At 33.8% G+C, this 72,089-nt stretch overlaps 4 protein-coding genes across 15 annotated transcripts; 1 reads left to right on the top strand and 3 right to left on the bottom strand.

Moving 5' to 3' along the window:
• Window positions 1–1,325: 1,325 nt before the first annotated feature.
• LOC132060828 (protein GOLVEN 5-like) lies at window positions 1,326–3,473 on the bottom strand. The gene is made up of 3 exons (XM_059453737.1): window positions 3,342–3,473; window positions 3,168–3,220; window positions 1,326–2,427 (listed from the first exon to the last, which is right to left on the bottom strand). The coding sequence occupies exons 1-3, from the start codon at window positions 3,424–3,426 to the stop codon at window positions 2,173–2,175; spliced, it is 393 nt and encodes a 130-aa protein (XP_059309720.1). The 5' UTR covers window positions 3,427–3,473; the 3' UTR covers window positions 1,326–2,172.
• A 13,741-nt stretch (window positions 3,474–17,214) lies between these two features.
• Window positions 17,215–35,744, bottom strand: LOC132059858 (DNA (cytosine-5)-methyltransferase DRM2-like). Of its 12 annotated transcripts, none has more exons than XM_059452684.1 (11): window positions 35,604–35,744; window positions 24,003–24,065; window positions 21,585–21,622; window positions 21,264–21,410; window positions 21,026–21,125; window positions 20,899–20,942; window positions 20,228–20,380; window positions 19,804–19,927; window positions 19,417–19,508; window positions 18,557–19,279; window positions 17,215–18,362 (listed from the first exon to the last, which is right to left on the bottom strand). In XM_059452684.1, exons 3-11 carry the CDS (start codon window positions 21,585–21,587, stop codon window positions 17,925–17,927), a joined length of 1,824 nt encoding a protein of 607 aa, XP_059308667.1. In that variant the 5' UTR covers window positions 21,588–21,622; window positions 24,003–24,065; window positions 35,604–35,744; the 3' UTR covers window positions 17,215–17,924. The 12 variants fall into 12 exon arrangements, with proteins under 12 accessions (XP_059308667.1, XP_059308672.1, XP_059308669.1 ...); XM_059452689.1 differs by lacking the exons at window positions 24,003–24,065; window positions 35,604–35,744 and adding exons at window positions 28,553–28,618; window positions 32,440–32,591 and having other exon boundaries at window positions 21,585–21,647; XM_059452686.1 differs by lacking the exons at window positions 24,003–24,065; window positions 35,604–35,744 and adding exons at window positions 28,553–28,618; window positions 32,440–32,591 and having other exon boundaries at window positions 21,585–21,619.
• A 4,149-nt stretch (window positions 35,745–39,893) lies between these two features.
• On the top strand, window positions 39,894–43,703 carry LOC132060827 (uncharacterized). The gene is made up of 5 exons (XM_059453736.1): window positions 39,894–40,335; window positions 41,268–41,325; window positions 41,409–41,492; window positions 42,062–42,203; window positions 43,227–43,703. The coding sequence occupies exons 1-5, from the start codon at window positions 39,975–39,977 to the stop codon at window positions 43,503–43,505; spliced, it is 924 nt and encodes a 307-aa protein (XP_059309719.1). The 5' UTR covers window positions 39,894–39,974; the 3' UTR covers window positions 43,506–43,703.
• Window positions 43,704–54,941: 11,238 nt separating this feature from the next.
• On the bottom strand, window positions 54,942–58,949 carry LOC132059857 (phosphatidylinositol 4-kinase gamma 7-like). The gene is made up of 2 exons (XM_059452682.1): window positions 58,909–58,949; window positions 54,942–57,487 (listed from the first exon to the last, which is right to left on the bottom strand). The coding sequence occupies exon 2, from the start codon at window positions 57,183–57,185 to the stop codon at window positions 55,263–55,265; it is 1,923 nt and encodes a 640-aa protein (XP_059308665.1). The 5' UTR covers window positions 57,186–57,487; window positions 58,909–58,949; the 3' UTR covers window positions 54,942–55,262.
• Between the last annotated feature and the right edge of the window lie 13,140 nt (window positions 58,950–72,089).

Raw genomic sequence — 72,089 nt, 5'->3', positions numbered from 1 at the left:
TTTTATGTTGTTGAGTAAAATTATCATCCGCAATGTTGAATCTCAACTGAATATCAGTTGTTTAGCTCATAAAAGATGATTTGTTGTTATTTTCAAATATTAACAAATCTAAAGTTAACAAAAGCATTAAATTGAGTTGAATTACGTTCAATTGAAACGTTATATATTATGCATTTGCCTTTTCCAACGTTGTAGCAGCAAAATTAATGGGGACTTCTCCCGTGAAACGTTGGAACAATGGAACGGTTGATAGTTTTGTTGTTGGAACGATGGATAGGGTTAATTGGAGGTTTGGGGTTCGTTACAGATTTTCAGGCTTTTATATGTTCTGGGTAGGGGTAATAACGTTTTTTTTCTATTAGCTTTTAGCTCAGAAGGGAAAATATTAAAGACCACGCATTACAAGGGCAAAAATTAAAGACCAGCGCATTTGAAGGGCATTCGCGCCAATTGCCCCCTATCACCGTCCTGCCCGATTGGCATCCCTATTCTTATCAATTTTTTAACAACTTGGTCCACAAGCTAAAATATCACAGTTATTGACTTTCATGAGGACTGTCAAGTTCATACAAAATTAATGCGCTACGAAAAGACATTTCTAAAAAATATAACATCAAGTGATCGAACTTTAGTTCAACAAAAAGAAAATTGAACATGAGTTGTATAAGTAAATGCAGTTGGTAAATGGTTGGCAAGAGTAATTTTGTTATAAGTATAACACCAACTTGTAGATCTCTGAACATTTGATATAAATGGTTGGTAAACATGGTTGGTAAATACATCTACCAACTTATGAATCTTTTTGTATAAAATATAAACTTATGGGTCAAGTTTTCATTAAAAATAATTTGAAATCATGAAATCTCAAATCATGCCTTTTTGGAGAATTTGGGATTTTAAATCATGATATGAAGTTGAAATTGAAATTTTATACAAATTGTATAAACAAACGCTGATTTGAAATTAATCATGATATGAAATCATGATTTACATGGCCAAACGCCTGCTAAAACTAGTTCCGAAAGCTTTTCCATAAAGTTATACACGCACATGCTAATACAAAACCTTCTTGAATAACTTATTCCTGGCTAAACTGGGAAATGAATGCCCATTAGGTTCCTTGCTAGTTACAGCATTCAACTACCCATTGGCCCAATTATTATTTATTAAATCAGTTTTACTCATAAGTATATCCCATTGTAAGATATCTAAGTACATATAATTATTAATCATTAAAAAATTTCATGAATCAACACGCATTATATTTTGAGGGAATAAGATTTTTTTTGTTCTCTTACAATTTGAATAGAAAAACATAATTTTTTTAGATCTCTCATGTGTTATTTTTCAGATTTCTTATGGCATATTTCTATCACCGTCATTACTTGAATGTTGAGTTACCTTAAATCGTATCAACTAGTAATATATTAATTACCACAAGCTATTCCTCAAATGTATAAGCACCCATTGCTTCATAAATAAATTTTTTTTTTTTAAAAAAAAAAAAGCTAATCAATTTCAATATGGTTGTAGAGAGAACCACCCAAAATGACTAATATTCTTCAGGGTGTGTCATCCCTAAATGTGCATGGTGAGACCAATAAACACCTTTTCAATAGAATTTTATTATTTATATGGATGTTCGATTGCTATTACCTAACACTCAGTAAGACAACAACTAGAAGTCTTGATGGATACATAATAATTACATTAATATTTCAGGACTTATATATTAATCCACCATATATCAAACAGGTTTATGAACTGCAAAACGTGAACATCTGAGTGAACATCGGAGTATGTAGAATTATGAGCATATACTCATCATTGCTCGACGTTCGTAATTGTTGCATACGAGCACATCAAAACGATCACTAAATACAAAGGCATTAATTTCAAGGTCGATAAAGTTCAGTAACCATACATACTTAAAATTAACCTTATAATACAAAGTTACAAGGAAAAAGATATATAGTAAAGTGAAGACTAAGATAAATAAGATGCAAAAGTACTTGAACCATCGATATTTGATTGGCACTTCTCATTCCATTACCAGAAAATCACTAATTTCCGACGGAATTTGACTCGTCGTAACATTTGCGATGGCTTTTTCGCGGCGGCGAGTCAAATCCTGACAAAACGTCCAAAATTAGTGATTTTCTAGTAGTGTTCTCAATTGTGCCTTGGTGGGTGGTGCCTAGGTGATTTATAATCTGCTGTAAATGCAACATATCCAGCATTATCTTGGTGGGTGAGTGGACGTCTGCTCATAATTTGTTCACCTTTTACATTTAAATCCAACATTTCTTGCTTGCTTGCTACAATATTATTTTTTTCTTTGGTGAATTTCTCTGCATATGCCATTTGGGGTCTGGTCCTTTTGTTTCCTCTTATCACAGCTGCTTCATTTTCTCCAGCATTATTTGCCTATGAGAAATACATTACAATAAAAGTGCTTAGTTAGTTTCATTTCATTTACTTTGTAAGAAAATATTTACACAATCAGGTCGTTTATTAGATAATTACAAGTAAATTTCCTGACAAGCATTAATATGTAATCTTGTAAAAGTGATAACTGTTTTGCTATCATAGGTTAAATTTTACTGATTATAAAAAGGAGTTTTACACATTCAGTATATATAAAAGGATTTTTACACAAGCATTATATGATCGATATATCCTGGTTGGTACGTAGAGTTGTTGTTGAATCTTGTTGTTTTGAATCAAGCTTAATTAAACCATGATAATAAGCAGTAAGTTGGTCTACTCTCTCGTGCAACCTTCACCTTCTTCAGTGGCCAAGTTGAAGTGTTCAATGTCGGCTTAGCATCTTTTTTTTCAAGGTTGAACTTGTTCAATAGAAGCTAAATGATATGTTGTCCTTCCTTGTTCAAGTTAAAGCAAGATAATTGCATGCAGAGAAATTCTATGAAAAGTATTGATTATTAACCTTGTTGAAACGATAGGAGTAACTCATTAACCTAGTAAAAATGATAGGAACTTATAACTCATTAACCTGCTTCTATATGTTAAAGTACATTAATTATACTATAAACAGAATTACACTATCAGTATATATATATATATATATATATATATATAACTTAAATCCTAATATGAAATGGAAAAGGAAACAAACAAAATGAATTGTTTCATTACAGACGTACCAAGGTCTCTCTTTTTGGTGCTGAATTGCATCTTTTGGTTGCAAATTTTCCGCCTACAAAATAAGATTTCCGGGGAAAATATAGGCTATTAAGTCATTGAAAGCATTGAGTAATTGAGTTGATTCTAAGAGTAGAATGATCCAAATTGGAATAATGAAGCTAAGAAATACGTACCTTGGTAAGAACTAGTGTTTGGGAGATGTTGAGCAATTAAGATTAGAAGTACTAGTAAGCTTAAAATCCTAATAGGTATCAGCATTGTCCTATAGCTTCTTTCTTTACTTTGTTTGGGGTATGTCTGTTTTTTCAAGCATTTAAAGACAGAGAATGAATGCAGGAATATAGAGTGATCTTTATAGGGAGACTAGAGACAAGTCAAACATATGTTACAAATACCAAAAACTTCCACGTGTTGCAAATCCCAAGTCAAAGCACAAGACTAGTTAAGGGCAGTCCAAAAGTTTACCTTCAAATTCACGTTAACAAATGAAGTACGTACATTTTACAAAGGGGACCAAGTTTATTTGCATGCATTCCAATGATAAAGCTTTTTCGCGAAAAGTTGTGATGATCCATGTGTCAGTGCAAGTTATCAGTACTAGGATCTCGAGATTATTGAAAAATACCATAAATAATTTGAGGAAGTTCTCTTACAATTCATCAACATTAATATAGTGGCACCGGCTATGGTCTCATCTCGTTTTCTTTTTCATTTAGGATGTGTTTGGTACGAAGGAATTCTTGAAGAACATTTTCTTCAAAAAATGGTGGTTTTTCTTACTTATTTTTTTTTTTTTTGTGTTTGATATGTAAATAGAAAATATTATTCCAAAACATTTGTATACAATATTAATCTACACAAACACTATTGGAAGTGATTGTGGGGGTAGGGGTATGTGTGTGCAATGGGGGCTATCAAGGTGGGCATGGGGTAGGGTAGGGTATGTTGGAGGGTGAGGGAGAGACAACTAATATGAAATGACATTTGTTGAGCCTGTTTCTCTATTTCCAGTAAGTCATTTTTCTCATTTTGAAGGAACTTGTTTTTCTAAAAAAACAACCATATAAGAGAAAATAGGACAACATTTTTTGAGCATGTGATATTCTATCCCTCATTAGTTCAACTAATTCGGAATGGCGTCGAGAAATCTCACTATGCATGTAAATTATTCGAGTAACGTTCATAAACACACACTTTTCAACTTTTTTATTGAAAATAGTCATTGTCATTGAATTTTTAATTTCACAGCTGAAACTTCAGGATATTATCATGGAGTTTCACCTATGAAATTGGAACTCTATGAGCGTGACTATTTTTGAATCACTACTAAAAAATTGCTAATTTCCGACAACAATTTCTGACGAAATCAATCGGAATTTGGCTCGTTGGTAACATCTTTGACAGCTTTTTCGTTGGGAACCCCTTACCTACGAGTCAAATTCGACGACGAGATGTCCGTCAGAAAATTGTGATTCCCTATTATTGAATTACAAAGGATGAAAACAGGCTATTTGTGAATTTTACCTGAACAGTTTACCAGAATAGTGAGAATGACGTAAAATTTAAAACTTCATAATATTAACTATTTTCTTAAGACATAATCGAATAGTGGCCAGTGGATGTTATTTCTACTGGTATAATGTTCTATACTGAATATTCGAAATTTTATCCTCGCTGCTCCAAACACTTGAGATCTTTAATTAAAAATAAAAAAATAAATATCATTTCACCACACAAGTATTGAAGTTCGAAGTGAATGGGTGTGTAAGGGTGGGAGGTTTAAACTGTTGGGGGATGAGAATTGTGTACTATTAACGTGGATAGGAAGGTATAAGTGTTTCGTGCTTGTCTGCCGCCATCCAGTCAACGAGAACACTTTTTCTGTTTTTCCAATGTCTTGATTGCCTCAACTTCACTTTTGCCATGTGTTTCTCCTATTCTTAAAATGCATTTTGTTTCTCTTTTGGGAAATCTCCCTTGCTAATTTACAATTTAGTGTGTACAAGTCGGCCTAAGAAAATTAGTGTAAGGGTGTGCTTGGTACGAAGGAAAATGTTTTTCTTGAAAATTTTTTTTTTGAAAATTTAAGTGGATTCTTAACTTATTTTTTTAGTGTTTGGTACTTAATTGAAACGAATATTATCTCAAGAGCATTTATATGTAATCTAACAAAATGTCATGACGGTGGGATTAGGTGACGAGTGGGGTTTTAATAAGTAAGTGAAAAAATATTATCCTAAAAGCATGTCGTTTTTTTTCCAATGTCTTGATCGGTTCAACTTCACTTTTGCCATGTGTTTCTCCTATCATAAAACGCATTTTGTTTCTCTTTTGGGAAATCTCCATTGCTATTTACAAATTACAAGAGCGAGAAACCAACCAAAAAAATAGTACTAGTGTGTAAAAGTTGGCTTAAAAACCATTTAGATGGAACCATGGTGTGAATCTGATAATTTCATTTAGGTTGTTGCTCATTGTTTTCTCCTCACCTCGAACACTCTCAACCCCTGATCTTTGACCACCCTACCCCACCACCCCCAAATGCCCGCATTCCAAGCTAGTGTGATATTAGTAGAACGAAGCCCAATTCTTATGTGCTAATGTGATACTAGTAGAATGAAGCTCAATTCTTAGGTACGCGAGATCACTCTCTTATTCTAGCCTATTTACTAACTCAATAAATGACTTTTTTATTATAAGGAGGAAGGAAAGATTTTTCACCACCAATGAGGGACATTTTGCATTTCATACAGAACAAGAGAGAAGAGAGAAAAAATTGACCCACAAGGAAACATTGGCTTTGCATTACCAATCAAGAAATAACTAACATGAAATACATAATTCTCACAATTTTCTCTCCCTTTTAAAGTGATTTTTCTTTTTCAGCAATAATTACTTTATAAGATAAATGCATGAATTAGAATAGCTATCGAGACAAAAGAAATAACTTTATTACATAATTTAATTTCGTTAAATCGAGTGACATCTGAGGAGTTAACTCACATGCCTCACTTTGAGTGTCCACCATTCAATTTTAAGTTTCATTAATTAGGTTATATTGGTTTCTTAAATGCTGATTAGAATATTATGACATGCTTAACTATCTCAACGTTGTGAAAGAGGTTTTCTACTTGACAGGGCTATTGTTAAATCACTCAAACCACCGTGAACGAGACAATGAGAAATTGGGGTTAAGTGTCGGTGAGAGAGAAAAAAGGAAGAGAGAGAATTTATCATTAACTTGGAAAGAGAAAAAATAAAATCTGTCTACAAAATGACTTGGGCTCACTCTTATATAGTGACCCGAAAATAATTACAATTGGGCCGAGCCCGATACAAATAAAAGAATAACAACCCAAAGTAAAATGTTGGATCAGTCCTTAAGTGATCCCTATATCACATATTCTAACATCCCCCCGCAAGTTGGAGGGTGATCAGACACCCAACTTGTGAAGGTGTAAATGGTGAGTGGCCCCTGTCAAAATCTTGGTGAACATATCAACCAACTGAGTAGCACTTAAAGTGTAAGAGAGAGCAATCAACCCATCAGCAAGTTTGCTCCGGACAAAATGGCAATCAAGTTCTATGTGCTTTGTCCTCTCATGGAATACCGGATTCCTGGCAATATGAAGACCTGATTGATTGTCACACAACAAAGGGACTTAGGTAGGAGTAGGAAGTCCAAGATCAACAAGCAATCGAGACAGCCAGGTGAGCTCAGCAACTGCTTTGCTCATGGATCTGTACTCAGCTTCAGTTGAGGAAAGGGAAACCACTGGTTGTTTCTTAGATTTCCAACCAACTAGACTTCCAACCAACTAGATGCAGAAACCAGAAACAGACCTCCTGCTATCAGGGCAGGAGCCCCAATCACGGTCACAGAAAACACTGAGAGAAAAATCAGGTGAACTGTTAAAGAAAACCCCAACATCAGAGGTCCCCTTAAGATATCTAAGAAGATGCAAGGCAGCTTTCATATGAGGAACACAGGGCTGTTGCATGAAATGACTCAAGTGCTGCACAGCAAAGCAAATGTTAGGCCTAGTGTTTGTTAAAAAAAATCAAATTCCCTACCAAACATCTGTAGTCTTCTGGTTTAGGCAACACATCCCCAACACCAGCCTGGAGTTTTTCATGCATTTCAAGAGGACATATCACTGGAGAGGAGTCAATAGCATGAAAATCAACAAGTAAATCATGGATAAATTTCTTTTGGTGTAGAAGAACCCCATCAGGAGAGTACACCACTTCAATACCCAAGAAGTAATTCAGAGAACCTAGGTCTTTGCTTTTGAACTGCTCATGTAGGAAAGCTTTCAGAGAATCAATTTTATGTGGATCAGTCCCAGTTATAATAATGTCATCCATATACACTACAAGCAACACCACAGAATCAGGAGTAATTTTGGTGAAAAGAGAATAACCATTGAGGGAATGAGAATATCCTCTTGAACAAAGTGACTGAGACAACTTGGCATACTATTGCCCAGATGCCTGTCTGAGGCCATAGAGGAACCTTCATAAACACTTCCTCGTCTAAGTCTCCATGGAGGAAAGCATTATTGACGTCTAGTTGGTACAAAGGCCATTATTTCTTGACAGCAACAGCAATTAAAGTCTTGACAATAGACATCTTAACAACGGGTGAAAAAGTCTCATGGAAGTCTATGCCCTCAACTTGAGTGTCACCTCTAACTACAAGCCTAGCTTTATACCTCTCTATGGAGCCATCAGCCTTGTATTTAACCTTGTAGACGCACTTACAACCAATAGGTTTCTTCCCAGGTGGAAGTTCAACAATTTCCCATGTGTTATTCAATTCTAGAGCATCAAATTCTTTTCTCGTAGCAATTTTCCATGCAAGAACTGAAACTGCCTGAGAATAAGTGTGAGGCTCAAACACATGTGGCTGACTAGAAGTGGATGGAACAGACTCAAAACCATTTGAGATAGACTGGCAGACATAACTATCAAGATAAGAAGGTCTAGTCCGAGGTCTGGAAGAAGCTCTAGAAGGGAGAGGAGGTGCAGAAGGTTGAGTAAGGGGTAAAGCTGGTGAAGGAGGTTAGTGAGCAGGTGGATGAAGTTGGTGATCAGGTGGATGAGTTTGGTGATCAAGAATAAGGGGTGGAACAGGGATAGGAGGTGCAGCAGGTGGATGAATATCATGAGGATAAGTAGCACATGTGGGATTAGGTGGTTGGGCAGAAACATAATTAGGAGGGAAAGGATCATCAAAGCAATTGAATAGAGAAGGGGACAATGTGGATGAAGTTGGATTGGAAGTAAGAGTGAAAGGGAAAATGTGTTCATGAAACACAACATCCCTGGACACAAAGTTCAGTTTGGAAGTTAGACTATATACCTTATATCCTTTCTTGGCAAAAAGGTATCCCAGAAACACACATGGCATGGCTTTGGGCTAAAATTTATCCCTTTGAGGTTTGCGAATGGTGCAGTAGCATAGGCAACCAAAAGCTTTAAGATGAGAATAATTTGGTTGTTTGTCATAGAAAACTTCATAAGGACTTTTGGCATTTAACAAGCTGGAGGGGAACCTATTTAGTAGATATGTGGCAGTAAGAACACAATCTCCCCAAAATCTTATTAGGAGGGCAGATTGGAAAAGGAGGGCCCTAGCTGTCTCTAAAAGATGCCTATGCTTCTTTTCCACCACCCCATTTTGTTGTAAGGTGTGGGGACAGGTGGTCTGATGTAATATGCCTTTGTCAGAGAAGAAAGTGCAACCAGCAATGTTGGAGCCTAATTCCAGTGCATTTTCACTCCTAACAATCTTAACTTTCAATTGAAATTGAGTTTTTGTCATGAAAATAAAGGATTTTAGTAGATCAAAGGCATTGCTTTTGGCTCCCATTAGATAAGTCAAAGTGGCCCTAGAGAAGTCATCTACAATGGTTAAGAAATACTTTGATCCATTTGTGGTTGGAGTGTGATATGAACCCAAGTATCAATGTGAATCATTTGGAAAGGCTTAGTGGTTTGAATGCTACTGTCAGGGAAAGGCAGCCTGGTTTGTCTTGCCAAAGGGCAAATAGGGCAAGGGAAGGACTGCTTGTGAGACAATTTGCTAAGGCTAGGTATGTTCCTCATTTTTGAAAAAGGAATGTGACCCAACCTGTAATGCCACATCATATCTAGCTTGTTAAAATTTGATGTAGTAGCATGAGGAGCAATCATTATCAGGCACAGGAACATTTAAAACAGGAAAGGTATTAGAAATGTGTGATGTAGTATTATTAGGAAAAACAGTGTCATCAGGAATTACATCATGATTAGAAACAGCATTTACACCAAAAGAAAAATCAGAAACCTCATCAAGGACATTCTTATCATATAGTGCAGAGTTGCAAACAGGAGAAACAGTAGGAGTGGAAGAGATAGAAGTAACACAGGTTGAAGAGGGTACGGTACTAGGCAGAATCAACTTATAGAGGCCTTTATCCACTTTACCAAGAACCAGAGGCTTCTTCAAGGATGGGCCCTGTATAACACATAGATACTTGGTAAATAGAACAAAACCATCAAGTTGTGACAGTAATTTGTGAATAGATATTAGATTATATTGGAAACTAGGAACATAGAGGACATGGTGAAGTACTAGGTTGGGAAATAAAGTCATAGAACCAACATAATTCACCTTGACCTTATATCCATTAGGTAAGGATACAAGATAAGGTATAGGAAAGGTCTGAATATTGGAAAGAAGGTGTTTATGTGATGTCATATGATCAGTGGCTCCAGAGTCTATGATCCAAATAAAGGAACCTACTTCAGACTGCATACATGATTTGAGCAAAACACTAGGACCAGGCATCTTACCAGCAAAGTTTGCAGAGGCAGAAAGATGTGGATTGCCATAAGGATCAAAGGTGAGCAATCCCTGCTGAACCAGTGTCATGAGCTGGTTTGATTGTTCCTTAGACAGACCAGGTATTAGATATGCATCAACACTAGGCTCATTAGATACAGTACCAGCAGTATTGAAGCCAGAAGTTTGAACCTGATTTGGGTTAACTTGGACATTAGTAGCCACTGTTTTCCTGTTGGAATTGTTTGGTGAGTTAGCTTGCTTAGGATTTGTTGTGAATTTAAAATTTGGGGGAAACCCATGAAGTCTGTGGCACTTCTCCATGATATGACCAGTCCTCTTGCAGAACTTGCAAAAGAGTCCTGATGTGGCATGATCAAAATTAACCTTTGAGGGATAGGACTGCTTGGATACACCAACATGAAAAGAGGCAGAGTTGGTGGAAAATTGTAATGAGGAAGAGACTTGTCTTTGTTTCTCATCAGATAAGAGCATACCATATACAACACTCATGGATGGGAAAGGCTTAAGCATCAGGATGTTGCTCCTGGTCTGAATGTATGTATCATTCAAGCCCATCAGGAATTGATACACTCTTTGAACATCCTCATCTTTTGCATACTCAGACTTAGCACTACAAGTACAACTACGAGCTTTACCAACAGACAAAGAAGCAATCTCGTCCCAGAGCTGTTTGATCTTATTGAACTAAGAGGCTATGTCAAGAGAACCTTGAGATATATGAGCTAATTCCTTTTTTAATTCAAACACCCTAGCAAAGATCTGCCTGGCCATACCTTTTTTCTAATTCAGCCCAAATATCCTTAGCATACACTTAGTATTCAACACAATGAGCTATTTCTTTGGTCATTGAGTTGGTCAACCAGGAGACTACTAGATCATTAACCCTTTGCCATAGACGAACTAAAGGGGAGTCCTCAGAGGGACTCTCAGATTCAGAATCTATCAGACCCAATTTGTTTCTAATAGAAAGAGCAACCAAAATATGCCTTCTCCAACTACCATAGCAAGTCCCATCAAACTGTAACATCCCGTAAATTTGAGTTAGGTATGAATGTATGAAAACTAGTATTAAGTAGATATTTTAGCCATGAATCCATTCGGGATGAATTCGGGTGATAAACGGTCGTTTTGAAGTCAAACCAAAGAGTGAAGTTTTTAAGGCCTTCTAAATTCGTAAGTCTGAGATAGTCTTTACTTATGGCCAGCTTTCGGGTACTTGCGTTAGGAATTTGAGAAATCTCTAAACTTAAAAGTTGTAGGTCTTTGGAATACCTTTCCAACCATATGTTATGGAGCTCAAACGAAGCTTTGTGCTAAAAGTTATACCCATTTTAATAGACACTACGCAGTCTGCGCGAAGTGTCCTTCAGGTGTGCGATCGCGCACCAGAGGCAGTGTTACTGCCTTCGCTGTGTGATCAGCTACACAAAGTGGGCTTCCAGCTGTGCGGCCGCGCACCGAAAATGTTGCTTTAAAAGCCTAACTTCGTTATATTCATTCTCACTTCATTTTAAACCTATTTTTCTGAGGCAAAGAACACCAAAGAAGTCTCTCTAACCCTAAGGTGAGTCTATACTCAATCTCCATCAATCATACACCAAAGTTCATCTCTTCTTGATCATAAATCATCTCTCCAAACCCTAGGTTCTTGAAAATTCAAGAAGAGAAAGAAGAGAGATGTGTGGATTTCTTCTAAAAGGTAAGACTTCTAAGTTTTCTGATTTTATTGTTAAGTTTGGGTTAGAGTAGAAAGTTCCTACAAGATTAAAATCCGCTAGTGATTCATGGAAGTGTTCAAGAACACGTTCTAGACATGAAAACCCTAACTTTTCTATAAAAGGGGTATATGAGTAGAATTAGATTAAAGTTCTAATCTTTATCATCTAAAACCATTGTAGTGTGATTATTGAACCTTGGAAAGTGCGTTTGAGCTGGATTTGAGGTATGTCTAGATTTTCCTAAAAATCTTTCTTGAAGTATGTCTACTTTTCAAAACCCTACTTTTGAAGTATGTTATCTTGTTTGAAACGTGTGGATGATTGTTTGTCACTTAAAATCTTCCTTTGGAATATGAACATGATTATAACTCTTGTTTGGTGGAAGTTCTTTTGGAATTAAAGATGATTTCTTTTAGACAAGGTCATGCGTGTGTAGGGTCAAGCCCGCATCGAACCTTATACGAACTATACCACTTTGTGAAACTTGTTTTTCCCATTATTGGATGATTGAACTCATTTTTCTAAAGGTTGGACCTTAAACTTGTTTTGTTGTTGAATGGATTTCTTGAAATTGAAAATTGAATAAGAGATTTGAATAAGATTTCTAAATCGGTTGTGACTTGAAATGCCTCTATTTTGAGATGATGACTTGAGAAGTGAGATTCGGCTCTAAGCCATGATTGATGATTCGGTAATATGCCATGATTTATATTTTGTTTGTGTTTGGGCCTGTATGGGCAAGCTGTGCTAGTCCAAAGGATGATTAGCCGTTATGGATCCTAACGTATCGATACCAGTATTGCTGTGTCAGTTCAGAGGACGATTGACCTCCGTTGCTTCCTAGCCCGGAGTATCTATTGATGTGTTAATCCAGAGGACGATTGACCTCCATTGCTTCCTAGCCCGGAGTATCTGTTGTTGTGCTAGTCCAGAGGATGATTAGCCTCCGTATCTTCCTAGACCGGAGTATCTATTGATGTGCTAGTCCAGAGGGCGATTAGCCTCCGTTGCTTTCTAGCCCGGAGTATCTATTGTTGTGCTAGTCCAGAGGACGATTAGCCTTCGCGGTTTCCTAACCTGGAGTATCGATTGATATGTTGCCTGTGAGTGGCTTGTTTTGTACTTTGATTAGCCTGTGAGTGGCTTGTTTCATATCTTGTTGCCTGTGAGTGGCTTGTTTTGTACTTTGATTAGCCTGTGAGTGGATTTTTTCATATCTTGTTGCCTGTGAGTGGCTTGTGGTGATTTGAATTCATCAGTGAAATACTTGGCCTGGTAATGGTAAGGAGTTAAGTTAATGTGTTTGTCATTGTTGGATTATTTGATGACTCTTTAATGTTGCTGACTCATTTTATTCCTGGGTTTGAACTGTTATTTTCATTGATATCATTTTATTGATTTTATTCATTATATCTTATTTTGTTAACTATTGCCCCTTAGACACTCACGAAGTACTCAGGCATACCATTGTTGTTTTTTATGGTATGTTAGGTAACGGAGAAGAGCGGGTTCTTAATACTCAAAACGCTTAAGAAGGACTTGTTGTTGCTGCTGACTTGGTGAGCCCACATGTTCATTCGTGGGACACCCCTTATCATATTTATTTACTATTCTAGTTTTTCGGGCTGCGTCCCGATGTGTCAGACAAATTACTCTTTTATCTTAGAAGCTCCATAGTACACATTCTTGTGGGTAGTTGTTGAGTTTTGTTTAACTCTTGGGCGTTCGTCACGTTTTGATTAAGTTTTATAATATTAAAGACTTCCGCTAATTTAATTCATATATCATGATTTGATTGTATTCATTTTTATAAACTGTTGGAGGTGAATATTGAACCTGGCGGGTTCAAGTGTTGTTATTGCATCTTTTAGGTTCTTCCGATGTTGTTCGCGACGTCGGATGCCGGTCACGTCTAGGGTGGGTTTTGGGGCGTGACACAAACGGCACCGGAACTAGAGAGTTTCCTAGCACATCTGATGGATGCACGTATAGTGGATGGCATGGATGCGTGTAATCATCCACATGAAAGACAAAGACGAGACTGAGGTGAACTACTAGTGGGGTGAGAACCAGTGGGAGTGGGACTACTATCTGGCACAATACAGTTTGAACAACGACAAAGTCACAATTGAAGTCAAAAGTAATGCAGTTTACACACAACAAAATTGATTGATAGAACGAAATTACCCGATTCCTTCGCAGATTAGAGAAGGATGAATATCTTGACCAAATTAGGGCAAACTCAACTTGAAGCAGTAGCGATTCTTCACTTGAGCAGAACACAGCGAGCAGCAACTTCACACGAACAAAATTAGGGCAAAATCAACTTATACGAACAAAATTAGGGAAAAATCAACTCAAATGACGATTTGTCGCACGAGCAACCACAACGAGCAACAATCTCATGCGAATGAAAACAGAAAACAAGATTCGTAGAAATCAGAAGTGATTTTCGACGAAGAACTTTGATATTTGACAAAAATAGAAACTAAGTAGCGGAAGCACAAAATTGTGATCAAATTTCACCGAGGAAACATTAATCTATAGGTGATGAACAGATCGTATAGGATCTGGGCTCTGATACCATGTTAAATCACTCAAACCACCATGAACGAGACAATGAGAAATTGGGGTTGAGTGTCGGTGAGAGAGAAAAAAGAAAGAGAGAGAATTTATCATTAACTTGGAAAGAGGAAAAATAAAATCTGTCTACAAAATGACTTGGGCTCACTCTTATATAGTGACCCGGAAATAATTACAATTGGGCCGAGCCCAATACAAATAAAAGAATAACAACCCAAAGTAAAATGTTGGATCAGTTCGTAAGTGATCCCTGTATCACATATTCTAACAGCTATGGAGATGAAGACTTATGCTCGGTTACTTATTCACCCTTCTTAGCCCCGATCTTTTTGTATATGACATTGTGTAAAAGTTAAATATATAAAAAAAATGTTTTGTTCATGAACAGAATTTAGGGAAAAGGACACACATGGTTATCCTGCCCAAACTATTGACAATCTAATGGTCCAAGAAGGTTAAAAGACATTTTTTAGCCTTTTTAAAATAATTTCATTTTTAGTCTTTTTTTCAACTAATTTCAGCATATGTATAGAAACTGTATCATTGTTGTATAGAAAATGTATCGTATGTATATGGAAACTGTATCATTGTTGTATAGAAAATGTATCGTATGTATATAAAAATTGTAGTGTTGTTGTATAGAATATGTATCCGTACAATATGTGTTTAGAAAATGTATCATTGTTGTATAATTTGTTCAACATATACTTATTAATTATACACATATTATACATGCTTTGTGATATTTTTGAAAGATCAATCAACGTATACCTACTAATTATATACATATTTTGGGATGTTTTTTAATGGACAATATGAATTTTTTTCGTCTGTCTTTAGTGGTGACTTTTTGATCTTTTGTGGCGACTAAAAGGCCCAAAAAAAATTGATTTTTTTTTTTTTTTTTTTTGCAGTTAATGGGCTGCTGGGCTAGCGCCTGGGGATAGTTTGGGTCGAAATGACAAATCACAGTATTAAACCCAAGCATGGGCTAAACAAATTCCTAATGGCTAGGTAGTGTTCTTTTCCCCATAATATATGACACGAATTACCCTTCAAATGGGCTGGTCTTTAAATTTTGCTCTTCAAATGGGCTGGTCTTTAATTTTTGTCCTTTAGCAATCGAATTTATGCCTAGCGAACATAAGTTCTTTAAAGGCAAAAGTCATCGGGGCATAACTTATGAATATTATGATGCGAAAATATAAACTTATGTCCTACGAAAAAGTTGTTTGCCTCGAGGGGCAAAAGTTAAAGACCGACACAAAATGGGGAGAAAAGTGCCAATGACCCTATATTTTCACATATACTCTATGGTATAAACACAGGTTGCCAACACTAGACCCCATTCATTTAATATCAGTGGGTACTTACTGAAAAAGTGAGCACTTCCTCTCTATTTTACTTTGAAACAACCATCTCTGTAACTTCTTAACTTTGATATCTGGGCATGGACGGATTTATGCTCCCTCCCATGAGAAATTTGTATTAATTAATGCAACAAATCTAGTATTCCGAGTTATCAATCAAATTAAATATTAATAGTTGTGATCGTAATTATTCTGCTACTCCCTGCGGCTCAAAATAAGTATCCATTTAACCTTTAATACACCTCTTAAGAAAATACTATCACTTAGAAAAAAATAGGTATTTCGACTAAACTATTTAATTAATAAGACTCTTGACTATTTATTATCTTGAGTAAATAAGGGAAAATTTGAAAAAATAAAGTTAATTCCTTCTTAGTTATGTAAGTGAACACATACTTTAAACCGGAGGGAGTACTCAGCAAATAAAGAATTAATATTTGTGATTGTGATTATTCTAAACTAACAATTGGATTCAACAAGCTAAGCGCATAAAATACATTCACGGCTATCACGTGTCGACTAATCACAACTATCCATCAAGAAGAAAAATAACCTTTTTACAAAAAAGAAGGACGAGGGGAAAGGAATTCAAACTATTTTACAGTTAAGGGGAAAAAAGAGGAGAAAAAAAATGAGGCCTGAGCTGATGTGGTTAAACTCGTTTAGTTAGCTCGTCCCAAAAGCGATAATCGCGTTTCTTACTAACTATTACCTCTGTTCACTTTTACTTGTCCACTATTCTAAAATTAGATGTCCACTTTTACTTGTCCAATTTAAAAAATCAAGAGATAATTTGCCATTTTATACATGTTTCACCCCTAATAGTACCTACTATTAATTTTCCAACATTTAGATGACTTACAATATACTAAATTTACAATTTAATATAATGTTTTTTAAAGGATGTGCCAAGTCAAACATAGACGAAGGTTGTGATTTTGCTGTGAGAATATCAACAGTTTAGCTTCCAACGAAAATAGATTAATGTCACAATGTCATAGCTTTGGATTGACTAGTTATGTAAAACTAGCAACATAAGTAAACCAGCATTACCTATTTGTGCTAATTACTGGTTTCGGTATGAGAATCTTAAAAGTTTAGTCTCCAACAAATAATAGGTGAATGTCAGAGTGTGCATAGCTCTGGAATTTGGATTGACTAGTTACGTAACACTAGCAACATAAGTTAACCAGCAGTACGTATTTGTGTTGATTACTAATTCACTAACGGACGCCATTCATAACTCGTAGCTTCATATATTTAAAAATCTTCTGAATTGATTGTTGTTATGAAGGTTCGGAAGATTATAAATTATCCTTGCAACTTACTTACAAAATGTAATAACAAATACTTTAGTATAAGGGATGGAGTACGAAACCATCAGATAATAATCAAATTGTAAGGCGAAAATGTCGGTTTTAGATCTGACACACCAAGGATTTCATTCCTCCTATGTCCAATATGGCAGCTCCTCTATAGAATCTATGATAATATTAAAGCAACATATACAAGAGATTAGCAATAAAGAGAAGTGTTTTCTTACTGTAATTTCAGAACACAAAACATATTGCAGAACATGAATTAAACAAACTCGGAACATAGTTTTGGCTAAAAGTAAGTTAAGACTTGGATCACGAAAAAACACAATTCACTTCAAATGCCAGAGTGAAACATTCGAGAACTGCTTAAAAAGTAAAACACAAGAATTGCATTACAAGAGACCAACCCTTCTCAAAGTTCAATTTCAGGGGCTTTTCTAAAGTAGTATGCAAAAAAGACTCAAAGCCAAAGTACAGAACTTCTGCTGTTGTTTTCATCAGATGAAGACTACAATCTGCTGTCCAAACTCTATACTGAAATGAAGTAAACTGCACAAATGATTCAGCTCCCAGCTCCTAGCATTATGACTCAGAAGTGTGATAAGAACACACTACCTCCATTCCATTCTGGTTGTCTCACTTTGAGTAGGTATGGGGTTAGAGTGAAGTGGAAACACTACAATTTCTTTCTGTTTTTGGGAGAAAGACAATGGTAGTAATAAGATGACATTAAGAGAGTGCTGCAAATATATGTACATCAGTTGCTCAAAGAGCTAATCTGATTCCCTTTTCTATTCCTACAAAGCATCCAGAAATATGTACAATTTTTTAAAGAGTAGCAAACCAAAACCAAAGACACCATTTACTTGGTGCCAACCAAGTCCATCCCTTCTGAAACTTGACCAAATATTTGTCAAACTCTACGACTAGACATTATGGATTTGACCAAGTCCAATATCCGAACATAGTCAAAAAATAGAGCAGAGTCTTTGCCTTCAAGCCCGTCCCTACTCACCCTGTTACTACCAGTAAGGTTGTTGCACGGGCTTCCACCGATTACTAAATCAAATCCTCCCACTTTATCAATCAGTTGCTCCAAGCGGTCTCCATTTAGCTCTTGTACATCGTCAAAATCTATAAGGTTCCCTCTCTGATTAGTTTGCTCCCACCAGCTTCTCACAATATTCCTATTGACTTCAGACTTTTCCACAGAAACCACATTGTTCAATGGAATACCTAGACGATAAAGGGCAACCTCAGCACCACCAATTCCCGAGAACAATGATAAGACATTGATACCTTTTGGAAACAGGTCTTTCAACACCGACAAATGGTACGCCACAGTGTCAACCTAATAAAAATATCGATCCAAGTATCATGTTAGTAATTATTATAACAAAGAAAAGAAACTTAAGAAGCTAATGGACGAGTTGCTTCACTACATTGTGCAAACTGTATATGGGGAAAAAGCAAAGGGGGAAAAGAATACAAGCTTGGATATATATAGTGAAACTCCGAAGAAAGAAGGTTAAGGTTATGTCTAACCTGGAACGAGTTCCCAAGTGACTTGTATCTATCTGTCCTACTTATACCACCTCCCCGGGTATGATTCCTTGGAAACCCTAGCAGCATTTCAACTTCATCAGGCTCCAAAGGAGCAACTTTGTTTCTCCCAACCCACAGCAAATTCCACTTCCGGCATTCATGAAGAATATCCTTTTGCACTATCACAGGTGGCTCACCAACAAAGTTATCCATAGCTTCCAAAGCTTTCCTGATTCTATCAGCCAGCCTTGCACTCCCAATACATGTTTGCAAACAATTAAACTTTATCCGTACATCCCAAGATGGCCACCATTTCTTTGTTAGCGGAAATGCCTCGTGAATGGTACTTGGGGGAAGCGGAAGTAAAGGAAATCTACCTTCAATTGGCAGATTATGAACATATCCCCTTTTTCTTGCACTAGCGCAAAAGTATTTTGAATCAACGAACTCAGGCTCAATATCATAAAGGAATCTGGAAATTTTGCCCCACACATGCTTTGGAGCTAGAGCAACATTCTCATAATAGAAATAAGGGGGACCAATAGCTTGCTCTGGAAGAGTTCTTTGCACCATTCCTGGAACTGATTGCGTAGGAACCCCGAATCCAATCATAGGGTTGGGCAAAAGAATTGTATCTTCATCTAAAATCGCCCTTTGCTTTTTTCTACTGCACAGTTCATTGTTCATCTTCCTCTTCTTGTATCCACCGCTATTTAGTTTTGGCTGTCGCAATGGAAGGAGACATCAATTATACGAAAAATGATATCGCAAATTTGTTTGCAGTTGCAAATGCGAAGAAAGTTGAACAGATTGTTAGATCACATGAGCCCATTGCAAAATATTGCGAGGGGAAAACAGACCTTCACATCTTCTGGCAGATATATATCTTCTTCTCTTGCCATTTGAGCAGCACACATGAAATCTATCAATTCAGCAAGAGATGCTTTTTGACCTAGAAAGTTGTGAAGAGGACATTAATAAATTCAGAAATGAAATCAAAAATAGGTCTTGCAGTTCTAAAAGACATTGAGGCATATCGTAGCATTAACAAGCAGGATTTGTCCTAGATACTAGGAACTCAACTTAGTAGTGTATACCCTAGAACTTGCATGAATAATATTTCTTCTGCCAGTGATAAACCTTAGCATAATTAATCCATATCGAAAGACAAACTAAATATGTCATAAGAAAAAATATTCAGATAACATTACTAATGCAGAGGACAAAACATAATTTAATATACACACATCTCTCCATTGCTATGGAAGCCTCTTCCGCTGGGTATCCCATATTTGCCAGGAATAGTAATGTCTGCTCTTTTTCAGACAAAGAACTGCTCCCGTCTTGCAAGTAGCACTGATCAGCAGAATCCTATCACACGTAGTACAAGAAGAATGTCAGAAAAGCTACACATAATTGTGCCCAGAAAACTCACAAAAGGATTCAGAACTAGCAAAACTCTTAAATGGTACAAGATGTATTAGTTGATGCATATCACTGACATTGAATTACACAAATTATGTGTGACAGATTTTTTTAAAAAAAAGCATCGTTCGATTGAAATTGACTAAATGTATACTTTTGAAAAAAGACAAACCAGATTAACAAATTTCTAGGTCACAATTAGACACTAAAAAGAACAACAGAGAATTATGTTTGAGGGTAACATACTATACAGTTGTCTGAGTCGGAGGACCAACTAACTTCCTCGTAAGCATCATCCAGAAAGTTCTCGTCGTATTGAGAAGAGCTATCATCAGAACTAATGCAGGGATCCAGCTGAGAGCTCGTACTGGGCTGTTCTTCCGGAGAGTCTTCAAGGGCCTGCAACATCCGAAGACAAACAAAAAGTATGATTGGTGCTGCTTAAATTTATGCAAACAAAGATCATAATTTTTCCATTTTTGTTCCTCTTCTTTTTGAGGAGATAAGAGGGGGGGTTTCAAGCATTCAAGGGTCATTACTAGTGAAAAAATGAAAGGATAGAAGAAAATCGCCATTAATCAAGCTTGCATTCAGAGCTGTGCCGTGATAAATAACAATTGGCATCATACATCGCACAGTCAACACCTAGGAAAGTGGTTACATGGCAGAATCTCTTCATGGGTCCTAATAGCCGTCCATTTAAAAGTCTGATTGATCTAAGAATTTACTCTAAACAAGGAAACGAGATTCTCTCTCTAGACCATATTATGCAAGTGGTGGCACGTATAGGCAACTATTAGAAGAGCAAAAGGTGGCTGCTAAAGGAGAGAACAAGAATTTCTCTCTCTCAGACAGTTACCTTTTGTTACAAAATCTAAAATGAGCAGTTTGCAAACAATGAGGCAGACGTTACTTACCTTGAATGTCAAAAGAGCATCCAGCACCAAACCTTCATTTTCTCCTGCGTCTCAAGTCAAATAACATAAATACGACAATTGAAAAATCAACTTTTTAGTTGTATAAAGACTTGGCAAATTCAAATACCATTTTGTTCTATTGCTTTTGCAATAGATTCTTCAGGAAATCCCATCACTATAAATTGCTGAATGAACTTGGATTGGCAGGGTACTGATGATGAGCTTGCCTTCAGTTAAGAGAAGACCGAAAGAAGCCATAAATTCAGATGCAACGTTATGAACCTTTTCTTTTTGAGTTGGAGGGGTGTTAAGTTTCCTTGACATGAAATATCACTAGGTATCGAATATAGGATTAAAGCATTTACCTCCCCATGAGAACGAACAGTATACTCTCCAGCATCTCTTAAATTCGTGCATGATGAAAATGTTGTGTCCGGTATTTCTTGTATTTCTAATTCATCTTCAGTATCCCAGTCAATGCTGTCATTGTCTTCCCCAGAGAGGTTTTTGTCCTGCGGGGGATTGAAACAAGAAATACAAACAAAGAATAAAAGATTTTCCTCCAATTATCAAAAATATGAATAAAGAAGGGGCCATACACTTTCTTTTCAGATCTATAAGACCAGAAGGAACTTAAAAAAAAAAACTGAATAGTTTTAAAGAATCAAGAAACGAGATAAATTTACCATTTTTCAAGGTAAGCCTCAAAAAGAACTCCGAACTGTTCAGCAAAAAGAAAAATTCAGCCCCTTACATAACACCAGAATGTAAACGTGAATCACTGCCATTAAAGCTCCACAGAGCAATCACTCAAAAAACAAAGTTTCTTCATGTCTGGACATAAAGACGAGGAGATAGCACTTATGTTCATTCCTTTTGGACACAAAACACAATTTTCAAAGATATACTGGATACTTTTTCTAATAAATTAAACATTTAGACAAAATCAAATAAGGCCTGTATTGAAAAGGAAATGAAGAGACTTTGCTCCATAATACTTCAACTCATCCTTCATTTGGTGTTGTAAGAAATTCTCACAGCCCTTCTTACTCGCAAAAGTTACAGGAAAACTGAAAGTAAGAAAGCACTTCAGTACATAGAAAACAGTCAAGTATATGCACATAAGTTACAGGAAAGAGGAGTAAATGATAAGTGAGAAATTACATATTTTTTTTTTTTTGATGACATGGGAACCCGCAGCTGCTACCCTTTGGGTGCGCACAGGGTAAACCCAGCTCCTGTGCAATAGCTCGCAAACCACACAGGAGAGGTAAACTGCACTAGGCAAGCCCCGTGCGACAAGCTCGACCCAGAAGGCAAATCCCCTGCTGTCGTTGGCAGGGGGTTTCGAACCTGAGACCTCCATTATGAAAGCCCCATGCTCAACCAACTGAGCCACCCTTGCGGGTAGAAATTACATTTTTCCTTTCTATGTCCCGTCAAGAATTCAAGATAATATTACAAACGAATATATATATTCTTAGCCGCTTCTAATGTAAAATAGTATATTCTTCTCTCCTCTTCCAAACATCCTCTTCTACATAAGATAGCAAGACCTTAAGAACATTTGTGGACTTCTAAAATTTCAATAACATTCACCGAGAAAACAAAACCTCTTTTACTAGTGTATCAATGTGCATCTAATACTTACAGACAGAGTAGTATATCAGCTCTATCTATTTCAAAGTTTCACGGAAAATAAGTACGCAATACATCAAAAGTGTCCACTTTTACTTGATGTCAAAGGCAACAACTTCATTGGCATTTCGGAAAGTGAACTCTTGATGAGTATATATGACAAGGTATAAAGAATTAGGACATGGTAAAGTTTCCATCATTCTTTGCTATGAAAAACGCCCTGCACCTAACTATAAATGATTTGCACATACTGAACAGAAGGAGAAATAACCAAATGGAACTTCAACAAGTTACTTAACAAGGAATATGTTAGCTACAACATGAGCTGAGTATGGTAACTCTAGTGGCAGATGTTACTTCAAGTTTTAAAACCTCACTCACAGAGACCAAGTGTGAAAACAAACAATAAAAGAGGTTATGACGAGCTTAACACTGAAATATCTCTTCTTTGTGCAGAATAGACGCAAGGCATGGATGGTTTAGTTGTAACAGGTTAGTTACAACTTGGCGCTACTATTAATACAATTATTTTTGCTTATCAAAAAAAAAAGTCATGGATGGTTCAGTTCAATTTCTAGCTGTTTTGAAGACAAAAGGCAATTGTTTAGTGCCTTTGGTCTCAAGGTATTCCTCATAGGTTTCCCCAACTATGCCACAACTGAAATTTGAACGTATTTGTCTAGGTCCTCTAGGATGTGCTAAATTCAAAAGCTATTGACTGGAACAAAAATAATAGCTTCCAAACATCTGAAGACTTTGACGTGCAAACATTAGCAATTGTCAAAAAATAACTTTACCATAAACCACCATTATATCAAACTAAACTGATTTTTACATAGTTTCATCCCTTTCGTACACCAAGAATTTCACTGTCTCACAAAAAATAGATAGAAAGTGAGAAATCTCCAAAATGTGTAACTGGTCATTTCCTTGTATAATCAAATGGTGTATTCAGCAGCTTATATGTTTAGGATGCTAAATGGTAGTCTTACTTGCTATCCCTCTTTGTGGGGATCAAAGAAGTGTTTTTATATTCACGTTCTTGATTGAGATTATGAGCGTGTCACTGGGATCAGCGGTATTTTCAATTGGAGTTTTTTTCCTCACTATTTAAATATAGACCATATACTCTTCAGTTTACTGCAAAAAACATTCATATAGTAGGGCAGATTCACGAATCCTGCAGAAAGTCAATGAAGGAGTTTCCAACCTTTATCAGGACGATACTGGAAATATGCAACTCCTGCAAGTCTAAATCAAATGGCAGATAGATCATTTGACAAGAATTTTAATGAAAAATTTCTCCTACTTCTGCAATTGGGAATTAGGTTTTGTTTGCCCATCAATTGTGAAATAAAACTTCAATTGCACCTAGAAATTCCAAGCAGACAAATAATTTGTGAAATCAATTAACGATTACAAGTAAGCAAATGACCAAAACATTTTAAAACCATAGTTCTTAACTGAGAATATTTGGCGATGAAGGTCGTCAAGCAACTTTGAGCTATATCAGAAATCTACTTGATATCCTGCATTACCCAAGAACCCAGACAAATAAAAAGTAAAAAAGATTGGGGAGACAACAACAGTTTCAGCAAATTCAAAAACCAAAAACGAAACGTTCTTTTGTTTACAAAGTGAAAATGAAAAGAGAAGATATACATGCAGAGATTTGACAAGAGAGCCGAGAGTGAAGCAAGAAGAGACTTAAGAGAGATTCTTGCTGAGTGAGGACTAGGAGGACAGTGAGTAAAGGAGAAGACAGATTCACATAATACTGAGACGACAGAACCCCCCCCCCCCCCTGCTTTGAATTTGTCTCAAACAATTGAAGATAGAAAATATTAGTAAGAGGTACGCGCTACACGCCACATCAGATAATCCAGTGTCACTCGCCTCCACATCAGATACCTATTTCACTCGTGCTAAATTAAGGTATCTCTATTTTAATCAAGTTCTTATATTTTTTGGAAATTACACACATATATTAGCACTAGTAGAGAGTAGACCAACATGAACAAAGTCTTAATGCTCTTGTTTGAGTTGCCCTATATGACCAAACGCAATTACTACCAGGGTCTCCAGAGTTTCAACTCCCCAAAAGAAAACTAGTGTACACAGTGCTTATATTTTGTTACATTCTGGAAAAAACTCCAACAGTATTAGATACAGCAGAAGTCATTGCATCATCAAGAATAATGAGAAATTGCACTGAAAAAAAAAAAAACATTAATTTGCCACTTCTATTCTGGACTTCTCTCCGCAGAAGTTTTTGGTCCAGGTTCTTATTGCCCATAATTTTCTGTAATTTCAGCTATAACTAATCTGGATGGTTGTGAAGCACAATGAATCATAATGGTCAGAATAGAACAACCGCTGCATAATTTTTACATCGAATTTGAGTTGTTTCACACCCATCTTTTCAGAGTTTTCTTGAGCTATAGTTACTTCTCTTATTCGAAGCTGTGAACAATATGACCTAATGTTTCCAAGCAAGGGAATGTATACTGAGAGAAAAGAACTAACAATCACTCAGCTCAATAAAAGTTAGGTAGTTGAACCAATCACAACAACAACAACAACATACCCAGTGAATCCCACAACGTGGGGTCTGGGGAGGGTAGAGTGTACGCAGACCTTACCCCTACCTTGTTTCCGGAAGACCCTCGGCTCAAGAAAAAGCATAGGAAAGGTCAGATACGGGCAAACAATTCAAAGCAATTATGAAAATGAAAACAACGAAAGTGAATAAGCCATGATAAACCATTCTGTGAAAACAGATACTCGCAGAAATCAAGGGACAAGAAACTATAGAGCAATGCAACTACTCGTAAGAAAGGATAAACGCGACTACCTACTAGCCTTCTACCCTAATCTGAGTCCTCCATACCCTCCTATCTAAGGTCATGTCCTCAGTAAGCTGGAAATGCGCCATGTCCTGTCTAATCACCTCTCCCCAATACTTCTTCAGCTAACCTATAACTCTTCTAAAACCGTCCATAGCCAGCCTCTCGCACCTCCGCACTAGGACATTTGCGTCTCTCTGCATCACATGCCCAAACAATCTCTGCCTCGCTTTCCGCATCTTGTCCTCTACCGAGGCTACTCCTACCTTGTCTCGGATAACTTCATTCCTAATCCTATCGATCCTAGTGTGCCCACACATCCATCGCAGCCTTCTCATTTCCGCCACTTTCATCTTCTGAACATGAGATTAAATAGAAAAGAAAAACAACAAATGCCAGCATGGATAACAGAAGAATAAATCACTTCCAAAATCCTCATTGCACTAAATTGAACATAAAAACAATCGTACATTATTGGCATATATATCTTTCCTGATATCAACGGTAAAGAAACGAATGACTGCAGATTTTTGGTCTCTTACTTCGGTTTTCCCACCCGTGCAGAAAAAGTTTTAAAGCCTTAACTACTTGTTAGACAAAAGCTTTTCAACGAAACAAATTTCTTAGGGACCTTATTTCAATTCGTTACCAACTTATATGAGCAATTTCGCCTCCAGATAACTTTCACTCAAGTGCAATCCAGTTAGAAACTGTTACATAATACTTCAACTCATCCTTCAGTTGGTCTTGTAAGAGGTTTTCACACAAGTCTTATCAAAAAAAAAAAAATCACACAATTCAACTTTTAAGCCCTTCTTACAATTAAGTATATGCACATAAGTTACAGGAAAGAGGAGTAAATGATAAGTGAGAAATTACATTTTTCCTTTCTATGTCCCGTCAAGAATTCAAGATACTATTACAAACAAATATATATTCTTAGCAGCTTCTAATGTTAAAATAGTATCTTCGTCTCTCCTCTTCCAAACATCCTCTGCTACATAAGTAAGATGGCAAGACCTTAAGAACATTTGTGGACTTCTAAATATTCAATAACATTCACCATGAAAACAAAACGTTTTACCTGCTTAACAGTGTGCATCTAATACTTGGAGAAAGAAAAGTATATTAGCTTTATCTATTAAGAGGTGATGACAAGCTTAATACTGAAATTTCTCTTCTTTGTGCAGAAAATACACAAGGCATGGATGGTTTAGTTGTAACAGGTTAGTTCCAACTTGGCACTACTGTTAATACAATTATTTTTGCTTATCAAAAGAAATAGTCATGGATGGTTTAGTTCAATTTCTAGCTGTTTTGAAGATAAAGGCAATTTTTTGGTCTCAAGGTATTCCTCATAGGTTTCCCCAACTATGCCACAACTGAAATTGTAAAGGAACAGTAAAAGAGCAACAAAAAGAAGCAAAAGATGTGAATTGCTTACATAGATGAGGACAATCCAACTCCAAAGGAACAAGGAGTTAAATAAAACTCAGACAAAGTCTCCAGGAAGAAATTCACAATTTCAAGCAATCTGATAATGTGATATTGCATGTTTTGTATTTAAGATGATTCATTTGAACCTTGTCGCACTGTTATACATTTGAAACGATCATACATTGATATTGCATGTTTTATACTTGCACCTCCTAAAGATTGTCTATTTTCCTCAATATGTACAAAAAATAGGACAAGGTTCAGATGATGCATCCAAACCTTTACTAGCAAACAGTAATTAGCACAGCAACATTTATCGTTTTCATCCTAACCTCCTAATTCGGGTAGCGAAGTGTCCTATAAGCCATTAATTTGAACTAGTTCAAGGGGCGGCGCGTGGATTTGGTGTAAACTATCCTTTATAATCTTGTCAATTTCTCATCCCTTTAAAAATACAAACCTAGCCCCATACCTTCAGCAAGAAAAGAAAATGGCCAATACAGCCACAATAGTACAGATACAATACGGCCACAATAGTATAGATACAATTTTGTATCTTCCTCTTTAACACTCATCGCCCGCACTCCCATGCTACACATTTTTCTTCTGAATATCTACAAATGTTCCTCCTAGCTCAATAGAACAAAAATATCTTTATTATATCTTCATCTCATGACATCTAGTAAAAGAAAGAAATCTTCCTATTTAACACTCATCTCCCGCACTCCCATGCTACACAATTTTCTTCTGAATCTCTATAAATGTTCCTCCTAGAACAAAAAAATCTTTATTATATCTTCATCTCATGATATCTAGTATCTAGTAAAAGAAAGAAAAAGAGGAAGTTTTGGTTTTTGTGCAGTAATAGCTTAGTCCTTTTATACGAAGAGTGATACACCAAGTGATAAACGAAAAAACAAAATAAATTGCACAGAAATAAAGTTTCTAGAAAGCTTTGTTTTACCTACCATTGGCAACATGTTCGAAGCTAGACTTTTGGAGGCACTCTGATAAGTGATACCTAAGTTAAAGAGGTTAGGCAGGGTGCAAATTACAGAGGGTAAAATGTCGGAACAAAATGTGCTAATATTCCAAGAAATTCATGATACCATACATTATAAACTCATAATCGTAGCTATGACAGGCATCTTTTCTCTCACTATATGTAATCAGTCATAGTTGTATTGGGTGTTCTGATTGTTGAATTTTAACATATATCATTTCTTAGGTCCACAATGGATTAGTTGCAAAAACAAAACCCCAAAATAAAAATTAAAAAAAAAAAATTGCAAAATGCATCAGAATGCACCACTAGGTTCCAGTAGTCTCATTCAGCTTAAGCATTTGCTTTTCCCATTTAAAAAAGATATCAACCTTTAGGCGAGTTGCATTGAAAACCTTCTCTTCAAGGTCTTGGTAGCATAATAGCAGTTTTCTGCCTTCCTTTGCGGACGAGTATTTTATCATTTTTCCAAAGAATACTAGAAATATGACTCATGCAAGTCTAAATCAAATGGCAGAAAGACCATTTGACAAGAATTTTAATGCAAAATTAACTTTTTTGGAGTCAACTTCTGCAATTGGGCGATTAGGTTTTCCATTTGCCTATCAATAGTGAAATAAAACTTCAACTGCACTTAAAAGTTCCATGCAGACAAAAATTAGGTTCATGACATTAATAACCGATTACAAGCAAGCAAATGACCAAAACAATTTAAAACCATATGACTTACTTGAGAATCTTTGGCGATCAAGATCGTCAAGCAACTTTGAGCTATATCAGAAATCTATTTAATATCCTGCATTCCCCAAAAACCCAGAGAAATAAAAAGTTAAAAATTACGAGAACAACCATGGGTTCAGCAAGTTCAAAAACCAAAAACAAATAGAAAACATTAGTAAGAGGTATGGGCCACCTCAGATAATCCACAATCACTCGAGTTCACATCAGATTCTTACTTCCCACGTGCTAAATTAACGTATTTCCGTGTTAATAAAGTTTTTTTTTTTTTTTTTTTTTTTTTTGGGAAATCACACACACAGAGAGTTATATATCAGTACTAGTAGAGAGTAGAGCACGGGCCAAACATGAACAGAGTCTTAATGTTCTTGTTTGAGTTGCCCTATATTACCAAACGCAACTACTACAATCACTATAGTTTCACTCCACGAGAAAATTTTGTACACAGCTCGTACATTTTGTTACATTCTGGAAAAATTTCAGTATCAAATTCATCAAAATTCATTCAATCATCAAGAATAATGGCACATTGCACTTGAAAAACAAAATAGAAACATCAATTTGCCAGTCCTATTCTAGACATCTCTCTGCACAGAAGTTTTTGTTTCAGGTTCTTCTTGCCCAATTTTCTGTAATTCAAGATATAACTATTCTGGATGGTTGTATGCAAGCACAATGGTTCATAATGCTTGGAATAGAACAACTACTGCAGATTTTTTACGTCAAATGTGAATTTGTTTTGGACTTCTTCGTCAAATGTAAGTTCTTCTACACCAATCTTTTCAGCATTTCCTTAAGCTATAATTGCTTCTCTTACTCGAAGCTATGAACAATATGACCTAGGGGTTCCAAGCAAGGGAATGTAAACTGAGAAAAAACAACTAACAATCACACAGCACAAGGGAAGTCTGGTAATTGAACCAATCACAAAATCAGGAAGTGCAATAGAAGAGAAAAAGCAACAAATGCATGGATAACGGAAGAATAAATTACTTCCAACATCATCAATTCACTACACTGAACATTACAAAAATAATCATACATTATTAGCATATATATCTTTCCTGATATCAACTGTAAGGAACAGATGAATGCATATCAAGAAGGAATTAACCCTATTTTTCCAGATTTTCCCTTATTTAAGTGCTAAGTGATTAGATCCCAATGTGTCAAGTTAATAGTAATGTGCAAATTTTAATTAAGGGTAGTTAAAACGCCTATTTTTTTTCTAGGAGTTAGTATTTTCTTAAAGGGTGTGCTAAAGGCTAAGTGGACACTTATTTTGAACCGGAGGGAATAACTTTTATCAGGAAGATTCTCTCAATTTTAGATTCTTTAGTCATTTGAGCATGTTATCCAATTGAGACATTTATATATAAGCATTTTAATAAACATTTGATGTTCACGGTTTTGATTGATTATTTGTTGCCTCAAATCTCTATATCTGCCCGCTTAAATAAATAATTTCATCACAACCAGATAGTACTTTTCCAAAAAAAAATTGATGATTTGGATTTTTCCCTCTGCTGTTTTCTAATGCAGGTTAGAGACAGTTAAAACTATCTTTTTCTTTTATAAGGAAGAAGGAAGAAGGAGGGGAGGGGAGGGGGGGGGGGGGGGGAGGACCTGTCTTCGTCACGTAGTGAATTAACTTATCAACATCAAAGAGATTGCAAATTCACTAAGGGTGTGCTTGGTCCAATTTTCTCATGTTCGGTTGGTCAAAATTTTGGAAAAAACATTTTCTCTAGGAATTAAGTTCCTAAAAAATGAGGAAAATGAGTTTCCTAATGGAAGTAGGGAAAACAAATTCCACAAGTGGCATTTCTGTCTCCTCCCCACCCCCCACCACTCACCCCTACCCACCATCCACCCCCATAGTATTTGTCTAGATTATATACAAATGCTTTTAGGATAATATTTTCTGCTTACCTACCGAACACAAGAAAATAAGTAAGAAACCCACTTATTTTCCTGGAAAATATTTTCCAAAGAAAACATAATACACCCTAATTGGAAAATGGAGCTCAAGGACAAACCAACCATATTGTAGAATCAAACAACAACATACCCAGTATAATCCTACAAGTGGGGTCTTGGGCGGGAAATGTGTATAATCCTACAAGTGGGGTCTTGGGCGGGAAATGTGTACGCAGACCTTACCTCTACCTTGGTAAGGTTACCATATTGCAAAATCATGGGTCAAAAAAACCCTTCCATATCAGTAATTGGTTTAACAAACACATTAGGATGACTGTTTCATACACATTTGTACTAACCTAGATGAATAATCACAAAAATTTCCATTGCATGTCGAGAAGAAACTACTAACTAATAAACTAATTAACACAACATATAATAATATAGACACATGCAGATATAAATCAGGGAAATTTTCAAAAATATGCAGCCCAACATAAAATATTACGCCACATAGCCCAATATACAATATTATACAACATTATTCAAAATTAGGTGTTTATAAACAAACATGAGCTAAATCAAGTAACAAACTCAAAATATAGGTTACGTGGCGTAAATATTTTCAAAAATGGACATAGAGCGTAATTTTCACAAATCATTATACATAATGTATCAACCTTGTATAAAAGTGTATAAAAGGTGTTTATACACAGATATGGGCTAAACCAGGTAACAAACTCAAAATACGGGCTACGTAACGTAAATAAATTCTCCCAATAGACATAGAGTGTAATTTTTCTTTTTCCCTATAAATAAACTGCTCCTAATAATAATGAAGGAAGAACCAAAAAAAAAAAAGGGGAAAACTATGCTCTATATCTATTTTTGAAAATATTTACGCTAGGTAGACCATACTTTGTGTATAAACACCCGATTTTTCCCATATTTGTGTAATAAACACCTTTTATACACTTGTAAAGGTTGGTATATTATGTCTTGTGCTTTTCCCAGGTATAATGCTGTATAATACTCATATAATATTGTATATTAGTCTATGTGGCGTAAATACTTTCTAAAGCTGTATATTTTTTAAAATATTCCAAAAAAAAAGCGATATTTTCAACAATATACAATCCTGCATAAAATATTATATCCACGTAGCCATATTTTTAATTTATATCCACATAGCCAGCCTTTTTTTTTTTGCAACAGTGTTTATACACATGATATACAACATTATACACTTACTGTAGATAATGTATAAACCTTATATAAAAGTGTATAATAATGAATAAAAGGGCCATTTCGGGTTAACATATTAGAAATATGGGCCATTTCCAGTAAACATTTTCTCCAAATAGACATAGAGTGTTATTTTTTTCCCAAAAATAATCAAGCAACACTTACTAGAATGTTGTCACCAGTTTGCTCCACTGTAACCTTAAATCTAACCAACGAGAAACAAAATTATTACCTAATAAACCAACTCCATTTCCATTTTCACCCAAGCTAATATTATCGAAAATACAAGTGTGTAGAAGAAGAAATCAGAGCAAACAAGAGTGATAAAGGTTACTGTTTTGGGATGCGAAATTACGTATATCTCCTTTTGGATAATAAGCACAATAACCAATATTAAGGACAGAGTAGTCTTTTCCTTTTTTATGGAGGGACACGTGTTATCATATTAGCAAATGCACATAAACACAACTTTCTAGTAGCTTCCCTGGTCGGGTTTTGTTTGAATTTTCCATCTATCAAAAACAAATCAACTTAGGTTTTTTTTTTCTTTTTTTTTTTTTTCATAAAATCACTTAATCAAATTTGACATGAAAAAAATTGATCATCCACAAAAATCTGCACTGCTTGTCGAGAATAAGCTACAATTGATAAACTAAGTTACACAAAATATAATAATACATACACATGTAGATATAGAAAAAAACCAACATTTACCAAATAGATGACGTTATTGAAGCATTTAGAGCACTTAGTCGAACTCCATTTCCATTTTCTTTGAAGCTAATATTACCGAAAATATACAAGTGTATAGAAGAAGAAATCAGCTTTCACTAAGCAAACAAGAGAGTGATAGAAGGTTACTGTTTTGGGCTATATACGAAATTACGTAAATGGCCTTTAGTTGTGAAGCACAATAACCGATATCAAGGATGGAGTAGTCATTTCAAAAGCACCATCTTTCTAATGCAGGAACACGTGTTATCTTATTAGCAAATGAACATAAGCACAACTTTCTAGTAAATGAGTCATCATCTACTAGAATGTTCTGCTTATGTGTTATCAAACCAAATTCATCATATTGGATTCTTTAATTTATAAGCTAAATCAAATCAATAAACATTGATTTTTTCAATCTTAGGTTTTCTCATTTTTTTTAATTTAGTTTATATTTTCTTTTTTTTAAGTAAGGTTCCTTCATCTAACTAATATTTCTTTAGTCCTATCAAAATACACTAATGATATAAAACTTTTTAAAAAAATAACACAAAATATGAGATAAATCATAACATTAGTCTCATCAAGTATAAAAATATAAAAATTCATAAAGAAAGTATTTTTAATAAGAGATAATGAAAATAAAATAGTTTGATTTGAGCTTTATTTAAGTTACTAGATAGTTTTATTTAAGTTACTAGATATTTATGGACTAGACAAGAAGTGAGACAAGTCCCTTGAGGTGGGTGTGACTCGTGCATGTTGAGCCTTAAATGTTGGGAGAACTTTAAATGTGACGAGTCCACGTACAGTGTAGGGCGTGACTTGATGTGTGTCGAGTCCTCTATGTTGAGAGAATTTCATGCGTGGCGAGTTCTCGGTATGAGGTGTTACTTATACTTATCGAGATTTATAAAATCTAGTTGGGCAGTGTGTCTATGCAGTGTTAACACACTAGTGTTCGTTCATAATGCCTGTGGGTGTTCATGTTTTCCGTATTGGCATGGCCAAGTCTGAGTATATGGCGGGTCGATCGGCTCTCTAATAATGTCCTTCCTCCCCTATATTTGATTTGAAGCATAATAACCAACATTAAGGACGGATTAGTCATTTCAAAAGCAACCACCTTTTTAATGCTGTAACACGTGTTTCCATATTAGCAAATGAACATAAGCACAACTTTCTAGTAAATGACAAATGTTATGTACTAGAAAATTCTGCGTATGTGTATGGTTTCAATTTTTCATCCATCAAAGCCAAATTAATTATATTAGATTCTTTAATGTATAAACTAAATCAAATCAATAAAAGTTAAATTTTAATCTCAGCTTTTCTCAATTTTTTTTAATTAAGTTCATTCTTTTTTTCTTGTAAGGTTTCTTCATATCAAAATACATGTACGTAACTCGTGTTTCTAAATGTTTATTATGTCCTAATACAATAATTATATGACGCTTTCCAGAAAAATAACACAAAATATAAGATAAATCATAACTTTAGTGTCATTAACAGTAAAAATAATGAAAATCGGTCATAAAAGAAATATTTGTAATAAGAGATAATGAAAAAATGAATGTAGTTTTATTTGGGCTTTATTTGAGTCACTAGATATTTATGGGCTAGACAACAATTGAGACGATTCCCCTGAGGAGGGTGCGACTCGTGCATGGCGAGCCTTTACCGTCGGGAGAACTTTGAGTGTGATGACTCTACAATGTAGGGCGTGACTTCGTGTGTGTCAAGTCCTCTATGTTGGGAGAACTTCAAGCATGGCGAGTTTCCGGTGTGAGCTTAGGTCTACATATGGGGTAGACCTATTAGAACTCGTAAGTAGGTTGATTAAATCTCTGTTATGTCAAGCTATGTACCGCTTCAGCATAAGGTGTTGTTGTTGATGAGGATCATTCCATGTATATTTTTTACATCTACATAAAGGCAGGGTCAAGAACGGGATAATGGTGGGTCATCGTGGTCTTACTCTATGTTAAGATTTCTCCAAATGCATCGTAAGATTAAATGGTGTCGGATGCTATTGTTTGTCGAACTAGACCACAACACGAGGGTCTGTGCAATGAGTTGCAAGCACATTTATCGGTAAGAGAGTGGTCATTTCATGTTTCTTGTTAGATTGTGTCCGATCAAGGAAGAGAGGGGAGAACATGTAGGAAAGTCGCATGCTCGAAGGCTTGTAGCGTGGGTAGCATAAGCCTCGAGTCTAGCCTCAATCCTGTTAAGGAGCAGGTCTTAGTTGACGAGGGTCCATGAGAGCGGTATACCAGTTCTATCTATGAATGACCCATGACTTTGACCTGGCAGTTCTATCTGCATATATAAAGCCTAGGAGTTTGGTCTAGTGGATGCACACACAAGGGCCTAATGATTATGTGGTTATTATTGCGGATACTATTCACTGTGTTGTTAAACATACTATGGTTATTTAAGTTACTTCTATAATACAATTTTTGGTTTCATGCATTTATTTTGAATACTTGCTCCACGTGGTAAGACAAAGGAGCGGGTCGATGATTTTACTGGCTTTACGATCAACAAATTCATTTACTGTTTCATGCAGATCCTACACTAGTGGTAGCGCAGGACATCAGTGATCTTTGTCTGATGAGGTGATTTAGATTCCAATGAGGTGAGTCAACTACAATTTGTTCGTGGTGGCTGCTATGTTATCTTTACCTATTCCTTTTTTAGTATTTTGGGTTATGTCCAGAGTGGGATTCAGGATTTGAATGTGTTCCTTACAACAATCTCAAGTTAATATACAATAATAACTGGGTTCACAATTTACATGGTCTGAACAAAAGTTACAAAGTTCCAGCGAACCTGCACGATATGTGCTAGATCCGCCACTTATTTTGTCTCTTATATGTTGTACTCTAATTCTTTTAGATGCTCCTTGACACTGTATATATGGGTTTGGGCTACAGTTTGACTTTCGTGTTACATTTATTCTTTTGCTTTCAAATTAAATTATCTACATGTCGACTTTATCATATACGTTGTGTTGGGTATGGTAACTTGAGAACATGGTTTGCTTAGTGAGTAATACCTCGTTGGATTTATATTTATCCCGACTGATGAATTTGAATCGTGACACTACGTTCCTTCGGTAGGAAGTTATTCATAAATAAAATAAAACTAAAATAACTTACCTCGAGCTCAAGGTCACTGTGCAGGCAGCGGCGTGCACTGGGGGTGTGCTCTGGGGTGGCGGTGTCGAGTGGAGGTCGGGGATGGTGCAGGCTGGGCGATGGTAAGGTGTTGTGGTGGTGGGAATTTTGGAGCAGAGGGAGGGAGGGAGGGAGGGAGAGAGAGAGAGAGAGAGAGAGAGAGAGAGAGAGGAGGAGGAGGAAAATGGGGGAAACCGATCTACTCAATTATGTGTTAAAATTTTAGACCTCTTGAGGTCAAGAATTTAAGTCATGTTTGACCAACATTGACTAAAATTTTCGACCTCACGAGTTATAAATTTTTTAATTTATTTATTTTATATTTATATGTACTAAATATAATTTCATTAATTATTTGTACTCATGAGGTCGAAATTATATTTTCTCGTTAATCAAACGACCTTGTGAGGTCGAAATCCAATAAAAAAATTTATAAAATTTGGAAATTTCGACCTCATGAGGTCAAAAAATTTTGACCTCAATTGAGGTTGAATTTTTGGGGTCGAAAAATCCCGTCTTTTTAGTAGGCGGTTCGACATGCGATTTCGTCTCATGATTTCATATGTGAGTTGAAATGCCAAATCATCCAAAAAGGCATGACTTGTGATTCCAAATCATGATTTCAAAAATTTTAAATGTAAAAGTTGACCCATAAGTTTATATTTTGTAAAAATAGATCCATAAGTTGGTAAATATATTTACCAATCATGTTTATCCACCATTTATATCAAACATTATTAGATCTACAAGTTGGTAGTATATTTATAACAACGGAAAAGGGCCAAAAATACCCTCAAACTATTGAAAATGGTGCAAAAATACCCTCCATCCACCTTTCAAATTTTTAAATACCCTTATCATCCACCTATTGGGTCTAAAATACCCTTATCACCACCTATTGGGTCTAAAATACCCTTATCACTAACGAATCTTTTCATTAAACACGTGTCATTTTTCTATTGGTTGGCTTATAAAATTAATTAAACTAATTAATTTTTGCAATATTGACCGGATAGTGCCCCCCCACCCCCCACCCGACCCCCCCCCCCCCCCGTGAAAAAATATTTTTTTTTGAAAAAAAAAAGTTGACTTTTTTTTTGCATCCCACCCCGCACACCCATCCCCACACCCCTACCCCCCCCCCCCCCCCCCAATGCAAAAAAAAATATTTTTGAAAAAAAAAAAGTTTTGACGTTTTTTTTTGGGTTTTTTAGGGGAGGGGACGGGGCGTAGGGTGCGGGGTGGAAAAAAAGTCAACTTTTTTTTTTTAAATTTGGAAGGAGGGGGGCGTAGGGTGTGGGGTTTGACCGGGGGGGGGGTGCAAAAAACCCAAAAAAAACGTCAAAACTTTGTTTTTCAAAAATATTAATTTTTTTTGCGTCGGGGGTGGGGGGGGAGGTGTAGGGTGCGGGGTGGGGTGCAAAAAAAATATTGTTACGCTTCTCAACTTCCTAGTAAAAAGGACAAGTACTGTAAAATGTCTTGATAAATTAAAATGTATAATGTAATTGAGTTACCAAAAAAAAAATATATCTCACCCTAAAAAACATGGTATATTTTCAACCAAAAATCTAAAAGGCACAAGTGTAGACTACAATTTTTTTTTTCGCACCCCACCCCGCACCCTACACCTCCCCCGCACCCCTACCCCCCTCCCCCCCGACGTAAAAAAAATTAATATTTTTGAAAAAAAAAAAGTTTTGACGTTTTTTTTTGGGGTTTTTTGCACCGCCCCCCCTCAAACCCCGCACCCTACGCCCCCCTCCCCTCCCAGCTGAAAAAAAAAGTTGACTTTTTTTTTCACCCCGCACCCTCCCCCTCCCCCAACCCCAAACCCCGCACCCTACGCCTCCCCTCCCCTCCCAGCTAAAAAAACCCAAAAAAAACGTCAAAACTTTTTTTTTTCAAAAATATTAATTTTTTTGCGTCGGGGGGGGGGGGGGGGGGGGTAGGGGTGCGGGGGAGGGGTAGGGTGCGGGGTGGGGTGCAAAAAACAAGTCAACTTTTTTTTCAAAAAAAAAAAAAAAAATTCACGGGGTGGGAGGGGGGGGGGGGGGGGGGGGTCAGGGGGTGGGGGGCACTTGGGTTACCTGGTCAATTAGTTTAATTAATTTTATAAGCCAACCAATAGAAAAATGCCACGTGTTTAATGAGAATATTCGTAGGAATAAGGGTATTTTAGACCCAATAGGTGGATGGTAAGGGTATTTGGGGGCTGAAAGGTGGATGGAGGGTATTTTTGCACCATTTTCAATAGTTCGAGGGTATTTTTGGCCCTTTTCCGTTATAACAAATTTACTCTTACCAACTATGTGGGAGGATTCTATTAAAGAGTAGTGTTCAATTTTCCATTTTATTGAACTAAAGTTTGATCAATTGATGTTGTATTATTTAGAAAGGCCTTCATGTATAGCGTATTAATTATTTTATGAACTATGACTTGCTCATTTGGTAAGATTGTGTAAGAATTGGGAAAGTTTTGATGGTTTTCATAACTTGTGGGTTTTTATATGTATAAGAAAAAATACAACTTAAAAAATCCAAATTGCATGTCCAAATATGATTTCATCTCATGATTCCAAATCATGTCCAAACGGGTCCTTAGTAGTGTTAATAGTTGGCAAATTCCAAGTTAAGAGTCACTTGAGACAGTATTAAACATGAAGAGAAAAGGTAATTTGCAAAGTTAGTAACATTTGCATTTAGTTACCTGTCATTCCATTTGTTGCATAGTCGAAAACATAATTTTCTGTTCAGTAACCTAACTTTGTCCCCAATTTTTTTTATTTTTTTTTAAAAAAAAAAATTACTTACAAGGGGAGAACACCCGTTCATAAGAGATTGCATATGGTTAGTATATGAGAATTAAAATGGATGAGATCATTTTTTTAAGAAAAAAATATGGAAATGAAAGAGAGGATAATATATCATCATCTATGCAGCCAAAAAGGTTTTTCTTAGCTTTTGAGGGCTAAATTGTGGTATTAGGTCTAAAACCTCACTTGCACTGAGGTGAACAATTGAACTAATGGTTTATTGTTTTACATTTTCTTCAATGTATTTGTTGCGATTGAATGATACATTTCTACTACTATAAACAACCCTACCCTAATTTTCTCAAAGCCTTTTGGTGTATTCACTGTCAGAGTTTGTAATGTTCGAAATTAAGAAATGCATAGGATGTTGGGACTTAGTTTTTGAAGAAATAAGTAACCTGAATGAAGAAAACATGGAAATATTATTATTATTAGTAAAACAAACGTAGTAGTATAAGTTCTTGATTTGACAGGACACTGTACATACATTTTAATTATCCCTCAAAAACAAAAGAAGCAAACAAAAAGATGCTAGCGCAATTGTAGTATTTGGTACTACAGGTAGCAGAGATACATTTTTGTTTTGGGTACTAACTCAGATTGACAATTTCTGAACAGTGACTACTAAACTATCAACCATTAAAAATGATTAATCCTTTTTCCAAATTAAATTGTGATGACTGTGATTGCATTGAATTTTGTAATATGTTAAATGATCCCTATTGTTTAGTAGTACCTAACTATAGTAGTACCTAACTTTGTCAAACATTCTCACTGCAGAACACTTCTAAGGTTAAAATCTTTGAGTTTATGGCATAATAAATTTAAATAGGAATATTTATTTCTGAAAAGACTGCTTCCGGGTTCCTACACTTCAATTAAGAACTCAGTCAATTATTAATAGTAATATTTTAAAGATCCAACAAACCACTTCTTCCTATTTCTTAATTTCTCTTAAAGGGCAATATGTTCTTTTTGTCTATGAAATATTGATTAGTTATGATTTTGGTCCTTGTATTATATGGTTAAACACATTTAACCTCCAATTAATTGAAATGCTCATTTAATCCTTTTACTTGTGAATTTTCATAAATTTAACAAACTATTAGCTATTAAACCACTCAAATACTCATGTGTAAGTTAAATTACAACTAGAACATTTTTTTCTATTATATATAAAGGTGCAAGGGCGAAGGCCTATTTAGCGCATTTCCAAAGGTAAGCGGTTAGGTTGACTTTGGAAAGGCTACTAAGGACCGGGTGAAGAATGAAAAACGTCCGCAAAAGCCCGAGGTATAAGGTTTGCATATGTGATCATGAATCGAACCAGATTGAAACAATCAATTGTCTACGGACAAAGCCGGAACATACTATATACTCCAAATTTGAGGATAATATAGTTCTAAAATATAATTTTAATATAACATATTCACATACAACCAACTTTTCCCATCACTTCTTTATAAACTTCAACCGCGTCTTTACATGTACCAAATTTAAACGAAAGACTACCTTATTGTTTTCTTCTTCTTCAAAGATGTCTAAGCCAAGTGTAAGGAAACAAGCCATAGAGAAGCATATTAGCCGTAGTTCTAAAGAGAAAGAGAAGGGGCCAAGCAATTATAGTAACTTGTTTTATTTATCCAAACACCTGAAGAAAGTTTACCCTATAGAGCTTCAAAAAACTTGTTCACTTCCAACTTATTCCCTTTCTTTATCTCTATCTCAAACTTCATCAGATGATTCTTCCCTTTCTACACTGGATGATCATATATTCTCTTCGTCGTTTCAAAGAAGAGAAATTCCAGCCAGCAAAAATGTTGTTCGTGCTCTAAATCTTAGCACATGTCCTAGTGAAAAAGAGCTTATGAGGTGCAGTTGGATCACTAATAGCAGTGGTATATATTTCAACTACCATTACTTATCCTTTTCTTTTTCTCTTTGAACCAATATAATTTAATGTGTCTTACTGTTTTTGTGTTAATTTGGAAATTGGGTGCTAGTAGGAGTCGATCCTAGAACCTCTATCTGCTGCTTTGATACCATGTTGAATTGTGTGACTATTTCATTCAAAAGTTTAAGCTCTTAGAGAGAGAACACGCACTTTTATTTACTTAATTATATTCTCAACAAGATTTTTTTTTTCTATCTTTTTTTTCCTTTTGTTGAGTTTAATATATATATATATATATATATATATATATATATATATATATATGTGCACTTATTATGCGCAATTCTTTTAATATGATTAATTAGTTAGAAGATGACCTACAATAACATATAATTGTCTCTCGTAATCCTACTTTGATAACCTAAAAAATACAACAAAACCCTCCTGCAGAGGATTAAAATACATTATTATGGTACATTCTTTAGTGAAAAATTGTCTTGTCATCAGGGGCGGATCTAGGTTAAAGGTGTGGATTTTCGAAAACATAGTATCTTTTGTGTAAACTATATTTATATTAAGAAATTCATTAAATATATAAATATATATTGGAAACTCACAAACAAGGTAGGCGCTTGGTCCAGTGGTCGGTCTACCACAGTGGTAGTAATGGAACTTGCTAAAGCTTTTTTAACCTCCCTTGATAAGTGTTCGATGCCCCTTGGACATGTATAATCAAGGTTTTTTTTTTTTTTTTTTTAAATTGAAATCGCTGAGACCCATAAACTTCAAATCATAGATTCGATCTCTCTGCTTGTCATTAGTTAGAGGCAAAACAAAATTGGACGTGAAAGTAGGACTTTACTTGGATTATTCACTTTCCAAGTATCAAAGTAAATTTAGGAAATTAAAGACTTATTGAGTGCAATATGTATGCAGATAAGGCATATGTGCAGTTCCATGATGAATGCTGGGGTGTTCCAGTTTATGATGACCAGTAAGTAATTTAATATTTTAGAGCTTAATTATTCACCTAATTTTCCGATTAGTGATACTTCACAAGAGAATATTTAACTGCAGTCAATTGTTCGAGCTACTTTCATTGGCTGGCTTGTTGATGGATTTTAACTGGACTGAAATTTTAAACAGAAGACAACTAATGAGGTACATATTTCCACTTAGTTACGTCTTGATGTATTAACTTATTGGCTTAACATATTGAAAGCCCTTACATTTGCCAACAAATTTTATTTAGATACTCGAAATACGGCTTGTTACAATTGAGCACCCAAGCAAATGATAAATTAATTGTTACTATTAGACACTTTCAGTTCAAACTTTAGAAAAACTTTTATGCGTGTTCTCAACTGTCTATTAGTTAGTTAAGTTAACCACATAAAATATGCCATCTCCTTTAGTTAGACACATCAACCTCAATTAAAAAAAACCCTTGGGTTTTACAGCTTATTGAGGCGAATCCATATAATTAAAAGAGACGGTGTATTTTAAGTGGTTCTTATCTACGTAAATGGACATTTGAGAACACGCAAAAAGATTTTTTCAAAATTTGAATCGAAATTCCCAATAGGAACATTTTATTATGTGTTCAGGTGCTCAATTGAAACATGTCGTAATTTGAGTGTCTAAATAAAATTTACCGACAAGTTTAAGATGTTGTCAATGTCACATACGAAATATAGTTGAATAATCTTTTCAATGTGATAATTATACAGAGAAGCCTTTGTTGGATTCAATGCGAAGCAAGTGGCTAAAATGGAGGAGAAAGAGATTAAAGAAATAGTCTCTAATGCATCCCTGATGTTACCAGAAAATAGAGTTAGATCAATTGTTGACAACGCCAAATGCATAGTCAAGGCAAGTCTCTTAATTACCTTCATTTACCAACATTTTTATGTGTTAATTCCAAATATAGTCAATGAAAATTATATATTATAACAGTAATGTTATAACATTGTTTTTTTTTTTTTTTTTTTTTTTAAATCATGTCAAAGTAATTGAGTTTTCTCTATTATTTATGATCATAACATCACTAAACTCTAGCCGTTATAATAATAAAATCATTAAAAAAAAAATTGTCACAATAAGTAACTGAACTTTATCCATTATAATAGTAAAGTTAATAAAGTTTACGCATTAACGGTAAGCCTACCCATTAAGGTGACTTTTACTTTTATAGTGTGCAAAATCTTGTGATATTACTATTATATATAGTGGATAAATTCGTTTTAATTTGACAAAAGTAGCTTTGTCACTTATTGCCAAAGTAAACTACCATTTTTACCAAATCAAGTTGGTTAACCCCCTCCCCTCAACCCACGATTTAACTTATATAATATACACTTCCTGCGTGAAATTTTTATGCTAATTTAATTTAATATGGTATATCAGGTAGACTTATTTTAAGTCATTAGTTTCACTTATTATGAGTAGTTACCCGTAATTATTTTTTAGATGACTTAATAATGTATACAAAAGGGGATAATTTCAACCCAATATCTTTGGATGATCTAGTTTACAAAACAACCACCAAATGTATGGGTTTTGTATATTTATACTTAAATATAGATATACAATGTGCAACATGTACATATAGTATATATACATATCCGTGTATAGCCTTTTTATATTTGGGCTACTGCCGCCTGCAGGTAAGTAACTTGGCCGAAGGAACTTAAATGAAAGGATCCCCAAAAAAAATTATACATCATTAGTGCAACAACAATAACATACCTAATGTAATCTCACAAGTAGGGTCTGGAAAAAATGGTGTGTATGCAGACCTACTCCTATCTTGTGAAGATAGAGAGGTTGTTTTCAGAAGATATACATCATTAGTGCATAAAAGTTAAATTTATTTATTTATTGATTGATATGCAGATTGGGAGGGAATTTGGATCTTTCAGCTGCTACATGTGGAACCATATGAATTATAAACCAATAATTAACAGATTTAGAAATGCAAGAAATGTTCCACTAAGAAGTCCAAAAGCAGAAGCTATTAGCAAAGATTTGGTGAAGAGAGGATTAACGCTTGTTGGGCCAGTGATTGTAAATTCATTTATGCAAGCGGCCGGAATGACAATTGATCATTTGATTTATTGTTTTAGACACAAAGAATGTGTTAATCTTGCTGAAAGACCTTGGAGGCATGTCTGAAACATATAATTCTCTTGAATTGTTTCCACATAAAAAGATTTAATAAATTATTAGGCTTCTCCAATTTATCCTAATCTTTTTCTTTTATTTTTGCATCTTCGTTATTTAAGTGTATTTTTATACATCAAGAGTTATGATGTTGTAATATCAGTAAAAGTCGTTCACACAATTAGTATGAACGTCATTCTTATTGTCTCATTTATCCGTTTTCCTTTTATTTCCCCTATGTGTAATGACGCGACAATTAAATCCGATCGTGGTCTACTATTTTTTCATAAGATTTTTAATTTGCTCAAAAGGAATTTTTAGATTGTGATTTAAAATGTTCATAAATTACAAGAGAAATAAAAAGAGAATTATTTACTAAATAACTATCCTAAAAAAGATAACTGGAGAAAAATTCTGCTTTATTTCCCCTCTTGTCTCCTAGCCCATAATAGCTAAAATGAAGAACTGAAGGGAACTTATGTAAATGTACCCTTCGTCCAACTAATTTACCAATATGGCCAAATTATACACTATCTATACACTTCGATTGTATATATTGTGTATAGGTATGCATATTATATGTTTAGTGTATATATATTATATGTATGACATATGTCTATTTAGTATAAAGTATACACTACCTATATGTACACAATACATATAGGTAATTTATACAGCCAAATACCATTCGACAATCTAGTTTATAAAATATGTATACAGTGCAAAGATAGTGTATACTTTAGACTAAATGTACATATACTATACATGCCTATACAACATATACTGCTGAAATGTATACTTTATACTAAACATATATATACTATACATACATATACACAACATATGCGGCTGAAGTGTGCAAATAGTTTATTCTTTGACTATGTTAATAAATTAGTTGGCCGAAGGGTACATTTACTAAGTTGTAAATTTTACTTGGCATAGCTTAGTATGTTATATATTTATTGAACATAACTATACTTTTTAATAATTAAGTTTCGTAGTTATAATATTATATTTTTACAATTTATAGCTACCCACTTTTCTACCAATTAACTTACCACTCCCCACACCCCTATTTTTTAGTACACTTTCTCTCTCTCCCTTTTTCCTAAATATACGTTTCTAACTCCCATCTCCCCTAATTTCGTGCTTTTCAAATCAGTTTCTGATTTCTTTCACTTCCTTTTTTTACTCTGTATTAACTGCTCATTAATTTCAACCTTTTAACGTCAAAATTCAACTCTATTTCCTAAAATATGTAAGATTCTCTGTTATTTTTGTGTTCTTCCTCATCATCTTTGTTTCTTTTTGGGCTTTACTAAGCCACAGATTTCATCTTCCCTGTATTCAGTGGAAGTTTAAAGTTTTTTTTTTGTTTTTTTTTTTTTTTTGTTTTGAGGGATCCATGTATCATTCATCCTCATGTCGTTTTAAAGCACCGTCTTCTCCGGCGTGATCTGACCGGCGTCAGTCGTCTTCTCCTTTCCGGTCAGATCTGTAGCAATTACAATGACCAGCCTATTTGACACGAATCGATTCGCAGCAATTAAAAAGATCGACCTATTTGAACAAAAATATTAAAGACCAAATCATTTAACCGCCATGACTGTTCCTAGTTGCCCTCCGCCGCTGGCCACCGGAATTTTTAAATACAGATCTGAAGTTTTTGTTATTGGACAAGAGTAAAAATGTTCATGTTCTCCAAGAGGTATTTTTTCTTATTAATAACCCTATTTTCACTTCACCAGATATGTATTTTACTTGCATTTTAAGTATATTTTTATCTTATTTTTCGATGAACTTCAGTTAATTCCCGTTTTTTCAATTCACCAGATCTTTATTTTGCATACATTTTAAGTATATTTTTGTTGTATTTTTTTATTATTTCAATTAGTTTGTGTTTTGAACTTGCTTAATTCTGTTTTTCAATTCACCAGATTTGTATTTTGCGTACATTTTAAGTATATTTTTGTCGTATTTTTTATTATTTCAATTAGTTTGTGTTTTTAATTGTGTGTTATATATTTTTTCTACCTAATTTGTTACTTGTAAATTTATGCGATTTTGAATTTGTGTTTAATTTTTATCAAAGTATATTTTGTAGTATATATTCAGTGTATTTTTACAGTACGATCACACACTGTTGTAGTGACAACCACAGTGCATTTGACATTGATATATTTGCATTATATTTATAGTATATTTTCAGTATATCTTGAATGTGTTGTTATTTGTTGTGGTTAATTTGTTATTTTGTTATTTTATCATGTTTTGTTAATGTAAAGTTTCAGTATAGCTTGACGCATTCCAGCTGAAATTGATGCAAAGTTTCTCCGTATGAGATACGACGCAAATCGACAAGGCAACCCTGAATGCATTTATTGATAACGAGCAACCACCAATACCTGTCAAGGCTACCGTTGATTATGATGCAGTGACTTTAGTAGATGTTCAGGAGTAGATTTGTAGACAGAACAGTTTATGTTTTAAGTTTTTTTTTTTTTTTCTCCAACTTTTTTTTGATGTATAACATCACTGTTGCGACATTATTTTTATGAAGATTTTAGAAGAAGTTTTATGTATTTTCGTAATGATCCCGCTTGTAGAAGAAGTTTTATGTATTTTGGTAATGATCCCGCTTGTTGTATAGTCTAATCGAAGATTTGAATTCCGTTTTTATTACATTTATATTTTTCTTGTATAGTTACTGCTAAAAAATTACAAAGTGCATTTCAATATCAAGTTTGTATTTCCTACATGTTTTCACTATATTTTATTGATGAACCAGGAAGAGTTCTATGCATTTTCTCTATATATTCATGGTACACTTGAATTCATTATCGAACCATAAAATTCATTTTTCTGTACGATATACTTCAAAAATTAAAGAACAATTTTAATACTTCTAAAATACATATAAAATACAAGTGAAATATATTGTAAATATATTCATTACGATTCAAATCTTACAGATCAATTAGAATACACTCAAAAATACAATCATAATACAGATAAAATACAGTGAATAAAAAGCCACCCTTAGGGATTAAAGTTTTTTTATGGAGTCAAGTTTTCCCATCTTATTAAAGTTACTAAATAATATTCAATATCGGCTATTGCACTCAATAACTAATATTTTTTGTAACGAACATTTTGATTTTTAATAATGTAATTTCATTGAATATTTTTAATAACGAACACAAAACCGATGGTCATAGCATCAGGAGACAATCTCAACTTGTCACTATGCAATTCAGTTGATGAACTAATCAAGCTTTGCGTGATTTATGGAATATTAAAAAGAGATTTTTTTAGTTATATTTTGGGAAAAAATATGAAGAGAGTTTTTGAATTCAAATTTTATGTGAATGCTTAGATGTTGAATGAGATATGTGATTAGATATGGAAGAGAATGAGATTTGCGTGATTTATGGAACATTAAAAACAGATTTCTGTTTAGTTTGAAAAAGATTTTTTTCCTTAAATAGAGGAATTATTTGCTCAACAGTTCCGTGTATTTAGTTTGTATTTTGGTTATATTTATGCGACGCATCCAGGACCTAAATATAGGAAAAATCAACTACGAATTGTAAATAATGAACTTATAGTTATAGCTTATTAGAAGCAGCTAAAAGGTAGCTATTTGAGAAAATTTTACTACTAAGTTTGCCAAACAAAAACTCAATGAGCAAAGAATGTGGCTGACTAAGAGAGCCCATATTAATATCGAAAGCAGGCTTGATATACTGCTTTAGTAGGCTAAACACAAAGATGTAATTTACTGGGTTGGCCTGCAGCAACCCATTTCTCTAAAAACACTTTTTAGAAATCAAAAGTAGTTATTTCTATTTTTCATACTTTCTTCCGGACAATTAGACTAAGCGTGTGTTCGGTATGAAGGAAAACAGTTTCTGAAAAATATTTTTTAATTTTTTCATGTTCGTTTATTCAAAAAATTTGAAAAATATTTTCTTTACGAAAAATAAGCTCCTCAAAAATGGAAAAATGACTTCTCTAATAAAAGTAAGAAAAATAAGTCCACAAGTGCATTCCACTAACCACCCTACCACCGCCCAACCACCAAACCCCAACCACTCTCACCACGCCAACCCCACCCCACCCCACGACCCAACATCATCCCCCTCACCCCCCCCCCCCCCAAAAAAAAAAATTAATTTTGTTTTGAAAAAAAAAAGATTTTGAATTTTTTTTTTGTTTGGTTTTTTGCACCACCCACCCCCCAACTACCAAACCCCAACCACTCCCGCAACCCATGCACCACCCACCCCCCACCCAACCCAACCCCCAACCACCAAACCCCAACAACTCCCACCACCCCAACCCCATGCCACCTACCAACCCCCACGCCGTACACACCCACTCCACGACCCAACACCCCCCCCCCTCCCTAAAAAAAATTGTTTTGAAAAAAATATTTGATTTTTTTATTTTTTTATTTTTTGCACCACCCACCCCCACCCTCCAACTACCAAAACCCATGCACCCCCCACTCCCCAACCAACAAACCTCAACCACTCCTGCAACTCATGCACCACCCCCCACCCCATACGTCCCCCCTCCCAATTTTTTTTAAAAAAAATTTCTTCTGGGTTTTCTACACCAACACATCCCCCTCCCCTCACTCCCCCCCCCCACCACAATTTTTTTTCTTTTTTCTTAAAAAATTTTAAAAAAAATTCTTTTTTCATTTTTTTCACCCCACCCACCCTCCTCGACACCCCACCACCCCCTCCAAAAAAATTAATTTTTTGTTTTTTAAGTTTTGAAAATTTTTCTTTTTTGATTCTCTACCCCCCCCTCCCGCACCCCCTACCCCCTACCCCCTCCCGAATTTTCTACTTTCTATTTAATTTTATCTTTATTAAAAAATTATAAAAATTGAAAGTTTGGGTGGTTAAAAATTAAGATTTTTAGAGGGGGGGGGGGTGGTGGTAATGGTTGTGGTGGTGTAGAAAACCCGTAAAAAGAAAATTAAAAACTTCAAAAAAAAAAATAAGTGTGGGGTTAGTGTGGTATGGGTCCACGCAGGGGGCGGGGGATGTGGTGGTGTAGAAAATTCAGGAAAAAAATTGTGGGGGGGGGGGGGGGAGGGGTTGGGGTGGAGTTGGAGGGGCTTGGGTGTGTACTTTCCGAAAAATGTTTTCTATCAACCAAATGAACATGAGAAAATAAGTAAGAAATTCACTTATTTTTCACTATCTAAACGAACATGAGAAAATAAGTAGAAATTCACTTATTTTCCAAGAACACATTTTCCAGCAAGACATTTTCCTCCATACCGAACACACCCTAAGAGGAATTTATAAACCAATGCTTCCATAGATTCAATCGTGGTTTACAATGATAGCTTTCATACCTGTTTGTTTCCTTTTTTTTTATTTTTATTTTATCATCTTCCGGATAAAGAACGAACAAGAGTAAAAACGAAGTTGATTCAAATAAAGATTTCTCAGCTCTCGTTTGGCCATAGATTTCGGAAGCATATTTTCAAAATGCTTTTTCAAATCTTTGTTTGGCCATAAAATGTTGATAGATTTTGAAAACGAATCTTCAAATCTCAAATTCTAGCTCAAACCTGTTTTTGGGCCAAGATCTATCCGTTGGCCTTTTTAATATTTTTAAAATTAACCCATCCTTTTGTATTTTATAAAAAGGGAAAATGACTTAATAATACTACTTAAGACTCTATATTACAAAACATAAAGATACTTTTTTTTTATTTACAAAACATACCAACAAAATTACCAAATAGAATACCAGATTTGGACTTAATGAGATACCCACGATTTTGGGCATTTTTTAAGGAAAAGAATCTGATTTTAAATGTGGACTTAATTATAGTATAGGTACCAATCAACTTCTTCTCCTTTTTCAAAAGATTCTTCTCTCTCTCTCTCCCTCTGTGATAGACACCATTTCTAGACCTAAAATTCATCTTCTCTTACAATATAAATTTTCAAACCAATATTACAAAATATTTTTTTGTTACTGACATGTGTATTAATTGTATATAAAAATTGATTTGTATCATTTTGAGATATGTGCGATCATTGTGTGTTTGACATCTGTATAAATGTTGAAAACTAGTATATGTATGAAATGTGTATGGAATCGCTATATACTATCATTTTTTAGATATATGTGGCATAGTGTGTATGGATTGCAAATAAATTCGATATAAATTAATCTAAAAAATGTTGACAATTATACGGGTATGGAATGTGGTTTGTATCAATCAAAAAACTTAATATACATATATGCTTTCTCATAATCTATACATACTTTGATTAGATTTTATACAATTTATATGTATCATAATCAAAATATACATATTTCATACATAAAATTATAACGAATTTATACATTTATACATATTGCATACAAAAATTTACACAAATTTATTTTCTGGTGTATGAACTTTGTATGGAATCTGGTTTGTATCAATTACAAATTTATTATACATATTTTCTCAAAATTTATACATACTTTGATTAAATTTTATACAATTTATATGCACTTTATCATAATCAAAATACACATAATTTTAATACATATTTCATATACAAAAATTATAACAAATTTATACAATTATACATATTGCATATAAAAATTATACATATATGTTTTCTGATATATATAAAAACTACCGATTAGTATTGACTTTTTGAATAAAAGTTGAAGAAAATTAGAGAACAATATCTCTTAATTTTGAATGGGGAGATAAAAGTGGATGAAATAAGGGAGCATGGAGAAAATCAGGTAACAATATATTTTAATTTTGATTGAAGAGAGAAAATTGGATAAAATAATGAAAGCAATCTCCTTACTTTATTTAATGTGTTTTATTAATTCTTTTTAATTTACCTGATTTGTATAGATTTTGTAACAAATCTATTGATATATTTTGTAAACTGAAAAGTATCGTTATATTCCGTAAATATAACCTCTTAGTATGTACATATATGTTTTTTGCCCTTATAAAAAGCCCCATCTTTTTGTGACCCAACTAATCCGTATCTACCCAATTAATTCGTATCTACTATGTTTCGCACATTAATCAAGAATACTTCGAAACGTAAGAATTATTTGAACGCTTCAAGCTATCTCCTTAGCAGTCACTATTATTTTAATTCCAAAAATTATGTCACTACTTGTAATGTCCAATAACTAATTATTAAGTCTCCATATCCAAAGACGTCATACATTTGCACAAAGTGAAATGCAAAAAGAAGTACGATTCGACAACAAAATTACACAAATTGAGATTCATTGAACAAGAAAATTACAAAATTAGTAAAATAAGAGTACTGAAACCAAATTCAACAACAAAATTAAAACACAAAGGAATAATTTGGGATTAACAAGTATGTTTGGTATGGTTGGATGTCTTGATAGTTTTTAGAACTTATGGTTATAAGTCATGTTTCATGTTTTTCGAGAAAAAAAGAAGAAGTGAAATACGTGTTGAAAAACTATGGCCAAACACACTTTCTAAATTTGAAAAACTTCACCCGAATCAAGTTTTCCAAAAAAAAAAAAAAAAAATCGGAATCTATAGTCCATCGCTAGCTTAGTAATAAGATTTAGTTTGCAGAAAGTAAGTCGTTTTTTAAAAAGAGAAAAAGATTACCCAACCTTATTTAGAATTTTGGGCAATTCACAGAATTGCCCATCTTTTAGGGTGGTCTTTAAATTTTACCCCTCATGTTTATAATCTTTAAATTTTGCCCTTCGGCTAAAATCTATGGGTTCTAGGTTCTAACCCCCACTCAGTGAAAAATTTAAAAAGAATTCACAAGGCAGAGTTTAAATTTCGCTATGCCCGCACCGAATTTTAGTTATGTTTAACCAAAAGTACGCATTTAAGGGCAGACTTTTGCTCAGGCATATATATATATATATATATATATATATATATATATATATATATATATATATATATATATATATTACTTTTCAAGGTAAACTTTTAGTTATGCCTTAACTAAAAGTGTGCCCATAAGACATAACTAAAAATATGCTCCATAAGGCGGAACTTTTCCTTAAAGAATAACTAAAGTTATGCCGGACCTGACATAACTATAAGTTCCGCCTTATAAGGCAAAATTTATGTCTTAAGGAAAAGTTCCGCCTTAGGAGCATACTTCTAGCTATGCCTTAATTAAAAGCACACATATAAGATAACTAAAAGATGTCCCATAAGCGCTAACTTTTCTTAAGGCATAAATAAAAGTTTGCCTTATAAGGCAAAGTCATGCTCTCTTAAGGAAGTTATGTTTATGGCTGGGCATACTTTTAGTTATGCCTTAACTAAAAGTTACGCCTCATAAAAGATAACTAGGAAAAGACTTTTAGTTAGGCTTAACTAAAAGTCTTTAACTAAAAGTCTACCCATAAAAGATATCGACATCGTTGCATGCATTAGAATAACCAAAGTTATGCTGGACCCGGCATACTTATGCCAAGTCTGCCCATAAGGCATGAGTATGCCGGGTCCGGCATAACTTTGGTTATTCCTTAACAAGTGTATGCCGGATCCGGCATACATGCAACCCAAACCTTGCCTAGCGATTTTTTTTTTTAATTTATGCTTGAGCGGGGGTTCGAACCCAGAACCTCATGATTCTCTTTTGAAGCTCGTGGTTGCAACGCGAAGGGCAAAAAATTAAAGGCCAAAGAATATGCAAAATTTAAAAACCACAAATATGAGGGGCAAAATTTAAAGACCACCCCAAAAGAAGGGCAATCCGCGCAAAAAAATGTAGGATTTTTTTCTACTTTTGTTACAGGTAGCAACCATCCAAACAAACTGTAACAGTCCATTCAGTCACGCTTCCAAAAAATTTCTAACATTACTCTTAAAAGAAGACCTCCTTGTAATAAAGTTGACATGTTTCAAAAATCATTCCCTGCCCCATTCCTCTTCTGCTTTTTCCCCTAATTAAGATCAATTCATATCCCATATCTCAAATTCCACTTTTAGGATACTTCTTCTAGTCTTGTCGTGTCATGTATATGATCACTCAGATTTGATGTAATAAAGTATATGAGTAACAACCTGGGAAAACATTATGAATAAACTCAGCTCGTCACAAATCTAGAAAAGGAAAAGCTGAGGAAAAAGAAAAATGGAAAAGAAGAGGGAAAACAGAAAAGATTTTTGATAATAAAGGATGTCAAATTAAAGAACAGATATCATTGGAACTGAGGAAAGAAAAAGAAGAAAAAAAATTACAAAAGTAAGCATAAAAGCAAAGAAAAAATAGAGACATGATAAACCCTTTATTCATATACAGCCTTTTTTAAGTTATAATTCAAATGTGGTGATATTATATAATGGAGACATGCAAGAATCTTACATGGATCCCAAACAAAATTAAGCTGCATCCAAGCTTGTTACAAACTTTAGAGGGAAAGACAAGGAGAACACATTGCATGTTTGTTTAAGAAATATATCCTGTCAGTGTAAATAATAATTTACACAATTAAATTATTTTTACGTGTTGTAGTAGATAGAATATTTTATTCTTAGGATTTCAGTTATTACATTTAAGGAGACTTGCATATATATATATATATATATATATATATATATATGTCGATCTGTTGGTGTAAAAAATTATTAACACTAATGATACATAAAACTTAAACTTGATTAAGTTAGTAGGCTCAAGGATAGTCCTATCGATATTATCAATGTTCAATAACTTAATTATCTGGTCAATAGACGAAGATGTTTTCAGGATGAGTAACTAATATTTAGATAAGAACAATATCAGCCTTTCCCTATGTTATTAACGACTGATTTTATACAATTAGTAGCAAATAGACCACACTGAACCCCACCATACTGGATGCAAAGACACACTGTCTTACACTCAGATTATACAAATCTAATATTTATTTTTATACTAAGTTCATTCTCATTATTACTAAAAAATGCAGTGAATACGGTCTACAAAAATAGTGGTAATCATTGACTTGAAATCGTGATTCGACTTCTGCTTCGTTAATCTGTCAATTCCTCTAACTTAAATTGCAAGGGATAAAATAAATGTCCACATGAACTCCAAAAGCAAGTGGTGATACAATACAGATGAGGCAAATCAGAGATAAGGCTTCCACGTTAGCATCCACCGAACTTTTAATGTCAAATTCTAAGTATGTTTTTTAATTACAGTAATACTACGTAAAAACTTATACCAATATATTCATGACATGTATTTGAATATATTCAACTATTATTTAATCATGGTTAATTAATGTATATATTCCCTTCATATAATCACTTAACCATGATAAGTTGTATTTGGTTGGTGTAAACACCCAGTGTGATAAGTATTTACCGTAATATTATGTTAGTTAATTGTGCGTACCTTAACTATTATACTGGAAAAGACGGATAAGAAAAATACCTAGTAGCCTTTTTCCCCTAAATTTTCATGTGCCTTATTCTCTTCTTTATTTGCCTTGTGCTTTATTCTTCCTGTCATAATTCAACAGCAAGTTATAATTTTCGATACTTCATGCCTATATAGCAAAGGCCTTGTTTGTGAAAAATTGAACAGTTGATGCAAGACTTCCACTAACTCTTATCTACTTATCCCTTTTTATCTTGCTCTGCTTTTAACGTCAAAATCTGTTAGCTGTACCAAATTAGGGAACTTTACAGACTATACTTTACAGTCCTACTTATCAGTTAGCTGGATTTAATATCATTTAGAATAGGTTCTTAAACAATAGTTCGATGATAAGCAACGATGATAAGCAATAAGTACAATCAGACTTCTCTATAATAGCCATAGACTAGAACAACAATATCGCATGTTCTATAACAACATCTCATTATATCAGCCAAAAATTATCCGGATAAACGACGAGGTTTGACAATACCACCTTATATTTCACTTTTGTTGATTTGAGTTACATCTCAATACCAAAGCATAATTCATTATATGGATTCCACTTAAATTTTCTAGATGGCCGAAATATGTTCTGCAATGATGTTAGTTTTGAACTCATCAATCATTCAAGGGCCAACTGGTTCTTATAGGGACCCAACCTGCACTTTTTTGTTGCCTTACCATAATTGTTTTTGCTTAGCGTGTCACAAGTGTCGTTTTTTCTTTTTCCACTTGAAAGAGAATACAAATATACAACCTGGAATGACATGACAATTTTGCCAAAGACACAATTGAATATATTCTTTGATGGTAAAAGAACAAAGTACACAAACCACTAAAAACAGTTAATCAGATAGTGTACGCTTTAGCAACAAGGCAAAATATCATTGCTATGTCTAAAAACATTAACAATAGCGTTTACCATTATATTGACAAGGACTTAAATAAAATGACATGAACAATGAAAGTTCGGATGTCTAATCTCGACTTGTTTGAAACAGATACACAGTTATGCGCTGAGATGTACCAGAGCAAGAAATCATAAGAACACATCCAACATTTACATACAACTCTTTTTTCTTTTACTCGAAATACATTCTACAAATTATTTATCTAACAATGAGTAATGCAGTTAAAGGGGATAAAAATTGAAGATGTCAACAAGAACACGAAAAAGGAACAACTAATTCTACTCAGCCCATCCGCTGGGCTGCCTCCAAAAATATTTACAGCATATTCTACGGTCCTACTCCCGCTCTATCGCAACTTCCTTCACTTCCACAAGCTTGCTGTTTTATTTAGGCATAAGTCATCCTTATAGAGGAAATATAGTAATACCTCAATCTCAAAACTGGCAAGAAGTCCCAAGCCTTTGTATTTGCTTCTGACCAAGTGTGATGGACTTGCGCTTGGCAAAAGCCGGGTAAAGAAGCTCTTCAAACTTCTCTAGAAATGAAGCCCACTCGGTGTCATTCATATCTGCTAGCTTCACAAAGCTGACACTTGATTGAAGCTGCTCGTTTGCGCTCCGATGTCCAGAGGAGGAACTAGCCAGATAGTTATTTTCTGGTTTTGTTCCTGAAATATTAGGACATTTCAGTTTCTTCTCACCTAAGCTGGTATTCTTGAGAGACATTGAAAGTTTCGATATATTAATGTTCTTCGCTGGGGCAGGAACACAATTAAAGCTCTTCTCACCTTCTTCTTCATCGCTTTCGGCCTCGACACTTTCATCGAGTTTAGAGAGTGGGAAGCAGCCATTTCCTCCAATTGGAAGATGGAATGGGTTTCTATTCATGAAATCCTGAGAGATCAATTTGGTACTAAGCTCATATCCAGCATCTTCGCAATCTAGGTCAAATTGAAACTCGTTTTCAGCCACTTCAGCCTTTGGAGAAAGAATCTCTGTCTCAGCAATCAGGCTTCTTGCCTCCAAACAGACAACCTCAAGCTCACTTGGTTTCTCCTCCCCACTACGGAATTCTCTACTCATCATCTCACCAATTTCAGCAAGGCATAGCCCATAAGCAGCGGCTTCCTTGAGAAAAATGGTGGAAAGGACCAAGACGCGAAGGCAAGCTTCACGAATCATAGGGAGTTCACTTTGTAGCATCTCAGAGTCCCGAATAGGATCAAGTTTCTGTATGTACTCAAGTTCATCATCTGTGAACGGAATAGATGCCTGGGGCCAATGGATCCACTCGAAATACGGATCTTCCAAACTCTCTGGAAGACAGAGCCCATGATCAATGGGAATGAGCTCTACTTGACCAAACCTTCCAATACCGTCAAGCTTCCTAACTAAAAGATTTCCTGCATGTCTATCTGTGTTAAAAATCCTAATATCTAATATTCCAATCCGATGCACTGCAGCAACAGCGAAGTTTGAAGTTCCATGGTCACTAGCATCAAAATCATGAGGAACGAACTGTTGAAAAGACGCAATCTTGCTCACAAGCTGCTTCTTGCTGTGATGCTTGTTTCCATTTACACCATCATTGACATTAAAGACTGAATGGGTGATTTTTACCAATGTAGTAGCTGGCACATTGGCAAAATGATCATGGTCAAGAAGATATGCAGCGACCTCCCTATACCCTGTTTCCCCAACTCTGACTGATCGTTTTAAGCCTGGCTGCCCAAGAGCTTTGCCCACAAATCCTTTAGGATTGTTAGGCGCGAATGGTTCTTCATCTGTGGGCTTGACAATAGCAATGCTCTCACCTCTTCTATTTCTGAAAAAATACCCCCCTCCAAGGCCACCATGAACAGGAAGTGGATCAACTCCAGTCTTTATTGCCTTCACAATTTCCTCGATAAGTTGCTTTGTCTCGGCAAAGCGACTTGAGTTTCCCAGTATTTCAATGGGACCACTTTGATCTCTCTGTTGGATATGATCCCTCCCTGTGGGCAAAAGGCACGGAGTTGATGAACTTCGATGCATAAAGTTCCTAGTCAGCAGTAGAGGGGAATCATTCCGAACAGCACTCAGATCATTCTTCAGCACCCTATCACCAAATGTCAAAGAACTCTCCTCGATTGGAAAGTTAAGTGCAAGCTGCAACCTTCTTTTCACAGTATGTGCGCTGTCACTGCGTTCTAACTCCATCCCCAGTACACAACCAGTCTCAGTTTGAACAAAAACACGTCTCCTCCCAGTCGCTTTCCCTTCCATCCTACCCTTCCCATGGTACTCCCCACCAAGTGGGCTCTTGAAGATTGCCACAGCCATTTGAGTCTGAACAGGACTATCCAGGTTACGAGACATAAAAGGTTGAGAAACACAGTTGGGCGTCACAATCAGCAAAAGAGATGGCAGCAGAAGAGAGATTTTCACGGACTCTCGGTTGAACGCCAAACTCAAAAGCCGATTGTGAGCAAGCCAAGAAATGATTCAATCTGGAAACAATCATCAATGAGCAGACAGGAACCTAAACCAATCCAGATGATGCCACAGGCAACAGCAAATATCACCACTGTGTCTTATATGGAACAGCAAAAGATCAAGAATCCCCAGGTGTCACATTAAAAGAGCCATCTCAAGATGTGGATAAGACAGTGAACAATGATCTGTAAAGAGAAAAAAAAAGAATCAGAATACAAGCTGGATTAATTCATGCCATTAGTCAAGATATGTATTAAAAGCATCACAAGGTTATTCAAGTCATGGATGAATGACGATCAAAGCCACGAGATAGAAAATATAAAAAGGGTGTAACTGAGACATATACTTAAGACTGCAAATAATTTTTTACACCATCAGCATAATTTAATTACATCAGCTCCCCGACAAGTTTTAGAAATTTATTATGACTAGTTGTAATAGGCTGGTTATCCATATTTTCCAAGTTAGCAACTCAAACTTACTACAACAGTTACCTAGTTGGACCAGTATAAAAGTTAAACCCAACACAAAGAGATCACTGACATACAGATCATGCCAATATGGTAGTACTAGGCTCCTGATTTTCTAATTCCTTAGCACTTAATGAAACAAGAATCAGAAACATAACTAACATAAGGCTTTATAAATCTTGAAAAGCATTTAGTATTGTGTTCACAATCAATGCTAAGCTATAAACCACTTGAAACTGAAACTTGTTTAAAACACGCTACACAGAGAGAACCTAATTAATTACACAGATAACACTATCTCTGATCAAATAACACTGTTATCGTTAAAAAGGAGTAATATTTGAGTAATTACTAACACTCTTCCTTAAGATTAGTATTAGTATTTAACCTCTTATTTCCAATGGTTTAGAGAAAAGTAGATTCTTTGTACTAAAAAACCCAATCTACAGACTTGAAACCCATGTTGCTCGGAGTCTTCAAAAAATCTCGACAAGTGCGTGTCAGATCCTCCAAAAGGAGTGTATTTTTGGAGAATCTCACACGGGTGTTGCACCATTTTTGGAGAGCCCGAGCAACCTAGGCTGAAAATGAACTCGTAATCGGCTTTATTTTTTTGTTATAACTGTGATATCCAAGCCAGCTTACGTGCACCTCGACTAAATTCAGATAATCTAATTAATTTACTCAAAAGACGCTCTTTAACACTCTTCTATAGCTAAAAGAAAGCATTAATCAAGCAATTAATAACAATCCTCTTGAAAAGTATTACTACAACTCTCATTTTCATTATTAACATAAAAAATACATTAAACATAAAATCTTAAACAGGTAAACTTAATCCTTCAAGGAAGAAAAAAAAAAAAAAAAAAAACTTCAACAAGTGTTATTTGAAACTCAGAAAATTTACTAATTATATATATATCACTCTTTTGTATCAATTAACACTGTTTGACAGCTCAAAAAAAGTGTTATTTGAGTCATTAATCACACTCTTCTGTAAGAGAATTAAAATGTGAATAAATCTCGATAAACGACCAAGAACAAAATCAAAACAGGTAATTAATTAAGTAAAAGAAATAAATGAATAGTAAAATTTGAATGAAGAAAGCGATAAAAAAAAAAAAAAAAAGACTTACCGGAAAGTCAGATCTGATAATACTAATGCCTGACTCTCTTTGTAGCTTATATGCTATGCTCTCTATACCTTATTTTTTTGTATCAAATGCATGTGCACACCTATATATCCATAAACTGGATTCCTTTTCTTTTTCTTTTTCTTTTTTTTCTTTCTTTTTTACAGTAAAAGTCCTTCTAACGAGAAAATGGCAACAATGGTCCCTTCTGGTTTATGAAAGGTTTAAAATAGTCCTTCGAGTATGCACAAAACAGTTTTGATTCATTAAGTTTGTTAAAATTCCCTTTGTGTCTTAATTTATGTGGCACAGTTAAAATTTTAAAATTCAAACTTCTAAATTTTGATCATAAATTCATACATATGGGCTTTAATTTTTTGAAACTATTTGGAAACTACGTAAAAGTGCTATATATCACAATAATTAACAACTTAAAATATTTAAAAGGCTTATAAAATAATTTCAGTCAAAAAAGGACTTGGTTGACTCTCTAAATTCCAATTATGCCACACAAATTGAGACGGAGTTAGTAATACTTTTAGTCTCTGTCAAATATTTACCGAATTATGTTCGCTAGATTTGACATAAACTATGAAGAAAATAACAAAGAACAACAACAACAAGATACCCTGTGAAATTAGCGGAAACTCACATCTAGAAGTATAATTTTTATAGTTTTACGCTATTTATGATTTATTTCTAGACTCTGCAGCTTTTGAGGTGTAATTTATGCTATTTTTAAAATCTTTTGGTCTTTGCGTTGCATATTTTAATATTTGATGGAATTTGTTTAGTCTTTATGATTTAATTTTTTCCCCACTATTTTGGTCGATTTAACAAACACAAATTATTAAGTACTATCTTACATAAACTAAAAGTATTAATCTTTGACAAATTTAAAGAATCATTGTTCAATATATATACTTGAGGAACTATTTAGAATCTACCCTCCAATTTTAGGGATCATTTTTGTCAGTTCCTCTCCTTTTTAACTCTGGTTTGTTTTCCACCAGTGGAGTAACGTTTTGCGTGAATCACGGTTTAGTTTGTTAACTAACTGTAGTTTATCGTTGTAGCTTCTTTCATGGATAACATCTCGAATATTGAATCTTCAGCCGTTGGATTATAGACAGACGGCGGGATGTGGTCGGTGAGTAAGAGATGGTGACGTGTAGCCGTGTAGGTATGGGGATTAGATACTGACGTGGCATAGTCAGCCGGAATGTCTGAATTTCCGTAAATGTCCCTTCTGAAATGAAATACCTACAAAATAAGTGTCAATTAAAAAAAAAACGTGATTGACTTTTTGAAAAAAGAAAAAAAAAAGTGATTGAAGATAAAAATTGGCAAGTGTTTTTAATTATGCATTAAACATTAAAAAAAATTTTTTTTAATATTACTCAATTCTCAAAAACATTTAATAAATAGAAATAGTTTAATAAAGTTCACATTATATTTATTAATTTTTTCATACGCGTAATTTTTAGTAAAATGACACTTATTTTGCACCGGATGTATAATTTGTTTTGTCCAATAAGCGGACAGAGATATTTTACCTGGAGTTAATACGAGGTTTGACCGCATGCTTCGCGCGTGTACGGAGAGATGATAGGAAGGATTCTGTTTGATTTCCAGCTGGAAGTGGGGTTAACGTTTTCATTAAGCAAAAGGGTTTTTTATTAAACAAAAAGGGGTTTTATTATTAAAATTAATATTTTCCCGTTGGATTGTGGGGTTTGAGTTGATTAATGATTATCTCAAGAAATAAATACGAATTTATAAGATTAAATGTTATTTTAGTATTTTTTTTTTTTTAGAGAACAATATGTGCATATTTGCAAGTACTGATATTTGCGTATTTTAAAAACGTTATTGATGAATATTTCAAGTGAAATGATAATTTCCACTAACAAATTTTTAATTACTTCTCAAATGAAATTCATGATCAAATATCATTCAAACGTCTTGTAAAATTGGTGAATTGATTGTATAAAAAGTTACTTATACAATTAAAGTATTTAAGAACTAATTACAGCTAAATATTTATTTTATGCATATATTACATACAAAATATAAAATAAATAAGTTGTCTGAATCAATTAAATGATACTGAGTTACACTTTATTCTTGATCAAAGACTTGAATGGGGGACAGTTCATTGCACATGTCACGTTTAATTTCCTTAATCAAAAAGGAATTCATGGTGTGTTAGCATCATTTCATTTCAATCCTCAGCAGTCATCATTTTATTTTTGAAAAGTATTCAACAAAGCTTCTAAATCTGATTAAAAAGGAAAAAAAAAATCAATAAACTGAAAAAAGGCCCAAATAAATTGGATCACCACGTTAATAACATAATCTTCTTAGCTTCTTTTTCCTTTTTTGTTCTTTTTAGAACCTTCACTCAACACATTTCTTTTTTGTTTAGTTGAAAGAGTTCTCTAAACCATATTATAAATTTGACAAAGTAACGTTGATTGTTACTGTAAGAGCAGTCAAATCTATCTTGAAATCTTGACTATTAAAGTGTAATCAAGGTAAGTACTTCTTCATTCTTAAATAAAGGTCAGAGTTGAGCTCCCCTGCGTACGGAGTCACCTTCGTTAGGAAGGGTTTTACCTTTAATGTGGCAACTTTCCAGCGCAAATCTAAATTTAATCGGGTCTCAATGCCGATGTTGGACACCGTGTGAAAAATTAGAAAAAGAAGAATTCAATTGCAAGATATTTCAGTCATTCTTTAAAACAAATGTTTTACTCAATATATTTTGTCAATAAAGGAAAATATAACAACACTTCCCTCACTTACTGTCTTACTTCTACACATATCAAAAGTTTGTTAGAAAAATATTGAGCCGCTATTGTTGTTTTATGATTTAATCATTTTTTCTCACTCGTCTTACAAACAATTTGATGTTATCTAAATAATACATATATTTGATTAACAGCTATATTAATTAATAACGGCATTACGGCAATTACAAGCTGGAGACAGTAGAAATAATTCAATTATGAAAAGAGAGTACTAGCATATTTCTCTTCTATTTTTCCCTTGAAAAGTTTTTGCATATTAGTCATATATTTGTAATGGCGTTTGTTTAAAATCTTTGTTTTTTGTAAAAAAAAAAAAAATGGCTTTTTGGCAAAAAAGTTACAATCCTGCATGTTCGAAGCACTCGAGTAGGGGCAAAATGAGCAACAAGTTGGCACTTAATTGGCAGTAAGAGTAAATTATTAGCTAAGTACTAGTATACATTAATATTCTGAAAGTCTTATCTACCAGGGGCAATTCGCAGAATTCGCAGAATCTTAATTGCTCCTTCTTGAGGTTTTTGAAAATTTTCCCTCATATTTGCGGTCTTTACCCTCATTTTAAAAGCCCATGTTGTGTGCTTTCAGCTTTTCTTAAGCTTGGATACTGAGGGTTTTGGGTTCAGAGCACACATTCGACATAAAATAAAAATAATTTAACGCATACAGAAATTTGGAGGGAGTGTTCATTCGAAGATAATTTTCATGAAAACTAAAGTTATGCCGGAGGGCGCATAATTTATCAAGACATACGTTGCTTATCATGGAGGCAAAACCTTTTCCTGCTTAACTATGTCTTATAGGACGTATTTTTAATTACAGTATAACCCAAAAGTATGTTTAGACTAAAGTATGTGCCTGAAAAGTTTTAAAAAAAAAAAAAAATGTCTCAAGAAAGTTCCATCTCTCCCAAGATAACTTCCCAAAGGAAAAAGCTAAAGTTATGCCTGAGGGCATAATTTAGTTTTGCCTTGTACAAGCAAAACTTTTCCTTAAGGAATTATGTATAGTACAGGACTTTTAATTAAGCATAACTAAAAGTATGCCTTAACTAAAAGTTAAAAAAAAAAAAAAAAAATGCCTCAAAGAAATCCCATTTCTCCGCATAACTTCCTTAAGAAAAACTAAAGTTATGCTGAGGGGGCATAACTTTTCCTCAAGGTAATTTAGTTTTGCCTTACGTGGGCAAAATTTTTCTCATGAACTATGCCTTACGGGCATACTTTAAGGGTAACTTACAAAAACGATTTTTAACCAACTTTCTTCTAACAATTTATAGCTACTTTTTCTATATTTACAAATCGTAGCTAGTTTTTGTTGTATTTAGTTGTATTTCGTTTTTTTGAAATATAGAGAAATACACGAAAATACAAAATACGGAGAGAGTTCACATTTTTGAAATATACCGAAATACAAAATCATGAGTAAAAATAGGCTATATTTATGGAATAGATTCTCTTCTTTCATTTTAAATGGTAAGTCAAATTAAATCAACCATATGACGCATAACTCGTTAAGTTCCATAACAACCCACGTTTTCTTCTCCAAATTACTCCATTCCAAACTTTTAGAAATACTTCCAAATACGAAAAATATACACCGAAATACAATGAAATATGGTTGATTGTTTAAGAAATATAAAATTGTAGTATGTGTATGTACAATGGAATACAATGAAATATATCGAAATCAAGTTTCGGAAATTAGAAATACATTGAAATACAACGAAATATCTTTTGAAATATATTTCCCAAGATTTTTCATTTCACTGTTTCTAACCAGCATCAATCATAGCTGTCCTCCAGCCAACATTATCCTTAGTAGAAACCGGACGAAATTCATCCATTACCTTATTCACCAACCCATGATCAAGATAACATGATATCGTAATGTTAAGAGAGGCAACAATATATCTTTGAGGCATTTCATCAAACACCTTCTTCGCATCATTATATCTTTGAGTGCCATACTTACTTGAAAAGATTGTAACTTGAGCATATGCATATCTTAACGAGAAGGAAAAAAAGATATTAACAGGATTGAGATTGAGGAATAGTTGTCATTTGGTGCATTTGCAGGAGTAATTGAATGTGCTGCTCACTAACGAAATTACAAAGAAGATAGAAGATATCAAGAATGTGATGCTCACTAACAAAGAATGTGCTGCTCACTAACATGTCAACAAAGACAAATCAAAGAATATGCTTTCTCACTAACGAAATTACACTCGAACCACCTAATCTAGCGAAAAGAAGATAAAGATATCAAGAAAAAATGAAATCAACTTCTACTAGATCATTGAATCGAGATATATCTTTGTAATCACAAAAAGCTTAAGCTTTATGGTTGTGATGTTCATTATTCCAAATCCGATCAACTTGCTCGATAACCGTCCGTATCCGAGAAGAAGCCATGGATTCTCGCATCACCGATGGCAATAGAGAGAGAATTTTTTCCGGCATCACCGACGGCAAGAGCGACCTTAGCCTGCGGTGGCGCCAAGGAGATGTCGGAGCCGAGGCGGCGTTGGAGGGGAAAGGGAAAGGGAAAGAGGAGAGAGAATTTTTTTAGGGTCCGGAGAAGATGATAAATGTGCGGTGAGGGAGAATAAAGAGGTACATGTATTTCAAAAGTTCTGATTAGTTATGGAATGTAATTTTGGAAAAATAAAGCTACAAAAATTAAATAAAAAAATAAGGTAGTTATTATTCATAAATAAGTCTTAGAGGTAGCTATGACAGGTAAAAATTCCTACTTTTAATTAAGGCATAACCAAAAGTATGCCTTAACTAAAAGTGTGCCTTTAAAAGTTTAAAAAAAAAAAAATGTCTCAAGGCAAAGTCTGTTTCCCCAAGATAACTTCCTTAAGGAAAAACTAAAGTTATGCCGGAGGGGCATAACTTTTCCTCAAGGCATAATTTAGTTTTACCTTATGGGGCAAAATTTTTCCTTAAGGAACTATGCCTTATGGGGTATACTTTTAATTAAGGCATAACCAAAAGTATGCCTTAACTAAAAGTGTGCCTTGAAAAGTTAAAAAAAATAAAATAAAATGTCTCAAGGCAAAGTCTGCCCCCTCCGGCATAACTTTGGTTTTTCCTTAAGGATTGTATGCTTTGATCCTAAGATACACTCTCCCCCGATTTTGTCTTGCGAAATTATTTTTTTTATTTTATGCACGAACGGGGTTCGAACCTAGAACCTCAGGTATCCAAGCGAAGGGCAAAACTTAAAGAACACAAATATGAGGGGCAAAATTTAAAGACCACCCCAAAAGAAGGGCAATCCGTGCAAAAAATTGATCTACCAGCCTCAATTAAAGAATCTCAAACTGTTCATAAAAACAGTATCTGGGGATATTATAATATTTTGTTATTATTAAAAAATGCGTACAACATTAAATAATAAGATACTAGCCAGAGGTGGATTCATGATTTAAATTTTATGGGTTCAATCTTAAGATTTTAAGCATTGAACCCATTATATTTTTAAAGTTAGGGGTTCATATCTACTATTTATTACAATTTTAATAATTTTTTACACATAAATTTAAGCTCTGTGTCGAAAATTTGGGGTTCAATTGAACCCCTTCCTTATAGGCTAGATATGCCTCTGATACTGGCAATCTTTGTCAAAGGTGGTAGTTCATCAACTTGATATAACTGCAAGAAGTATATTAAACTCGATTCTTTTGGATTTAGTCAAATCAACAATTAAGGACTTAAGGTTATTAATTTTGTATTGGGTAAAATCCATACACGGATTAGTTTTCGCAACCGGAAGCTCGGAGAGACCGGGAGGATCTCCACGGCTGGCACCCACTTCCACCTACTCGGGTCCTATCAACAAATGTCGATCAGTGTGTTGTGGCAGAGAAACACGTAAGGGTACAGTTAGGTCACATCAGCCAATCGCCAGGGTTGAAAATTCTTATTTTGGTTTCTATATAGAGAGCTTATCATGTAAGCTAAGACACCTCTATCTCATCTCTTGTAGCATATCTCTTACTTTTTCTCTCAAGAACAATAGATCCGGGCACATTGATTACTATCGTTAAAATATTTACCTTAATTGCGTGATTTCTTATTTTTTATGCTTAGTTCTTTCAATCTAACTCTTGTAATCACGAAAACTTAGCCGAAAGGAGAGTTTCCGGGAATGGATACTACCCATTTGTCTTCAAACCCTTGAAATACAAATCTCTAATTGATTATCCGTTTTCACCAGAAAATAAATTTTCTTTGTGGTCAGTCTTAGTCAGACCCATTAAACAACTAGTAAATAATACTATAGTAATGTCACAACCACTGAAAATTAATTAGAATTGCCTAGTTGCGAAGAAAATTTACTGCTGCCACCGTTCATAGATATGATGTTTTTCTAGGTTTTTCTGCATATTAGAACTTTTTAAGACAGATATTCAACTAATTTATCAGAAGTATCCTTTAATAGTTTCTAAGATTATCATTCTCCTACTTGTCACGAATTTTCTTGTTTTTGCATATTCTTTTTCCACTGTCATTGTTATATGGGAAACTACGTATATATACATGTTAAGGAGAAATATTTACGAAACGTGACGATAGTTTTCCTTATTTATAAAACATAACGATATTTTACGAAACATGACGAATTTTCATATATTTTTCGTTTTTTTATTTTATTTTCAGAATTTTTTTTTTTTGAAAATATATTTTCATTTAAAAAATAATAATTTATTTTTAAAATAATAATTTTATTTAAAAAAATTATTTTAAACTTAAAAAAAAAAAAATTATATTTTTAATTTTTTTTTTTAAAAAAAATAATTTTTTTTTTAAAAAAAATAATTTTTTTGCTCAAAGGCTTAAAAAATTACCTCAAATTTTTGTGTATGAAAAATGTATGAAATGTGTATGTGTAAGCGAAATTTTTAATATAGTTTTTCATACACAAAATGTGAATGAAATTCTAAGTCTTGAGCGAGATATACACATTTCATACCATTCTCATACATATAATTTTGAGTGTAATGTTTAAGCCTTGATCGAGATATACACATTTCATACATTTTTTATACACAAAATTTGAGCAAACTTTTTAAGCCTTGAGCAAGATATACACATTTCATACACAAAAATTTAAGCGATTATTTTAAGTCTTGAATATTGTATCAAAGTTGTATACAATGTTATTGTAGTTGTATTAATTTTAGTGAAATCTAACATGAACTTTACACACGAAAATGTGAGCGAAATTCTAAGCCTTGAGCGAGATACAAATTTCATACCGTTTTCATACATACAATTTTGAGGTGATTTTTTAAGCCTTGAACGAGATATACACATTTCATACAGTTTTCATACCGTTTTCATACACTAAATTTTGAGGAAATTTTTTAAGCTTTGAGCGAGATATACACATTTCATACAACTTTCATACATAAATTTTTGAGCGAAAAAAATAAAAATAAAAAAATATTTTTAAAGTAATATTTTTTTTAAAATTTAAAAAATATTTTTAAAAAATTAAATAAAAAAGTATGTTTGTTATAGGGTTTATAATGTTATGTTTTGTAAATAGAAAACTATTGTCACGTTTCGTAAATATTTCTCCTTAATATGTATATATACGTAATTCACTCTCGTCATATATACTAGATGGCGTATGCCCGCGCTACGCACGGGCCCAACATTTTAGATTATAGTGTATCTATGTGTATGTAGTTGTGTTTGGGTAGTGATAATATATATATTTTATATTACTAATAAACATACATAAGTTTGCACTATTTTTATGCATATATATATATATATATATATATACACACTATGTTCAAAACACGATTAATATAACATTGTAGTTTGTGCTGCGCATCCAAAACTTTATTATATTAGTGTTTGCTACGAATACAAAGTTTGCAAAAATTTATTAATACTTTTTAAAAGAGAAGACTTGTTTAAAAGGAAACTATTTTTCTCTCTTTGAGACAAAACAATAGCAATATTTAAGCATCAGTTGATATTTTGAATTTTAGTTCGATTAATTTAAAGGTGTAAAATATTCTATTGTTAATGTATGTAGGTTGGACCTAAACAATATTTATTATTTTTTATCAAATTTTGATTTGGATAATTCTAATTCTAATTATTAAATTAATTTTACATGTTTAAAACAAAACAAAGTAGAAATTTGATTTTCTATTTAAACGAAGAACTACTATTTTTTAATTTTTGGTGAATATTCTTGGTTTAGCTCATTTTACTTGTCATGTTGTCTTTTTTCATGTTTTTTTTTTAAGAAAACGTCAATTAGAATTAGAATTTGACTAATTTACCTTATTTATTATTTGATCTCCATTTAATATTATTTTTTCTTTTACGACATTAATCTCTTTTCACGTTTATTAGAGTAAGAATAAAAATGAAAAATTAATTAAATTCTATCTTATTTTAAAATATAAATATTTTAAGTATATTTATTTTAATAAACATAACAAATAAATGACATGGCGGAATAACAAATACAGCAGTTAAATATCTAGATTAGATCTCAGGCTAATATAAGAAAAGAAAGGAAATTCTATGGTTTGGCTACTTAACTTTTTTAAGAAAAGCAATAATATGGGTCCACATTTTTTGCTGTACAATAATTTCATTTGCTCTCACTAATGGGTTGATATGCATGTGGCAATGAATCCACCATTATTGACTTAATGGGGACACTTTAGGAATTACATGAATATTGTTTAATTTTTTTAATATGGGGCCACTTTTTTTTTCTTTTTTTTTTTTTGATATTGCTTGATTTTTTTAATATGGGGTTCACTTTTTTATTTTTATATTGCTTGATTTTTTTAGTATGGGATCCACTTTTTTTTTTATTTTTTTTTATTTTACATGAGTTGGAGGTGGACAACGAAACCACTCCCATCTCATGCTTCTAATATAGTACTAGATGGCGTATGCCCGTGCGGCGCATGGGCCCAACACTTTGGATTATAGTGTATCTATGTGTATGTAGTTGTATTTGGGTAGTGATAATATATATATTTTATATTGCTAATAAACATACATAAGTTTGCACTGTTTTTATGCATATATATATATATATATATATATATATATATATATATATATATATACTATGTTTAAAATACGATTAATATAACATTGTAGTTTGTGCTCCGCATCCAAAACTTTATTATATTAGTGTTTGCTACGAATACAAAGTTTGCAAAAATTTTATTAATACTTTTTAAAAGAGAAGACTTGTTTAAAAAGAAACTATTTTCCTCTCTTTGAGATAAAACAATAGCAATATTTAAGCCTCAGTTGATACTTTGAATTTTAATTCGATTAATTTAAGGGTGTAAAATATTCTATTGTTAATTTATGTAGATTGGACCTAAACAATAATTTTTATTTTTTATCAAATTTTGATTTGGATAATTCTAATTCAAATTATTAAATTAATTTTACATGTTTAAAACAAAACAAAGTAGAAATTTGATTTTCTATTTAAACGAAGAACTACTATTTTTTATTTTTTGCTAAATATTTTTGGTTTAGCTCATTTTACTTGTCATGTTGTCTTTTGCACGGTTTTTTAAGGAAACGTCAATTAGAATTAGAATTTGACTAATTTACCTTATTCATTATTTGATCTCCATTTAATATTATTTTTTCTTTTATGACATTAATTTCTTTTTACATTTATTAGAGTAAGAATAAAAATGAAAAAGTTAAAAATGAAAAAGTAATTAAATTCTATCTTATTTTAAAATATAAATATTTTAAGTATATTTATTTTAGTAAACATAACAAATAAACGACATGGCGGAATAGCAAATACAATAGTTAAATATCTAGATTAGATCTCAGGCTAATATAAGAACAGAAAGGAAATTGTATGGTTTGGCTACTTAACCTTTTGAAGAAAAGCAATAATATGGGGTCCATGTTTTTTGTTGTACAATAATGTCATTTGCTCCCACTAATGGGTTGATACGCATGTGACAATGAATCCACCATTATTGACTTAATTGGGGTATGATTTTTTAATATGGGGTGCACGTTTTTTTTTTTTTTAATATGGGGTTCACTCTTTTTTTTTATATATTACTTTTTTTTTTAATATGGGGTCTACTTTTTTTTTTTTTTAATGAGTTTGGAGATGGTGGGGTCCACTTTTTTTCCTTTTTAAAAAAATATTGCTTGATGTTTTATTATGGGGCACGGTGTTTTTTTGTTTTTGTTTTAAGGTGACTAACGACGATACTACTATATAGAAACTCATATTTCTATATATCAGTAATAAAAAATAGAGAGAGAAGTGTTTTTGAACAAGGTATTGATGTAATTTTCATCTATTCTATTTCATAACGTGAAAGGTGCACATACACATATATACTGAACTCTAATTAAGAAAAGAAATCAAAAAACTTATGCTAGGCTAGGTTCATTATACTAAAGGGTGTCTACATTCATTCAAAGGTGTCTACGTGCATTCTATAACAAGAAGAAAATAAATCTTTAAATTCAATGAAAAATTTATGGTTTATTTATAATTAATGGTATAAAATTTTACACCTATAAGATATTTTAACTTGTTCCAATGGGTAACTCGCCCTCTTTGTTATAAGATTTTATACTTCATGTGATTATTTTGATCTTCAACCTAAACTGAAAATCGAAACCGAATAATATAAAATCAAATTAAAAAATTGAATACACACCCCTATTAATTACTGCAAACAACTAGTAGTAATAAGTCGATACTCCGTACATCATAATTTATTGAGCCCCAATCTTTTAAAGCACCTTTAGCTATCAGTTTAAAGCTTTTCTTTTGATTTATTTATTCTTTTGGCTGCAATAAATGTCACAACTACTTAAAATAATTAGAATGCTTAATATTGTGAAGAAAATTTACAGCTCCCATTGTTCATATATATGTCAAGTTTTTTGCATACTACTATTCCTCTTTAAGACAGATATATTCAATTAATTTATCAGGACTATCCTTCGACGGTTTTCAAAATTATCCTTATCCTACTTGTCACAAATTTTCGAGGAAATAAGAGGGAGAAATAGTTTTTTGGCCGTTTACAATTTTTTTTAAATTTTATGACCCTTTTGCAAGAGATATTAATATTTTACACATAAGAGATCTGAAAAAGACATTTTTTTCTATTTAAATTGTAAGAGGTCAGAAGATCTTATTTCTTCCAAATCTCTTGGCCTCTTACAATTTGAATAGAAGAAAATGACTTTTTCAGATCTCTTATGTGTAAAAAATGAAAATCTCTTTTAAAAAGGTCATAAAACTAAAAAAAGTTTGTAAAGGACCAAATAACCATTTCTTCCCGAATTTTCTTATTTTTGCATATTCTTTTTTCACTGTCATTGCCATTTAGTGAGAGAGAGGGGGAATTGACTTTTCAACGAAAAAGTTATGATTTACTCCCTTCGTTCATTTTTACTTGTCATGTATTTACTTGACACTCCTATTAAAGAGCATAAGATAAAATGACAATTTTACTATAATATTCTTAATTATTGCTAAGTCACCTAATGAGTGAAATCAATAAAACATACTTTAAAAGTTGTACAACCACTAAAAATTTCTTGAACTTTCCAACCAAATAATTAAAAATAAGGGTAAAATAAGTATAAAATGGTAAATTATCTCTTGATTTTCCAAACTGAATAAGAAAAAGTGAACAACTATTTTTAATATACAAGACAAGTAAAAATGGACGGAGGGAGTATTTATTAATGGTTTAAAACTTTAATACACGTATAATACTCCCTCCTTCCCATATTAGTTGTGCACATTACTAAAAGTATCCATCTCAAAATACTTGTCAATTTACAAAACTAAGATAGAATTAATTAAATTTTTTCTATTTTGCCATTAACATTAATTATTTTTGAAAATAACCAATATTGATTAGGGTGCAATTTAGTGGAAGAGTAATTTAGTAAAAATACACTTTTATTTGTGATTTCTTAAGGGACGTGTAAAGAGAAAGGCGTACAACTAATATGAAACGGAACGAGTATATTTAACTTCTTTGAACTGGCTACTTCACCTTCTAGATTATAAGATTTTGTAAATGTAAAAATATTTATCTTCAATTACTTTGTAGTTGATAAAATAAGAGAAAAGACATAAAATCACCCTTAAACTTGCACCGAAAATTCACTTTAGCTATTAAATTTCACTGGCAATTTTTTTTACTCCCTAAACAACTTTCAAATGAATTTAATACCTACTCAAAACTACATAACCACACTTATAGTGGGAGGTGTTCTACACGCACCTCCACGTGTCAAAAACTCTTTTTCATGTAAACTTGATTAATTAGAAAAAGGTTCCCCTCCCCAACCC

The sequence above is a fragment of the Lycium ferocissimum genome, chromosome 6, assembly GCF_029784015.1.
Source record: "Lycium ferocissimum isolate CSIRO_LF1 chromosome 6, AGI_CSIRO_Lferr_CH_V1, whole genome shotgun sequence".
In the NCBI taxonomy this organism is placed as follows: Eukaryota; Viridiplantae; Streptophyta; class Magnoliopsida; order Solanales; family Solanaceae; genus Lycium; species Lycium ferocissimum.
This window is presented reverse-complemented; position numbering and strand designations above follow the sequence as displayed.

What these genes read in the sequence shown, in the direction of transcription:
- LOC132060828 (XM_059453737.1), bottom strand. Translation starts at nt 3,426, where the DNA reads ATGCTGATACCTATTAGGATTTTAAGCTTACTAGTACTTCTAATCTTA. An exon ending in AAACACTAGTTCTTACCAAG is followed by an intron (nt 3,221 to 3,341) that starts GTACGTATTTCT and finishes CTTATTTTGTAG; the next exon opens with GCGGAAAATTTGCAACCAAA. An exon ending in CACCAAAAAGAGAGACCTTG is followed by an intron (nt 2,428 to 3,167) that starts GTACGTCTGTAA and finishes TATTTCTCATAG; the next exon opens with GCAAATAATGCTGGAGAAAA.
- LOC132059858 (XM_059452684.1), bottom strand. An exon ending in CTGTTCGTTCTCATGGGGAG is followed by an intron (nt 21,126 to 21,263) that starts GTAAATGCTTTA and finishes TCTTAACTGAAG; the next exon opens with GCAAGCTCATCATCAGTACC. An exon ending in ATGCTCTTTTGACATTCAAG is followed by an intron (nt 20,381 to 20,898) that starts GTAAGTAACGTC and finishes CGGATGTTGCAG; the next exon opens with GCCCTTGAAGACTCTCCGGA.
- LOC132060827 (XM_059453736.1), top strand. Translation starts at nt 39,975, where the DNA reads ATGTCTAAGCCAAGTGTAAGGAAACAAGCCATAGAGAAGCATATTAGC. An exon ending in TTGGATCACTAATAGCAGTG is followed by an intron (nt 40,336 to 41,267) that starts GTATATATTTCA and finishes ATATGTATGCAG; the next exon opens with ATAAGGCATATGTGCAGTTC. An exon ending in GTTCCAGTTTATGATGACCA is followed by an intron (nt 41,326 to 41,408) that starts GTAAGTAATTTA and finishes ATTTAACTGCAG; the next exon opens with TCAATTGTTCGAGCTACTTT.
- LOC132059857 (XM_059452682.1), bottom strand. Translation starts at nt 57,185, where the DNA reads ATGTCTCGTAACCTGGATAGTCCTGTTCAGACTCAAATGGCTGTGGCA.